The sequence below is a fragment of the Coptis chinensis genome, chromosome 3, assembly GCF_015680905.1.
Source record: "Coptis chinensis isolate HL-2020 chromosome 3, ASM1568090v1, whole genome shotgun sequence".
In the NCBI taxonomy this organism is placed as follows: domain Eukaryota; kingdom Viridiplantae; phylum Streptophyta; class Magnoliopsida; order Ranunculales; family Ranunculaceae; genus Coptis; species Coptis chinensis.
In genome coordinates this window covers 60,337,991-60,409,750 of record NC_141458.1, presented here as the reverse complement: position 1 = coordinate 60,409,750, position 71,760 = coordinate 60,337,991, and the positions used below count along the sequence as shown (strand labels likewise).

General features: G+C 37.9%; 4 protein-coding genes and 3 long non-coding RNA genes across 8 annotated transcripts; 1 reads left to right on the top strand and 6 right to left on the bottom strand.

Annotated features, from left to right (window-relative positions):
- Window positions 1-14,348: 14,348 nt before the first annotated feature.
- On the bottom strand, window positions 14,349-15,563 carry LOC147510262 (uncharacterized). The gene is made up of 3 exons (XM_086598065.1): window positions 15,281-15,563; window positions 14,931-15,168; window positions 14,349-14,469 (listed from the first exon to the last, which is right to left on the bottom strand). Exons 1-3 carry the CDS (start codon window positions 15,561-15,563, stop codon window positions 14,349-14,351), a joined length of 642 nt encoding a protein of 213 aa, XP_086454191.1.
- A 4,769-nt stretch (window positions 15,564-20,332) lies between these two features.
- Window positions 20,333-22,401, bottom strand: LOC147510261 (peroxidase 25-like). The gene is made up of 4 exons (XM_086602274.1): window positions 22,137-22,401; window positions 21,641-21,820; window positions 21,244-21,406; window positions 20,333-20,909 (listed from the first exon to the last, which is right to left on the bottom strand). Exons 1-4 carry the CDS (start codon window positions 22,341-22,343, stop codon window positions 20,488-20,490), a joined length of 972 nt encoding a protein of 323 aa, XP_086458400.1. The 5' UTR covers window positions 22,344-22,401; the 3' UTR covers window positions 20,333-20,487.
- Window positions 22,402-23,734: 1,333 nt separating this feature from the next.
- Window positions 23,735-31,402, bottom strand: LOC147510260 (uncharacterized). Its single transcript, XR_015216754.1, has 3 exons — window positions 31,199-31,402; window positions 24,107-24,295; window positions 23,735-23,968 (listed from the first exon to the last, which is right to left on the bottom strand). It is a non-coding gene; the product is annotated as an uncharacterized LOC147510260 (long non-coding RNA).
- A 777-nt stretch (window positions 31,403-32,179) lies between these two features.
- SPX1 (SPX domain-containing protein 1) lies at window positions 32,180-34,895 on the bottom strand. The gene is made up of 3 exons (XM_086602273.1): window positions 34,437-34,895; window positions 34,235-34,361; window positions 32,180-32,815 (listed from the first exon to the last, which is right to left on the bottom strand). The coding sequence occupies exons 1-3, from the start codon at window positions 34,698-34,700 to the stop codon at window positions 32,373-32,375; spliced, it is 834 nt and encodes a 277-aa protein (XP_086458399.1). The 5' UTR covers window positions 34,701-34,895; the 3' UTR covers window positions 32,180-32,372.
- A 496-nt stretch (window positions 34,896-35,391) lies between these two features.
- On the bottom strand, window positions 35,392-46,856 carry LOC147510258 (Hus1-like protein). Of its 2 annotated transcripts, XR_015218779.1 has the most exons (7): window positions 46,696-46,856; window positions 46,262-46,611; window positions 45,316-45,601; window positions 45,113-45,195; window positions 37,262-37,446; window positions 35,903-35,972; window positions 35,392-35,764 (listed from the first exon to the last, which is right to left on the bottom strand). XR_015218779.1 is itself a non-coding variant. In XM_086602271.1 (6 exons), the coding sequence occupies exons 1-6, from the start codon at window positions 46,745-46,747 to the stop codon at window positions 35,640-35,642; spliced, it is 966 nt and encodes a 321-aa protein (XP_086458397.1). In that variant the 5' UTR covers window positions 46,748-46,856; the 3' UTR covers window positions 35,392-35,639. The 2 variants fall into 2 exon arrangements, 1 of the variants encoding a protein (XP_086458397.1); XM_086602271.1 differs by lacking the exon at window positions 37,262-37,446.
- Window positions 46,857-52,439: 5,583 nt separating this feature from the next.
- On the bottom strand, window positions 52,440-53,781 carry LOC147510257 (uncharacterized). The gene is made up of 3 exons (XR_015218777.1): window positions 52,965-53,781; window positions 52,799-52,875; window positions 52,440-52,680 (listed from the first exon to the last, which is right to left on the bottom strand). It is a non-coding gene; the product is annotated as an uncharacterized LOC147510257 (long non-coding RNA).
- Window positions 53,782-57,231: 3,450 nt separating this feature from the next.
- Window positions 57,232-59,834, top strand: LOC147510256 (uncharacterized). Its single transcript, XR_015218778.1, has 2 exons — window positions 57,232-57,540; window positions 59,619-59,834. It is a non-coding gene; the product is annotated as an uncharacterized LOC147510256 (long non-coding RNA).
- Window positions 59,835-71,760: the final 11,926 nt, after the last annotated feature.

Sequence of the window (71,760 nt, the reverse complement as noted above, 5' to 3'; positions counted from 1 at the left end):
ACCCTGGAGGTGTAACTTGTTGATTGTTTCGCCAACTAAAGTTGGGATGTTGTCTCCATGGGGCATTAGGAATAGGATAGTTATTAATGGAGCAAACATTATCTTGCTCTAATTGTTGTTGTTCATAGGCTTAGAGGACAATAGGAGTCGTGGTGCTCGTGGACTCAAACAGAAATTACATGGGTTGGAGTTGACATTCATGACGGGAATAGGATTGTGTTGAATAGAAATAGCCTCTACCTTTTTAGTTAGAGATTCGATTAAATTTTTAAGTTCTGGATCGGGTTTCATCTCAAACATACCGGCGGCCTTAACTGTTGAAGAAGAACTAGCAGAGCGGGGATATCATCACTCCCCCCCAATTGTTATTGCGTTTAGTTTGTTCTTCTAAAAATTTGTAAGCCTCCGAGGCTCCTTTACTTAGGAAACTACCCCCATTCATTATGTCAAGGACTTCTTTATGGTGATGTTGAAGTCCTTTGAAAAGGCAACGAACTAACGGGTCTTTTGCTAGATTATGGTGTGGACACTTTATAAGCAGATCGGTGAAACGATTAGAAGCCTCGTAAAAACGATTCATGAGGATTTTGTTGGAAAAAATAAATCTTGGAAAGCATCTCATCCGTTTTTAGGGGTGGGTAAAATGTTCCATAAATAGCTGAACAAGTTTAGCCCACGAAGTCCATTGTGAGTTCGGGGCTTTGGCAGCTTAACCAAGACGCCTTTATCGGGCTAAGGTGAAGGAAAATACCCTCGGTTTAATTTGTTCCGCACCAACCGTAGGATGATGGAATGTTGTAAGAACTTGTTCAATCCTACGCGATGTGTTGGTAAGGTTTTTCATGGCCTAACCCATGGAAAAACGGGTAACAAATTAAATATGTTTGGGGATTTTGAAAATCCCCAACCGGTCCGCTAGAACGATGCAAGATTTAGGGCTATCGCCAAAGCTTTGTAGAAGTCGGAGAGAGGAGTCTCTCTTTTTCAGCCATTATGTCGTATGGTTGGTGGGATAGTAGTTAGAGGTGTAGTGATTGGTATACTCGATATGTTTGTTTGTTGACGGTTAATTACGCTCGGTGTTTTTCTCCCACCGCACCTTAATCTCATGCAAGTCTAAGTCTAAACACGAAAAACAATCCAAACAATCTTGATATATTAGTATGAGCCTCTAACCGAGATCGCGAGGTATGGAAGAAAGGAATACCTGATAAGCGTCCTTGCTTCGCTTATGAATATCGCCTTGTTTACGCGTGTTCAAAGTGTAAATAACAAGTTAGAACACTGAAAAACTTAAAAAATCGGGTTCAAAACAAACCTGTAGAAATCGAAAAAATTTTGATGAAGTATGCTGGTGCGCCGCAGCGGCGCGGTCGCGCCCTTGTTCGATGACTTAAGCGGTCGGTCGCGTCCAAGAAAATAGGGCTGGTCACCATGGTCCAAGAAAAATAGGCGGGTCGCTCGTGTTCCAGACTATAGAGCGAGGTGCGCCCTTTACAGCGCCGGGTCGCTGTAAATTTGTGTCGGAACTTTTTCAACGCTTAAACGGATAAACCACATAGATGAATCAAACAAGGGTGGGTAGGTTTAATGGGACTTTAAAAATGACTAATTCTACTATGAAAACAATGCTAAAGTGCAACTAAGATGGCAGCGGCACCATTTGATATAGATAAAATTGAATAGCTTACCTACGAAATGAATGTTGAACTCAAAACGTAAGTAAACTAAAACTAATCTTATGTGTCTAATTTATCAAAGATTTCTCTACTCTCAATCCCTTGAGATATAGTGGAGTAAGAGGTTCGTTCCACTCCTAGTGCTCTAGCATGGAATGTTTTCTAGTCTAATTGATCAATCTTAAAGTCAATGAGAGCTTTACGAAGGTGTGTTATACTACGATACCTATATGAAATTGATTATGTTGAATCTAACTACGAATGCTATGGCAATATGATTGTTTTGAATCTAGATAAAGGATTAGAGGGGAATTGAATCCACCTCGAATCCAACTTAATAGCCTAGCATAGATTCTTGTATCTCGATTCTTACGCTCTTACGGCAAGAAATTCGAAGTTCTAATCCCTAGTGTTCATGGCATTTCTACCGCGAAAGTACTAACTAGCATATGAGGTCGTCCACCCATTCTCATGGCTTAATCACGACCTTCTAGATTGGAATAGACTCTACAATGCTTCTACACTATACCACTAAGTTTTCATCAAGGCTTCATCAACCCCTCTAATGGAGGTTTTAGCCTTGAATCATTCCCAATCATTCCCATAATCTAAACTAAACATATTATCAAGATTCAAATTTACTAATCTAATTAAACAATGATTAAATTCTAATTAACAACTAATAAATGGTAACCAACAATAATTAAAACTAGATCTAATAGATTGAAATAACACATTCAAAATTGATAAAATAACTATTTTATTTATCTAATCAATCAAGAACAATGATTCAAAGACTTAATCTAAACAAGAATTGAAAATGGAACTAAACTTAATTTTATTAATTAAACTAGATCTAGAATTATCTATATTGTTTTAGGTCTAACTAGCTACCATTAACAAAGAGCTAAGCTTTTGTTTTTATATGTCAAGATCTAAAAATCGTGCATGGGCTTGGAGCCATGTTTTGGGCCGAAGAATCGGGCCCAAACCCCATTCTTTTCAAATTCAAAAGGCCTCTTCAGCTGCAGTTGGCTTCAACAGACTTTTCGTCCACTTCTGGTCCTCTGATTGGGTCAAGGCTTAGACCATTGGAAATCTCTTTCCCGAGCCGGTCGTTTTGACATAAGGTAGGCCCAATTCCTCGGTGGTCTAAGTCCAAAGATATGGCTTTTGGAAGTTCTCACGACTTGTGTCTTTGCTTCAGCCGTCGACTTTTCAGCTTTTGACCGGGCTTTAGAAAGGCTTTGTCTTCTTGAATCTTGGCCTTAAATCACGGAACTCCTTAGTAACCGACCTTAGCTCCTTTATCTCGCTAAAGTGGCACATTTATGCACATAATGGACTTTGAAACCTGAAATGCATAAAAACACGTAATCAGTGTTAACTCTTAATTATTACTCACATAATTGGTCTAAAAGTATGACTGTTATAGGGTTAAAACTACAGTTTTGGGCTCTTATCAGAAGGGTGGCGAGCTAGATGGGTGGGTGATTTTAGGCATGGTGGAAAGTGTTTGGCGTAGGTGAGGTTAGCATCAATCTTATCCGTTCTAGGTTCTGAAGTATTATTTTGTTTTGGGCCATTATTTTATCAAATGTTGTTAGCGGAGGGGAAGCTTGTTGGTGTGGTTCTTGTTGATACGGTGTTTGATAGTCATAGTTATTGGCGTTTGAGTAACTCTGGTTGATTTCGTACTGTGCTGGGTTAGGTTGACTCCATGTATAGTTTGGATGACTAGAAAACTCTTGATTGTATTGGTTACTATGAAAATTTGAAAATTGAGGCTCATAATTATTATTATATTCTATAGTAGGCCCAAACTCTTGGTGTGATGGGCAATGAGAAGCCCAATGGTAAGGACTACCGCAGCATGAACATGGTAAATGGTTTACATAATAATCACATGATTGTTCGTCTACATATTGATATGCCATATTAGTTTTAAAAATATATTCTAAGACAATTAATATGCAAATGAAACTCTAACTATAAATTTCTAGATAGGCATGTGCGTTGACGTTTACGAAAAAGAAGCTTGATTATACTAGAATTAAACTCCTCTGACAGAAGAGGCGAGGAGTGGAGGAAGGAGTACCTGAATGCCTCCTTGCTACGCATTTGAATAGCGTCTTGTATATCGCGATCTCAGTATTTGTATAATGTTAGAAACACTCAATAACTTTGAAGAAATGGAAGTTTGAAACAAACCTGTGAAAATCGGGAAGTTTCAGCAGAGGGTGCAGGTCGCGCTTAGGTCAAGCTGGAGTTCCAGGCGTTTGGGCGCGGGTTGCTCTCGAACTTAGGCTTGGTAGGGCACGGGTCGCGCTCAGGGAAAAACTCAAGGTCTAGGCGCTTTAGGGAGGGGGGCGCTCGTGTTTTGCCTTGGCAAGGTGCGCGTCGCGCTCAGCCAAAAAGTGGAGTTCCAGGCGTTTGGGCGCGGGTGGCGCTCCAATTTAGCTTGCCCAGGGTGCGGGTCATGCTCCGTGAATTCTGCGAGGAAAATTTTCAGTGCTGAAATGGACAACCACAGTGAGAATCAAACAAGGGTGGGTGGGTTATGGGACTTTATAAAACTAACAATTCTAAAGAAAACAATACTAAAGGGAACTAAGATGGTAGTGGCGCCATTTGATAACCGTAAAAATAATAGTTTTACTAATGAATAAAGCGATGAAACTCTAAACAAAAGTAAAACTAAAACTGAACTTGTACTAGACTTATCAAAGATTTCTACTCTCGATACTATTGAAGTAGAGTTGGAATAAAAGATTCGTTCCACTCCTAGTTCTTTAACATTCAAGTTTCCTACGACTATCAATCCTACCAAAGTCAATGAGAGAATTACGAATTATACTACGAAATGCTACGGAATACTAAGGTTTGAATCTAGAATAAGAATTAGGGTGGAATTGAATCCACCTTGAATCCAACGTAAGAAACTAGCATAGATTATTGTAATCCAATTCTTACGTTCTTACGGTAAGGATTGGTCGTTCTAATCCCTAATTATACATGACATCTCTACCAATTCATCACTAGCATATGAGGACGTCCACCCATTCTCATGGCGAATCAACGTCCTTCTAGAGTGGAATAGACTCTTACAACGATTCTAAGCTAACAAAATCAAGTTTTCATCAAGACTTCATCAAACCCTCTAATGGAGGTTTAACATCGATTCATCAAACTATCATTTCCAAATGAAATTGAATAAGACATAATATAAAAATTCTACCTTTATTGAATTTAACTAAACAATAACTGAAATCTAAATTAACAACTAAGAATTGAATAACAACTAATAACTGAATTTAGATTTAAATAATTCAATAAATAACAAAATTGAATTTAACAAGAACTAACTATTTTATTTATCTAATGAATGATAAACAATGATTCAATACTTAATCTAAAACAAGGAATGAAAACTAATTAATAAACTAATTAAAATTCTCAAAACTAGATATAAAATTAAGGTTTAATGGCTACTCTAATGGCTTCTTTCTATCCTAACCTAATTGATTCTTAAGAGCTAAGTCTTGTGTGTGTAAATGGAGGAGACCAGATCCACATTTTCGTACATGGGCTGAGGGTCCATGTTTTGGGCCGGAAAATCGAGCCCAAAGCCTAATTTCTTCAGTCCACAGGGCCCTTTTCAGCTGGCTTCAACTTCAATAGGCTTTTCATCCATTTTGGCTCCTCTGATTGGATCAAAGTTTAGACCATTGGAAAGCTCTTTCCGAGCCGGTCGTTTTGACATAAGGTACGCCCAATTCCGAGGTCTGAGTCCAAAGATACGATCTTCTGAAGTTCTGCTGACTTTTGTGTGCTGTTTCTGCTTTCGTCTTGGCCTTTAATCCCAGAACTTCTTAGCAACCAACCCTTTACTCCTTTATATCGCCAAAGTGGCACATTTCTGCACATAATTTATTTCCATGCCTGAAATACATAAAAGCACGTAATTAGCATTAACTCTTATTTATTACTCGCATAATTGGTCTAAAAATATTATTATTAAGGGGTTAAAACTATAGTTTTGGGCTCTTATTATCCACCATGAGCCCAATTAGAGTTTCACATTGTACAAACAAACAAGGGTGGATCCAGGGGAGGGGGGACTAGGGGGGCTGTAGCCACCCCAACTTTCATCTAAAAACAAAACGACTAGTATTAATAGTGTACAATTTTCCTTAAAAAAATAGTAGTGAAGAATAGTAGGCAGCAACCCACCTAGCTTAAGTATCCTGGATCCGCCCCTGGAGACAGATGATGTCATAATGGTTCACTCTATAGAGAAAGGAGTCACCTCCTCGAAGATTTCATTTCTTGTCTAAGGAGGTTACTTGTCTTGTTATCTTATTCAAAGTAGTTTAACCAACTTAACCATTTTTCTGACTTATAAAAGTTATTTAGTTCATAAAATCATAGACAACCAAGTCATACAGAATTATGTAAACTAAAACAAAAACTATGCAAATTGCGCCATTTGCACAAAATGGTAAAGATAGTTAAACATGGTTGAAATATAATGATACACTTATTTAAAAGCACTTCTATATCAACAGTTATGAATATACAATATTTTTTATACAACAGTTTATACAATGGTCTCCATCTCACTCTACAAATTTATGTACGACTTGATTTTTTATGGATGTCATCTTCCCACTATGGATAATATCCCTGCAAACAAATGGGCTCCTTTGAAAATTTCTAAAAATGTTTAAAAGGGGTTGAAAATTTTAAATCTAAATCCTGGCCGTTAAAAATAAACTCAGATTTTCGAATCAACTTTTTAAAGGGGATTTTTTTTTGAAATGATATGAAATTTTGTAGATATGAAATTTGTAGTGGTAAGATCATAATCACAAAGTATTATCCCTTAATTCAACTTATAAAAGGGTGTTGTATATGAAATTTTGTGACATGAAATTCAACTTATGATATGAAATTTTGTAGATATGAAATTTTCTAAATTGCTGGTTGTATTTTATGATCAGGTTTTACACCTTACAAGAAATTAATGACACGTGTCCATTCATTTAACCTCCAAAATGTAGGCAACTTACGTTGTTAGATAAAAAGAAAATCAAAACCATATTTGATGCTTTGGGCAGAGCGATAGAGACTCCATTTAACTTTGGTTGATCTAGGCCGGAGGCAGACCTACGTCAAGATAATTCTTTTTGAAACACTTTGGTATTGCTACTGAATAAAAATAAAGAATCAGAGCACCTTGAAGCCATCTCGTTATCTTTCTCAAAGAAAAAGATGGCGGACTCGGAGATATTTATATCACTTGATGAAGGAGCTCAATGCAAAAAAAAATAAAAATATATATATATATATATATATATATATATATATATATATATATATATATATATATATATATATATATATATATAAAAATATATAGTAAATAGTTCAAGCATTTGGATAAAAAATAAGAAGTTTGATCCGTTTTTTACCGAGAAGGTCTATGGTTCGAGTCCGTATAGCCCTAATTTTTCATTAATATTAATTTTATTAAAATAATTTTTTACTTTTACATAGTTTTTATTTCCATTTCCTTATTATTATTTGTTGTTTGTAGCTGGCCGGTTGGTTGCTCCATCGAAATCGAAATAGAATCATTCCTACATTCTCGCTTTCGGGGATCCTTCGGAACATACATGAAACTAAAAAAAACATTTCAATGGAACCAATTGGCATTTTAAAAATTTCAACAAACCCACTCTTTTTCATTTATCTTCGTGGGTGAATTACATACACATGCATTCATATGCATTTTCCTGTTTTCCTATCCATGATCAAAGAATTAGTGATACTACAATTTTGGTATACCAAAAAAGTAAGTAAAAATCATGACATAAGCCCGACTAATATACTCAAACCCAATTGCCCACCATTCCAAATTTGAATTCTCCTGATGCTGGCTTTATCCAAGAAGATTGGAGGCCCATTTGAACTTAATTAGACGAATTAGGAAATCCCCCTACTTATCTTATCAACTTTTTTACGTAAACAGCCAACCCCAACTAATTGTTTCAGAGAAAATGAATTGATCATAAATCCATAATTTGGGAATAGGAGCCTATGTGTTGTTATATGTAAGGTATATGGTTTATCTTGTCCTTCAGATTTAACTTGTCCTCAACAGGGGGTCAGGTTACTTAGAGGGGCAGTTAGCACTGATTCTTCTTTTGTCATGAGTCTTGCTCGTAAGCGTGTTAAAAAGGCTATGATTTCAATGGACCGTTTAGCTGCATTGGAGGATCCACAATGTGAGTTAGCACTTTTACGAGCTTGTACTGGGCTCTCCAAGTTGGTTTTTGCAGTTCGTACTTTTCCACCACTTTTTTTTAGGGAGGCAACTAAGACTTTTGATCAACACATTCGCATGGTTCTGCAGGGCATTATAGTTTCTGATGGTCCTGGCTTCGGTGATTTGCAATGGTATTTAGCGATGTTTCCATTGCGCCTTGGTGGGTTAGGTATCTATTGTGCCTCTAATGTCTCTACTTTTGCTTTTGTGGCCTCCCGTTTTCAGACTTTAGAGCTTCAGAACCACATTCTTAGGAGTTGTGGTCCAGTGCCTATGGGTGAGATCCTTGGTGATGCTACTGGTGCATTGCGTCTCTATTTTCCCGATTTTGACCTTGATTCTCTAGTTGTGAATGCTACCGTCCCCTCAAAATCACGTTTTGGCGGAAGATTTCTATGGTAATATTGTTGCTAGTCTTGAGAGGGAGTTTGAGTTCTCTACTCGTCAGAAAGCAGTCATTGGATACTTGCAGTCGGAACAAGCAAAAGATTTTCTACTTGCTATTTCGATGGAGGGACTTGGACAGGGTATGTCACAGGTAGAGTATTGTGTCATTCTCAAGTACCATCTTATGATTCCTCTGTACTCTGACGGGGTCTTTTCCCTGTATGCAAAAAAAGTAGATTAGATGCTTTTAGGGACCATGCAGCACATTGTAGACATTTTCCTGATTTTAAATACCAACATGATCATGTTAGAGACATTTTGTGTGTGCATTTTGGAGGGCTGGGGTACAAGTGAAGAAAGAGGTTCCTGTTAACTTTCTCACTTATCCGAATGAGGGCATATCGACACTTTGACCTACGGATGTCTTGATTTACAGTTGGTCTGAGGGAAAACATGCATGTGTTGATGTAACTAGAGTCTCTCCATTGGTAGGGTTGGGGGATGGTGACTTTGAGGTGGGAGAAGCTGCTAAGAGGGTAGCAACAGGGAAGATGGAGAAGCATGAGGAAGCTTGTAGGGCTAACCAACATTGTTTTATTCCGTTCACTTTCGACACTTTTGGGTTCTTGGAACAACAGTCTGTTGAGCTACTCAAGAAACTCCAGAAAGTTATGGATAATAATGTTATGAGAGCTGGTTCTAACGAGTTTGTTTTTAGAAAGATAGGATTTGCTATTCAGAAAGGACTTGCGACGCAGCTTGTTGCACGCTTGTCATAATTATTTGTAAAATTCGTTATCATTCATTATCAATAAAATTTCAACTTAAAAAAAACTCCTTTTAATTTTCTCACTAATCAGCATGAGGGAAGATCGACTCTTCGACCTGCGGATGTCTTGGTTTACAGTTGGTTTGTGGGAAAACATGCATGTGTTGATATAACTGGAGTCTCTACGTTGATAGGGTTAGGGAATGGTGACTTTAAGGTGGGAGAAACTTCTAAGAGAGGAGTGACAGGAAAGATGGAGAAACATGAGAAAGCTTGCAAGGCTAACCAGCATTGTTTTATTCCATTTAGTTTCGATACTTTCGGTTTCTTGGAACAACAGTCTGTTGAGCTTCTCAAGAGACTTCAAAAAATTATGGACAATAATGTTATGACAGCTGGTTCTAACGAGTTTGTTTTTAAAAGGATATGATTTGCTATTCAGAAAGGATTGGCGACATAACTTATTGCATATTTGTCCTAATTATTTGTAAAATTCCTTATCATTATCAATAAAATTTCTACTTAAAAATAAAAAACACTCCAGTAGAAAATGAACTCTATGAGTCTATGTTAAACATGAAACACAAGATAGTCACAAAGATGATTCTAAAACAGTATATTCAACTCAAAAGCAGATGGCTCTTTCAAGGCTTCAAATGACGGAAGGTACTTGTAGGGAGCAAGTGCTCCATATATATGTGTATTAACCTCTTTTTCACCTCTCCTCTCTCACTCCTCGCCCCTCCTCTTTTTTCTTTTCCTTCCTCCTTCTCTCCCCTCTTCACTGTTCTCTTTATACCCACTCCCACTCCCTCTTGGCCTTCCACCGTCCTTCAACCTGTCCTTCAACCTCTCGGTCCCTCTGTTGCTACGTGTAGGTTTCTCTGCATACTAGAGGGTCTCAACCTCTATCTTGTACCACGCGTGGATCATGCTTATCTGACTCCAGGCTCACCCCACCTTTGACTCGCGGCCTTCATCTGTTAGCTCCATGCCCCATGTGTTCACTCCTTTCCCCCTATATTCCGATAGCCGCGACCCTGCTAGGATGCCTCCCATTCCACTTGCTATCCTATTATCATGTCCATCTATCGTTGATCTCCCAACAGTCATAATTTGGGTCGCTACAATGCCCCTTCTCGAGTCCACGAACCTCCTGAAGGTTTGCGGAGTCGAGAACCCATCTTTGCCCGCCTTTTTTCTTGGCTTCTGTTCCACGCTCAATTATTCCTCTTCCACGTGTCCCACGCGTGCACGGTTTGAATTGCCTCGTTTCTCGTTCCCCCATGTGTCGTGTTTCCTCTGGTTCAACTGTTGGCCCCTTGGTTTATGCTCCACTGCTTTTACCTTTTTACCCCCTTTATTCTTCAAATCCCGCTCTCTCCCTCTCCCTCTCTCATTCACTTCTCACTCTTCTCCTTGTTTTGCATCAGACTCCATTTTTGACCGCTCTCACTCCTCCCTTGCTATCTTCACCTCCTCCTTGCTGCCAGCCCGTTTTACTTCTTGGAGTTCTTCTTTCCCTTTCTTTCTCTTCGTAGTGCTTGCTCAGACGCTTGTTCTCGCCATTGGATCAGTGCATCAGGTTGGTTGTCTTTTCCTTTCTCTCTTACATTTCCTTTTGTGTAACGGTTCATCTTCCCTTACTCTTCCCCTATGTCGATCCGACTTCTTCGCGATCAGATACGGGGGCGTCCCCTCCTCCGGCAGACTCCACCGCGGCCCCCTCCACTACTGGGCGGCCATTTAAACTTCTGCCACCTCCCCCACGATCCTGTCGACCTAACTTAGAAGCGATTAGGGTTGGCTATGGCATACCGGATAACGTCCTCATCGAGCACGTGCCTGACGTGACTCATTTTCCTCATCTAGTTCCCAACAGACCGAGATGTCTAGTGGCCACGATCGGTCAAATTGTCTCGGGCTTGAGATTCCCGCTGTCTTTATTAGACGTTCAAGTGTGCAACTATTTCAACATTCCCCCTTGCCAAGGTATAGGCAATTTCTAGCGTATTATTTATGCCGCGAACCACTACAACTAGAACCGTGAGCCCAAGATAGTCCTCCGCGACATAATTTCCCACTATTATATATGAAAGAGTACTAAGGACGTGAGCGTGGGATACCACTCCTTCTGTGTCCTTCCCGGCAAACAATCTTTTGTTCTTCGAATCACCACTTCAGATAAAACCTGGCATCATTACCACTTGTATGTCTCTGGTAACTTTCTATCCGCAGATATACCTCCTGAAGTGACTCTTAATCACCTCACCTTTCTGCCCCGCGGTGAGTTCCATTACATATTTCTCTTTCTCATGTTCGTTATGTTGTGGACTGACTCTTTATATTCTCTTTGCACAGGTTGGAAGACCGACTCTAAATCCAGCTTCTACGCCAGGGTCACTTCCACGGTCTTTGAACAAATTCGCAATCTGGGCCCCTCCCAAGCTGAAGTTCTCAGCATAGATCCCTCTCTAGGGACTCCCTTGCTGACTGACCCTGCTTTACACACCTTAGGCAAATACTCTACTCCCTTCTATCGCCAACCGCCACCCAAAGAACAGAAGCCTCAGCCTTCACCTCCTCCCCCATCAGGACCCCGTCCTTCCAAAAGAAAATCCCACAGCCGTGGCTTTACCCGAAAAACCACCAAATCCCAGGCCCATGCCCATGCTCTTGCAGAGATAGTCCGAAAAGCCACCGTTGACCTTCCCCCTCTTAGTCCTGTAGATACACCCCCTCCTCCCTTCGCTCTATCACTGATTGAGAAGATTAATATATCTCTCTAAATTCCCTTTCCGCAGATTCACCACCTCCTCCCATGGATGTCACCAAAATCCGGCTATTTGACAGTGACTCTGATGATAAAGTGACAGAGTTTCCCGCTTCTCAAACTGTCTCAGCTCCGGCTGGCCCCCCTGCGGCTGCGGAGCATTCATCCGGCGAGCCCCCTCCTAAGCGCAATAGGCATTCCACCTCTGCAGGACTCTAGTCGTGGCTCCACCCACTTCCCAGACCCATCGTCCTGACAAAGAGACCGCTCAACTACCCCCAGGGTCCGTGGCTCCGGATATTTTCTACCCCACCTTCAAGATACGCGGCCATCATATCAATGACGAGGATTCTGCTTTGGAGAACCAGGCTATAGCATCTGCCATGTTCTATGGTTCGCATCTCCCCCGTGATCTAGCCTACGTAGATAATGGAACCTTTGAACAACACCGCACCTCCCTCTATGCTGGTTGGGAGAAGGTACCCAACTCTTTCATTACACACCACTCCTTTCTATCTCTGTTATTCTGATCTCTCCTTTGTTTCTAGGTGAGCTTGGATATGTCATATATGATCCGCGGCCTCTTCTCCTCTTTGAATACCGTAAAGTCCCTAGAGAAGGAGGTTGGCGGTCCCAATGGATTGAGGGCCGCCTGTGTTCATCTCCAAACAGACCTTGAGGCCGCGTCTATGGCCAAACTTCGAGCTGAAGATGAACTGAAAACTGCTGAAGCTGCACATCAAAAATTCATGGATGGAGTCAATGATCGCTTGAGCAAGCAACGGGAAGCCCTTCTCCTCCAACATACTGAAAGTACCAACGCCCTCCTTCTGCAACACACCCAGGATATAGGAGCAGCTGCGGATAAGCTTCAAGGCTCAAGCCGACAAGCGTGTGGCTAAAAAGCTTTGTGAATAACATGCCCGTTTAGTTAAAGAAGGCGGACTCCTCCCAGCCAAGCCTCAGTCTCCCCTACTAGAAACTCACAATGTCGCGGAACCCGTTGTTGCAACTACTTCCAACCTGCTATCCGAGGACCCTTTTGATGAGAATACTCCTCCAGAACATGCCGCGACCTCCCCTGAACAGACAATCCCTGTTGAAGCCCCATTACAGGTTTAGATTAGCCCCACTGTTGGCTATTCCTTTGCTTTGCAAATTGTATTTGAATGTACCCTATCCGTTTTGTAACTGACTTTGACATCTGTGTACTCAGTTGTTATTTTCCTAATGCTTAATTACTTTGTTTGAATTGCTTTGCTCCCCCACCTTGTTTTTATCTCTCTTTGTTTTAATTATTGTCTTGACTGAGGTGCCACTATTCATCCCTTTCCATCTCAACTCTCTCAAATTATCCATGTCCCTGCTGGAGCCCTCTTTTTTTGCCCCCATGTGTGACTCAGGCCTCTCATCCGCAAGGGGCTCGTCCCACTTTGCAGGCTCTAGTAGGTTATGAAGCTCGTTAGGACAGCTCTTCCTACCCCGGATTTGATTTGGACATCTCATCCACGAAGGGCTCATCCCCCCCCGCTACCTATCTCTTTGAGTGATTTTGCCAACTACTGGGGGCTCTCTCTTTGCCCCCAGGTGCGATTTAGGCATTTCATCCGCGAAGGGCTCATCCCACTTCTCGGGCTCTAGTAGGCCATGAAGCCTGTTAGGATAGCTCATCCTGCCCCAAATTTGATTCGGACCCCTCGTTCGCGAAGGGCTCCTTTCCCCAAGCTGTGTTTAGTTTGATTGTTAAAGCTATGCACAACAAGTGATATTCTCTTCTCAAAAGTGTCATTGTATTATATATTTACAAACAGCTCCAGTGTTTTGCTCTGGATTCCCATTACATTCAAGTGTAGAATTTTTTTAAAAGTCTCACATTTCATGGCTTTTCTATTAATATTCCCTCTGTGGTCAGCATTTTATATGTGCCAACCCCTCCTACATTGGCCACTATATAGGGCCCCTCCCAGCTTGGGCCCAGTTTTCCATCATTCTCCCTCTTGGTACTGGGCGTCACTCGTCGCAGCATGGAATCTCCTATTTTGAACTGTTGTGGCTTGACTCTCTTGTTATACTATCTTTGGAGACATCGATGATACTCCTCTAGCCTAATGCGAGCCGCGTCCCTCCTTTCTTTTGCCAAATTCAAGTCGGTTGCCAGTATGCTCCCGTTCGGACCCTCTTCTAATGACTTTGTTCGGGTTGTGGCTGCCACCATTTCCGAGGGGATCACGACCTCGATGCCATAAGCTAGGGAGAAAGGGAGTTTCTCCAGTGGAAGTTCGCGGAGTGGTTTTGTAATCCCAAAGAACATGATTTAGTTCGTCTGCCCACGCCCCCTTCTTATCCTCTAACTTTCTCTTGAGATTGTTCATAATGGTTTTATTAGAGGGCTCTGCCTGCCCGTTGCCTTTAGGATTGTATAGAGCCGAGAACCCCTGTTTCACCTTTGTATGCTTGTAAGAACGCCTGCACCTTTGCTCCCGTGAAATGAGTTCCATTGTCCGCAATGATGGTATACGGCAATCCAAATCTACATATGATGTTTTCCCACAAGAATTTAATCACATGCGCCTCCTTTACTGTTGCAAGGGTATAACCTCTATCCACTTGGTGAAATAATCGATGGCCGCTAGCATGAACCTCCTATTACCATTGGCCATAGGCAGCGGACCCACTATATCCATCGCCCACATTGCGAATGGCCACGGGCTAGATACGCTATGTAGTGGTTCTGCTGGTGCAAAAATCAACTGATCGAATCTTTGACACTTATCACATCGCTTAGCATACTCCACCGCATCTCTCTTCATATGGGGCCAAAAGTAGCCCTGTGTTAGCAGTCGGTGTGCTGTGGTTCTTCCTGCTGAATGGCTTCCACAATCTCCCCCATGTAACTCCGCTAACACCTCTAAGGCCAACCACGGCCCAAGACACTTCAGCAGGGGTCCATTGAAGTTCTTTCAATATAACTCCCCCTCTAACAGAATGTACCTCTGAGAAGTCTGTTCCAATCTTCTTCTCTCCTTTTTATCCATCACCATGTCCCCAGATAAAAAGCTCTTAATGGGATCTATCCAACCCTCCTCTTCTTCCTCGGTTTGACATACCTTCGTAGTGCCTTCGTGGCTGGGTTTCTCCAACCTCTTTACTTTTATCACCCTTTCCTCAGATCCCAGTATTGTCGCAACCACGTAGACCAGGGCATCGACATGTCTGTTCTCACCGCGACCTAAATGCAAGAACTTGATCTTTGCAAACCTGGTGGATCTTTCATGTAACACCTTCAAATACCTCGCCATCCGCGGACAGCGAGTGGCAAACCCCCCATTCTCCTGACACACTATTAGATTTCGAGTCCGAGTACACTGTCATCTCTTTTACCCCCACATCCTCGACCATTCTCAAACCCGCTATCACCGCCTCATATTCTGATTCATTGTTAGACGTCATGAATCCCAGCTTCATGGTTAGTTCCATCCTGTTGTTATCTGGCATAACCAACACAACCCCTATCCCACTACATGCATCCGTGGCAGACCCATCTGTGAACACTCTCCACCCATTTCTCTTGTCCCAAGGGTCCAAGAAATCTTGCTCAATGTTTCTTTCAGGCTCCATGACCATCTCTTCCCCCTAGGTGGGATCCTCTGCTGGGAACTCCACTAGAAATTCTGCCACAGCCTACGCCTTCTCTGCAGTCCTAATTTGATATTGTATCTCGTAAGAACTCAGCATTACTGCCCACTTTAGCATTCTCCCAGACTTTTCCGCTTTTAATGCTTGTTTTAAGGGCAAATTTGTTACTACTACTACCGAGTGTGCTTCGAAATAAGGTTTCAACTTCAAGGCAGAGAAAACCAATGCCAAAGCATACTTTTGCACTCTACTATACTGGGTCTCGGAATCCAACAAGGTTTTACTTTGGAAGTAAACCGACTTCTCTATCTTATCGACGATTTGAACCAGCACTGAGCTAACTGCATATTCCGTGACCCCAGATACAAGTATAGTTTCTATCCCTGTTCAGGCCACGACAAAAAAGGAGCCTTGCCCAGATAACTCTTCAATTCTTGAAATGCCTTCTTGCACTCTGTGGTCCATACCAAATGTGGTGTGTTCCTTAACAACCGGTACAACGGCCTACACTTGTCCGACGACTTTGAAATGAATCTGTTTAATATTGCGACCCTTCCCGCGAGGTGTTGCACCTCTTTGATGTCCTGCGGCGACGACATTTCCACCAAGGATCTTATCTGCTCAGGGTTAGCCTCTATTCCCCGGTGGTAATAATGTAATCCAGGAACTTCCCCGTGGTCACGCCAAACATACACTTATCTGGATTGAGCTTCAAATTATGCGTCCGCAGTATACAGAACGTCTCCTTCAGACCCTCTAAGTGCTCCTCCTCTGACATACTCTTCTCCACCATGTCATTTATGTATATCTCAATCCCCTTTCGAATCTTGCTTTCAAACATTTTCTCTCCTAACCTTTGAAAAGTAGCCCCAGCGTTCTTCAACCCAAATGACATCCTCGTATAATATTATGTATTGCCTTCTACCACAAAGGTCGTCTTTTCCTGAACTGGTCCATACATCGCGACTTGGTTGTATCCCATAGATGCATCCATGAAAGAGAATATCTTGAACCCCGCGGTTCTATCTACCAATTCATCCACTCTCGGCATGGGATAGTTGTCTTTAGGGCACTCCGAGTTAACATTTGTAAAATCGACACACATACGAACCTTGCCATTCTTTTTTGGTACCGCGACCACATTAGATAGCTAGTCGGTGAACACCACTTCTCGTATTATCCCAGCTCCCTTCAATCTTGCGACCTCCTCGCGAATTCCCTCGGCATATTTGGGCCTAATGCCTCGCATCTTTTGTCTCACAGGCTTAGCATCTTCTCTCATGTGTAACTGATGACATGCGAATCCCGGATCTAATCCTGTGACATCCTCGATCGCCCACGCAAATATATCCTTATTTTCAAACAAAAACTGTACTAATTTACTCCTCCACTCCTCAGACAAACTGGAACCCACTGACGTGAACTTTTCCTCCTCTTTTTCCCCTAAATTCACTATTTCTATCTCATCAAGGGTCTTCGGCCCCACCGCCGGCTCAGCCTCCCCCTCCACGGAGGCACACTATAATTGCTATGCTTGCCTCTTCCTAGGGTGTGAAATCTCTCCCTCTGATCCGCGAACTAATCTCTTCACTGTATTCTGATGACTATTCTTAGCCGTCACCTGATCACCGCGGACCTCATATATCCCAGTTGGGGTAAGAAATCGGATCACTTGGTAGTAGGTGGAGGGGACCGCTTTCATCTCATGAATCCACCGCCTTCCTAAAATGGCGTTGTAATGCGAATCGACATCCACCACCTTGAACCGAGAGAACATTGTAACCGGTCTTGTGGTCACTGGGAGCAGGAGCTCCCCCAGAGGCTCAATCATGCTTCCATTGAACTCATACAAGTTTGTCTGCGAGGGTCACAGCTGCTTCCTTTCTATCTTCATTTCCTCCATTGTCCCTCTAAACAACAAATCCACAGTGCTGGCGCAATCAATTAGTACCCTTTTCACCATGTAATTACCCATCGCCACCGTGATTACCAACGCATCTTCATGCGGGGAGTCAACTGCCTGGAGGTCTGCATCGGTGAACACTATGCTACCCCTTCCACTCGCAGACCATGGAGTTGGCCTCGAATGACCTGACACCTCGTGGACCTGTTGTATGCTCGCAGTTCGTCTTATCTTATCTTGGTGGGCGTTGTGACTCAAAATCTCTCCACTGAAAATCAAGTTGATGGTTCCTAATATCCTCCCCTAATTTGGTGCTTGCTCTGCTTTCTCCTCCTCCATTGTAAATTCCTTCAACAACCCATTCCCTATCATTCTCTGAATTAACCACCTTAGCACGTAACAGTCATCCGTCTCATGGTTATGTATCTGATGGTAGGTGCAATAAGGCTTGCCTTGCATTTCCGCTGGTTTGGTTCACGACCCCTCATACCCCTGCAAATTCTAAATTAACGACAATATCTCGCTCAACGGCTTATTCAGCAGCACTTGTTCCACTTCACGATATGGTTTTCTCTCTCGGTTTTCCCTCTTGGCCTCTTCTCTGCCCCTTTTGGGTCGCAACGAGTACCCCCGATACCCACTACCTCCCTTGTCTAACGACTCATATCGCCGACGGTCCTCACCTCTATCTAACGACAATACTGCCTTCCCCAACCTTTTCATCTCTTTCTGCATAGTATCTTCATACCTGATATATTTCTCCACCATCGGATATAGATCCTGTAATGTCGCGATCTCATTCTTGGCTACCGACTCATGTACCCTCGTTCCCGGATGTAAACCTCGCTTAAATGCTATCACTGCAGTTCTTTCATCCAAGTTCTCCACCTTCAAGGTCTCTGCCTTGAATCTGCACAAGAAATCCCTCACAGACTCCGCGGATCTCTATCTTACATTGAACAAAGCTGCGATGTCTACTACCCACTTCTTTTGATGTATGAAGTAGTCTATGAAAGCCTGCTCTAACTCCTGAAAGTTGTTTATACTCTTAGACGGCAACCGATAATACTAGTCTGACGCTCTCCCTTTTAAGCTCGCGGGGAACATCATGAAAGCCTACTCTAACTCCTGAAAGTTGTTTATACTCTTAGACATCAACCGATAATACTAGTCCGGCCTCCCCCCCTTTTAAGCTCGCGGGGAACATCATGCACCGCAACCCATCATACCGAGGTTCCTGCCATTGGCATCTGCTGCCGAAAATGATGGATGTGGTCCGCTGGGTCTCCATTCCCATCATACCTCTCGAACTTGGGTTGGTTGAACCTCTTTGGAACCTCGGACTTCCAAACCGCGTCCGCCAATGGATTGCGGTTTAATTCCGCCACCACCTGGCTTGCCACTCCACCCACGCCTTTGGCCTGTTCCCAGTTCGCTTTCAGATCACTGGCGATCATTTCTCTAACTTGCTCCTTTGTGAGTCCCGCCACCACCTGATCCACCACGTTCGGCCTCTCCTCCTTCTCTTTCTTTGACTCCGACGCCTCCCTCTCAGATTCCTCCATAGCCCTTCATTTTCTTCCCTCAATCTTGCTATTTTCTCATGTAACAGCCTTGTTTCCTCCGAATCCGACACTACCATCTCTTCCCCGCCTCGCTCTCTCCCTTCACTCCTTACTGACTCCACTTCCTCGTCGGTGACCACCACCATTCATGGTCTGCCCACACCTCTTTTCACCCTCGTCGCCATTTCTCTACTTGCTTTGATCTTTTGCCATAGACGGCGCCAAATGTATTAATCTCTTTTTCACCTCTCCTCTCTCACTCCTCGCCCCTCCTCCTTTTTCTTTTCCTTCCTCCTTCTCTCCCCTCTTCACTGTTCTCTTTATACCCCCTCCCACTCCCTCCTGGCCCTCCACCTGTCCTTCAATCTCTCGGTCCCTCTGTTGCCACATGTAGGGTTTCTCTGCGTACCAGAGGGTCTCAACCTCTATCTTGTACCACGCGTGGATCATACTTATCTGACTCCAGGCTCACCCCACCTTTGACTCGCGGCCTTCATCTGTCAGCTCCATGCCCCACGTGTTCACTCCTTTCCCCTATATTCCAGTAGCCGCGACCCTACTAGAATGCCTCCTATTCCACTTGCTATCCTATTATCATGTACATCTGTCGTTGATCTCCCGACAGTCATAATTTGGGTCGCTACAATATGATTATAAATTATAGTGAAGAAAAAGCTCGTGTAGCACGAAGCATTTCAAAATCATTAATAGTAAGAATAATCTATGCTTCAAACAGTTATGACAAATTGTCAGAATTCTAGTTTTTAGTGGTATCAATCCTTGTCTATTTTGGTGGTACAAACAATGGGCTGCTCATCAATGTATCAAGATTCAAGAATGAGCAGAAGCACAAAACGGTGCTGGAAAAGTGGAGAGCACACTTGATATATGAAAATAAATAGAGCACGTACAGTCGTACACACTTGATTTCATTCCTAAGCTTTCACCTAAATCTTCTCCATCCGGGGCGAGCTGTTATGGCTGAATATTTGGCAAGGAACCTTTCCTTATTTGTAGGGATTTGTTTTGGTATTATTTTTTTCGGTTTTATCTAACACCGTAAGTTGCCTACATTTTGGGGTTAAATGAGTGGACACGGCGTCATTAGTTTCTTGTGATGTGTAAAACCTGATCTTTTCCGTCCGGGTGGAGAAGAATAGAAGGTCCGGACTCAAAAATACGTTGTATTTTTTTGAAACAACATGAAAAGTTTGTTATATTTATATATTTTTGGGTACCCGGCCATATTTTTTGGTTATAAATAAAAATGAAAGATCTAGTAAACAAACTTGCTTCGAAGTACTTCTCAAATTTGTCATATATTTTGTGGTGACAAAGATAACATAGCTTTCTTATACAGTATTACGTAAATCGGTTCAACTTGGAACTCATCTCTCTGAATTCCTTTTATTTCCTCTATACAGTGTAATGCTATACTTTCCAATTAGTTGATCTTGGAACAAATCTTTCTTATCTCCCCTTGTGACTCTGTCTTCACTCCAATGCTACTCATCTTGATCATAGCTTTTGAAAATTCAATATCAAATCTCAGACCTAGCAACCCTCTAATGGTTCCTGCATAATTTTGAACAACGTTACTCGTTGTAGTATCATCCCAAAGCCTCTGATCTGACTCTAAAACTCCATTTCCACCTTTCACGTTCTTGAAGTAACTAACATCAAAATTCGTCTGGCTGTCCTTGTCTAATGCTACACGCTTGGTGCCAGCACCATTAGGAGGACAAAGAGCTCGTAGTTGTGCAAGAAATGCTTGATTAATAGTAGGATCCGCATTCCCAGTTGCTGTGAAATTGTATAGGCGGTACCGGAAGAACAAGCAATCTGTTTGACCAATTGTATGTGCACCTAGAAATATACGCATATATTTTCAGATTGGCATGTTAAAATGCATATTCTACATATGCAGTCGTTCTTAGTATAATTCTAACTTTTAACCACGGACTTGATGATTGTAGTTTTTTTATAAAAAATGTCTAAAGATAACTGAAGACTTTTTCACCAAAAGGTTAAGTTAGTCGTTACTTGGTCGTTCTTTGCTCAAGTGTTCTGGATTTCTGGTAGCAGATATTTTTAATATTGTCATTATAATTATGACCTAACGGGAATTAGACGGACTAACATATAACTCATTGCTCAAATTGTCCTTAGTATAGTGTTTTGAGAGGGAATGAGGGTGTACCAACTAGAGTCACCAGATCTTTGTCATTTAATCCTTTGGCTGCAAACTTTTGCCTCTGAACAGCAACAGAATCTGCCGGGGCTGGTAAGTTTGAGGCTTCAGATGAGGATGAGACTCTACCATCTCTTCGACCCAACGGTACCGACCAACTTGGACCATTGCTCTTGCATATTACAATAAGAACAGCAAAGTTTAGCACTTAACTCTATACACAAAACCAACAAATACATATATACATTAAAGAGTTTTAATAAGATAACTAGCTTGGAATATAAACTGGATGGATGAACCGTTAAAAAAACGGATTGTTCAATTTAGACTGTAGCATTCACACTTTATATATTGCACATTTCTGCAATTACACGAGGATGCTATGCTCGATTATATGTCCATTTACCAGATCAACAGAATCACGAGCTGCCAAAGCTAGAATATCCGCGCAAGAGACTACTCCAGGGCATAAGGCTTCCAGTTGTGTTTTTGCATCGTCAATCACTTCAAAGCCTCTTAAGCCAATATTGGTCAGCGCATTTCTCTCGGCGGAAGCACCAGCAATTAAAACTGATCCATCACAGCCCTGACCAACATATGCAACAAATCTGTGTTAATACAAATGCAACCAACTTCTCAAGTCCACGACATGGGGAATTTAGAGATAGTAAAACAATAATGATATTGAGCTCTCTGCCTCACTTGTAGACGTTGTAGTGTGCAGTGCTCAACAGCTCAAGATAGCTAATGACTTTTGAGTTTTGACACCAATATTGGTGTATTAACCCAAGTTTAATGAAAACAGGATTACCCCAAGTTTTTTGTTAGTGCAGGACACTAACAAAAAACAGGATTAAATTAAAGAATGAAAGTCGAGGTAAAACTTAAAGATGGTATTTTACCTGGACGAAACAGTCATGGAAATGTAACCTCAATAAGCCAGCTGCAATGGTAGGATCTTTGTTAAAGTTTGTTTGAACAGTAGACTTAACAATGGCCTCAGCTCGTGGGCATGTGGAAGAATAAAAGGAAGCTTTCAGGCTTCCTTGGCCTTCAACTGAGAAACTCGTCGACAAAATTATTAGAGAAAGCAAAGATATGTATGCCATTCTGCACTGTATAGTACACTACGTTGGAATCTTGTTACCTATCTCAAACACATCCACTTAGCTTAGTATTTATACTAAAACTGCTAAGACTCGGTAACTACACTTTTCAGAATCTGATTTGGCCTCTCCATCTTTTGTGGTAGTGGAAAGTAAGTGCAACGTGTGGGCCATTTTGTGAAGTTATCCTTTTTGACTTAATTAGATTTATCTGTTGCAGAGTTTCACTGTTTATATTGCATTTTCGGTATTGTATTGAGAGCTTGGTGCATATGGCTTATCTTTCATTCCTCTGCTTTATTCCTTGACGTGTAAAATGTCTTTTCTTCCTCCCTTTCCTTTCAGTGCTATAATCTGTTCACACTAACATTTTAGTTTATGTTGCTGGCGAGTAATGAAAATGTTTGACTTTCCAGTCTCTTCCTCGTGATACAATTGGATCTAAAACGATCATTTAGCCCATATTGAGCTATAGCCTTTCTTAGACACTGCTGTCAATCTGTCGTGATTTTGCAGCCAGTGTCAACAAAGAGAATTCTGGCTAGTGTGCTCTTGAAGTCTAAAGTAAGGGGTCGATATGCTATGCATAGCAGATTAAATTTAAGTTCCTTTTGAGAAACTTCCGTCTTCTTATTATTTTTCTCTTTTTATTTTCATTTTTTTAATTCCATAAATAAATATATCAAAATCCCACGAAGCTTAAATCCAAAAGAAAATCACTTCATCTTCCTCCTCCAGTCCTCCACCCACATTCTTCTTCCTCCAAAAACCCCACATTCTGGCACAACAAATTTTTTACGAAAACGAAAACTTAAAATCAAAGAACAAATATTCCAAGGGTATGTACCCAAACGTGTCTATGAAGAATTAAAAAGCAATTTCAAAATTTAGTTTGGGATGTAATTCCCATCAGTAACCGGTTACTGCATAGCCTGACTCTTAAGATTTATATAACTGTATTTCCGTTATAATACTTTTTGGATATTTATTATCGGGGGCCTAATTCTTCACTAAGGGAGTAGGAACATGTCCAAAATGATTAAACTCTCTAGTTTATTTTTGAATACACTTGTTTGGTTGAAATTTTTCCTAAAAGCTATTTTAATCAAACCAATAAATTTCATGAAATATCTTGAAATAATTGGGCATATCGTGGCATTTTTCAATAATGCACCCGGTGCCTTCGGGCAAGCGAGAGAGTGAGAAGAAAAAAGAGTTTTTTGTCTTAAAAAATAAGTTTTAGCTATTTATTACTAGTGAATGCCCGTGCCAGTCTGCACTCTAGACACATTGCTTTTGAACAACACCCCAAGAGACCATCTCTACGATAGCATTGGATCGATGATATAACCATTTCCAACAGTTTTATATTTCATAATCATTTCATACGCATACTCAAGTGAGTTTAATTATTGCAATTCTATGCATTTCATTTCTCTCAAACCAACTCATTACACATACCCTCACACATTCATTAATTCAATACATATCAGAATGAGAATGATGAAAATAAAGGGAGAGAGTCTTCAATTAAGAGCATCATTATTTTATTTTATTTTAAAATAAAAAAATCCAACAGAATCTCCTTTGTATTTTCAACATTTCAAAAACCTAAATCCTGTTATAACCTGAAAATCAAACAATACAATTCTCATAGATCAACCATACCAAAATATATAACTTCATATTTATAAATAACACAAATTACTTCTAAAACTAAAAGACAACTCATTAAACATTAAAGAAGACTTTGCATAATTTTTCACCTGGGGCTAATTCTAGTAACGAAAGGGAAAAAAAAAAATACTCCACGCCCACTGATCGAGTTCCTCATTTATCTCATTCTTCCTTCTATGCATACTGTTCATATCATTCTGCTACCATATGGATAAATGCGCCATGGAGCAAATACTACAATCATGTCGCTGAAAAATTATGGCAATTTAAATTGGTACCTGCAAACAAACCACATACACATGATTTTTTTAAACTTGATACATTTAGCATATTGTTTACAAAAGAGATGGTTCTCAAAATAAAATAATCTCTATTCTTATTTTTAAGTATCCACGCTTATCATAAAAAAAAAAAAAAAAAATCATAAAACTTACATAGCATATATATATATATATACAACATATTCTTTAATTTCTAAACCAATAAAAGTAACATTCTTTAATTTCTCACTTTCGCCTTTTCTCATTGGTATCGATGTCCTTAGAGAAGAACTTCGGGTATAATGACATTTGTGGTACAATTTCTTGCATTAGGTGGAAGAAAAACGATATTCTTTTTGAAGAAGTACATCTGGACATGGCCATATAGAATTGCCCATGACTGAAAACCAGTGTCCTCAAATCAATACCAACATATTTCACTGACTGGCCTTGCGACTTATTAATTGTCATGGCATAAGCTAGTCGAACAGGGAATTGTCGCCTTGATAGTTTGAAAGGCAACTCTGAATTTGAGGGAGGCAGAGATATTCTTGGGATGAGTACTGGATTTCCAGCTTTCTCTCCAGTCAAAATTTTGGCTTGAAGGACTTTACTCCCACATTGAAGCACCATAAGTCGTGTCCCATTGCAAAGGCCATCTTTAGGTGCTATGTTCCTGAGCAACATTATAAGGCATCTAGGTTTTAACTTAAGATTGAAAGGTGGTAAGCTAGAAGGGTCGAGGGAGTTCAAAAACTCGGTGGGATAGTGAGCCCCACTTGGATTATCAATATCATCTTCGATGATTTTATCTGCAGCCAAATACTCAAGCGCTTCACCAGGGAACAAATTCAGTGCAACCTCATTAATTGCACTCACATCATTATTACGGGCAGTAAGAATAGTATGATCAGTTAAGAAATTTGGAGACGGTGTGTCCATAACATCCAATTAGGGATAGACAGAGAAGATGAGTTCTTGGATATTGGTACACTTGCATATTCCATTTGGCAATTGTACGCATTCTTTGGGATTCGAACCAATCTAAATGAATCAAAGCAAAAAATGAATTCACTAGTTTCTAAAATAGTTTGCTTATATATGGAACTAATGGAGAAAAAAAACATTCTAATTAGAAGGCATTAGTAGCACACCTCCAACAAAAAATCAACGAATTCGACATTCTCGGACTCTGCCATTTCAAGCCGCATGTTCTGTACCAAGTGCAAAACTTCTAAATAACTCAAAAGGAAAAAGCGCCATAGTGATGCACCAACAAATTGCTCTCTCTGGCCTAACGGTATAATAGGCAGTGTTTGTCGAAAATCACCACCAATAACTGTAGTGATACCACCAAATATCTTCTTGTTTCCACAAATATCTTGAAGTACATGTTCTATCCACAGCCTCAACACAGTATCTATGTTGCATGGGCACCTCGTCCCAAACAATTAGTTTTGTTTCTTTAAATAGGTCAACAAGGTCAGAATGTTTAGTGAAGCCGCAAAAAGTGGTATCCATCACATCAATTGGAATTTTAAATGTAGAATGAGCAGTCGTCTACTAGACAATAACAGAGATGCAATTCCCGATGATGCCACCATGATGATAATAAGACCCATGCTGCGGCAAGCCTTTGCAATTGTATTATACAAAAAAGTTTTCCCTGTACCAGCTACTCCATTCAAAAAGAAAAGTTTGCCCTTGTCACCAAATACTGAATCAGTCACAGTAGTGTAAGCATGAAGTTGTTCATCATTAAGACGACTCACATCAACTACAGCCTCTTCTCCTATGCCTTCATGCTGAAGTTGGCATTGCTCCCAAATGAGCCTATTGCCAACAATTTTGCTCCAATTCTCTTTTGGCTTTGGCATGGGCAGGAAATTTTTCAATGTCTTCCCAGATTCTAAAAGGACTTGTTTAACCAGATATAAGCCGTAATCTGTTATTTGCTCATTAGTTGGATCTGGGCTGTTGTGCTTTGTTTGAAGCCAGTGTCCAAGATCATCACATATACTCGATGCAAATTTGCTCCAAAATAGATCTGGTCGTAACGGATGACACTCTAAAAGAATTACACAAAACAACCTCCACAGTTGATATCCACTCATCATCAGCTTCCAACAGCCCATGGGCAATACATGCTTCTTTGTATGTGTTGTACACGGTATCACCGATTTTATAAAGATATGCAAAGGAGGTAGGCCCTTTTACAACAGTAAGTAGCAAACGTAAATAAAACCGCTCCCCGGCATTGGGGCTTACAAAATACATCCTACCAATGGAAGGTCCCTGAGTCCTAGGAGTCCACTCTTGGGAGTCTTTGTGGAAAACATAGTGTCGTGGAAACTCTTTATAGGTATATGTGTGTGCATCTGGATCTTCAACACAACGCTTAAAGAAAGCTGTTAGTGTTGAAGTTTGGTCTCTGGCTCGGGCAAGAATTGCATCCATGGGCTCTTTGCTATTGAAAACAACCCTATGCATACCTTCCAAATGAAGCGCCAATCGTTGGACACTTGGAAACTCTTTATGCATTGGATTCTGAAATAGATGCCATGTAGCCTCTGTTAGTCCAATGTACCTTGCATCGATATATTGCTGAATCTCATCATTTGTTCCTGCCGCCACCACTGTTGCTTTGTCATAGCCTTTGTAAATGTACTTGTTAATATATTTAACAGCTTGACACGATGCACAAACTTCAACATTGACATGGCAGTCAAACATTTCAGACAGATATGCATTGTAGGGAACAACATATCCATTATCAACTTTAACCATTTTATTCTTCCTCTTCACAAAATATTTCTTGCCAGTGTCGCGCCTTCGGTAAATGGAGTACCCTTTTTTATCCATAATTGTTTCCTCCACAAACTATTTTAGATAGCCTTTGGTGCATCTACCATTTTCCATACATGAAGCACTCGGATCTCGATCACCACAGGGGCCATGAACCATGCACTTCTTCCCTGTTTCAAACAATGCAGGGTGGGTGTCGGGGTCTGGAAATTCAGCACATACAAATTTATCCACTTGCTCACTATTTCGGATCTTGTCATCATGCGCGAGAAATAAAAGGCAATGCATGTGTGGAAGACCGCGCTTCTGAAATTCAATGGTATAGACATATACAACCACCCGACCGAAGATATCATTTTTTAAGATTTCTTTCATAATTACTTTTCATTTCAGCTCGAATACCCGTGCAACTATTTCAAGCCGAAGTGTCGAAGTTTGGTGTTCCTTGAGCACATCTTTAATTTCCTGCCAATTAGGGTTTGCAGTCACCGTAAGAAAAATATCTGGGTGCTTATAGTGCTGGGTGATAGCCATTGAATCCTAAAAATCTCGTACATGTGCCTTGGACTTCCAACATGCGAGGAAGGCAAAACGAACCGTTGGCTAATTTGATCAGGACTTAATCCCTCAAGTGCAACATCTGTCAAGCACTTGTACACATCCGAATGGATGGTGTCTTGATTTAGTCTAATGTATTGTAGACGGTTCTGTTCATATGCAGCCCAAGCATCAACCAAAATTTCATGCAACAATTTACACCCCAGCAAGATGGATGAGTACTCTGTGGGTTGTTCAAACAAACAGTAGGCGTAATACAATAATTGGGTGAGTCTTGCATTGCTTGGAATATTTCTCTTGACGTCCCACAACTTTAAATCAGGTGACCAACCTAAATCCCCATAAGTAAACAGAAGAACATAATGCAAAGGCAAATAAGTGAGATGACATTCGCTTATCCGTTCCAACTCATGCCCTCCTCTCAAGCGAAGTACAATATCACGCATGGCATCAACCTTACTCCCATCTCCAGGCAATATCACTGTGATCTCATAAGTCGTCGGAAGATTGTACCTTTGTCTATCTGAACGCAGATCACAGTGTAGATGGACCGGAACATTGTTATTCTCAGAAGAATTTTCAGTTAAAACCTCAAATGCTTGCTTATAGATATTACAAAACTTGTGGGTCTACAGAAGAGTTTCTTGTACAGTTTTCAACACTTCCCTTGACAAATTCGGGTTGCGATTGTGGCGGTGATCCAAAGCAACTAGGGGATCATAAATATAAAGCTGCGAAAACTTAGGTTCCATCCCCGGATCAGGCAACAATGAACCGATTTGGTGCCGCAACTCCCCATGAACAGTGAATGAGGTTGGACCACGTCCATGTAACACACGATCGTTAAATTTGCAACCAAGACTGGTAAAGGCATTACACACATTGTATTGCCGAATTTGCTCACGGAATAATCTTGCACATTTATTAGATCCTCGAATAAAGATTTAAGAGTCGGAGGCAGTGGAGAAAGAAGCGGTAGCTTAACTTTTCCTTGTAAATAGCAAGTTTCAAATAAAGGTCGGTTGCGCCTTGATTTTGATAACTGTTCATCTTTCCAATGAAGGGCCGAACAAAATGGACAGGGAACATCCATCTTTCCCAGAAAGTGGAGGTGATTTGGAATAGGAAGCACATGGCCTCTATGAGGATTAAGAATTTCTTCTTCACTTTCATCAAATCCAGTCATATCATGATCACTGCAAAAATAGACCTATGATATATCATGCTTTACGTTATGTTGAAACCTAACATAAGAGTGAGAATTTTGACTTACATAGTATTATACTCACAACTTTGCATTGTAACATCTTCCGTGATAGATGAAGATGACCCAACTTTGTACGTTGACTTCGTCTTCTTAAAGGAATCTGATATGTAATCAGATATGACGTCTTTTTCCCTTCGTCTCTGATTTTGTTGTGCTATAGTCCTTTGATCGATATCTTTTTCTCTTCGAAGACATTGTGTAATAGATCTACAATTAGGAGGTGCAATAGAGCTTTGACTGGGAGGCACAATAGATAAGAGATTGGGATGCATAATAGATCTTCGATGATGAGAAATAACAGATAAGACATTAGGAGCTGTGGGAGATCGTCGATTAGGAGGCACAACAGAAAATCTATTAAGAGCCGCGGGAGATCTTCGATTAGGAGGCACGACAGATAACCTATTAAGAGCCGCGGGAGATTTTTTATTAGGATGTACAATAGATAACCTATTAGAAGCCGCATTAGATCTTCGATTAGGAGGCACAACAATAGATAACCTATTCGGAGCCGCATTAGATATTCGATTAGGAGGCACAACAAATAAAATATTGGGAGTCGCAGTGGATCTTCGATTAGGAGGCACAACATTTCTTCGATGTGGAGGCACATATACCAGATTGGGAGGTTCAATAGGATGACGTGCTATGTAATTGACTGGGTGAACTAACGATTCCCTTCCTCTCTCTTCCATGCGCTCTTTAACCATGATTGCCTAGGAAGCATCAATTCGCAAAAATTTGAAAACATGCAAAGTTAAATAATCAAAACGGAGCTCTAATCAAATATAGTTATCTAATTAAAAAGCATTGAGATACAATTATATAATTAAATGCAAATTATTCGAAAGATTAAATTCGACGTAAATAGAATGATATGAAGAAGTTAAGGAAGACATAAAAACTCGAAATAAATAGCAAACTTACAGAATTGAAGAATCTTATCAAATTTAAAATCATGCATCATATTTAACCGGAATGGAGAAAAAGATGAAATAGTGAATTGGGTTCATTAGAATTTAGTAACGTGAATTCACATACACTACAAATCTATATAGAGAATCAATTAGAATTCATGCATCATATTTAAACCGGAATGGAGAAAAAGATGAAATAGTGAATTGGGTTCATTAGAATTTAGTAACGTGAATTCACATACACTACAAATCTATACGGAGAATCAATTAGAATACCCTATCAATTAGAATCAATTAAAATATGATAAATGGTTGGTAGAGTTTGAAGCACATGGAGTTGAACTGTGAGTAGATACCTCAAGCAAGAAGATGGGTATTGAACTCTTAGAGGAGTGAAGTGGCGGTAGGCGAGAGTGACCTGATTTTTTATCAAAAACACCTAAAACCAAAGTTTTTTGGGGTCAAACCCGCGAATACCAAACGGAAGGCATTCTTCACCAATGCAAAGATCCAATTAAAATCGCAATTAAAATCAGCACACCACGATTCAAAACAATCACTTAACAAATCACAATATGCAAGCAGTACAATGTATAAACTAACACTAAGAAAAACAATCTCAAGTTAACAAATCTCAGATATGGTAGAACATTCTTCTTAATACCAATGCAAATGTCCAAACAAAACAACCAAATAATACAACAATAATTCAAACAAAACACCTAAAGATGTAAAATTTCAACCATTTTCAAATAACTCACATTAAAACACCCAAATTTAACAACGAAATAGCAACCAGCTCATTTTAATCTAACCAATCAAACATTAAACAACTAAAAACAAGCTAAATTACAATCCAATCCAAATTTCCAATATCAAATCGGACCCAAAATCATTAAAAATTATATTCAATAGATAGATACTCAAATAGAGATTGTAATCGTACCTCTAAAATGCCGAAATAATTATATTTCAAATTCTTTTGATCCTCAATCTGTTAATATTTTTTTCAAGGTATAGCTTTGAAACAATATATGAAAAACAATGTATCGATCTGAGTAGAGTAGCGAAAACTTTGAGGGATGGTGAGGTTTGTGCTGTTGGCTTACTTTCGTTTCTTTTTTTTTGGATAACCTTTGGCTTTCTTTCGTTTGTGTCTGAGCAGCTTAAATGAGCGAAACTTTAATAAGCTCGAAATTAAAAAAACGAAATGTGCATCGTCCCTTTTCAGATAAATACTGTAAGCTTTATCCCCCAAATACTGTATACAGTTGAACATCATACTGGATTGTCAACCAATTCTGATAAACGATTGATTGTGTTATGTGTGCCTATGAGAGAAGAATGAAATGGAAGAAAGTGATAGATGCTTACACTTTGGCAATTTGATAAATGCAACTTCCTTCAATGGTAAAAGCTGGATGGCTCTTGCAAACAGGGTTCAGAAGTACACCACTTTTCCCATCAGTTGGTCTTTTAACTTGAAACTGCATGCAGTCAACGCGTAACTAAGTTTTGTACCCATCTCCTTTGATGTAGCAATAACATAGGGTGAGTCGCGTTCAAATAGGAATGTTGCAAATGGTGGCCCATAATCAAAAATGTATAGACGCTCACAGCCTTTGTTCTCAGTCAAATGGTATCGTTAAAAACCAAATGGGAGCTGTTCTGTCCCTTTTCAAAAATTAAAATGAAACCCGCATCTCTACCGTTAGATTTTGCTCAAAATGATCCGGACCATCTTTTATTATAATTTTGTCTTTTAGTGCTAAAAAAAACTTAGATAGATAGATAAAATATGTTGTTTTAGACCAAAAAATATTTTTTGAGTGAAAAACTATGTTTTAGAAAAATAGAGATCAAACATGTTTATTTTTTCGAAAAAAAATAATTTTTCTCTAATAAATATTTATTGGCAATAAATAAATAGGATCTAAAATTCCAAACACTCCCTAACCTTTTTTCTTTCAGTTTCTTTTCTTCCACATTATATGATCTGAATTTAGACCCTTTTGTTACTGACACGCCCAGACTTAATACAATCAAACTCACGATTATTGTTCACGATTCTTTAATTTGTGAACAGCATTTTGTCGAGGTAGAAATTTTTATAGTTTATACGGAGTTTTTAAGTGCACCAACAATATTAGTTTTTGTTGAATCAAATTTATCAGTCAGCGACCCTTCCCAGTACATACCACATCCGCACATCTGTATGTATCATGCTGATAAATCAAAGAGCATTTACTTAAATAGTGAAACCAAAGAACAAAACAGAAACGACGGGTAAATCCAGGTGTACAGGTTGAGTACCTACAAATAGTAGAAAATTTACAGCTGAGTGCAGTCCTAGCATTGACTTGGGCAAACCAAACTATAATCTTCAAAAGTATAAAGTGTGTCGGCATTAGATACATCATACATGGAAGCAAAGCACATAAAAAGAAAGAAGGGAATGGTTGACATTGAGATATTTGTCACAGCAAGCAACTCAACAAAGACGGAATGTTGGAAAACTAGAACAACCATTTACATTTTCGGGTGCAAATTATTTGGCTTCTTGCTCTAGAATAGGTACTTTATTCCAAGACTCTTCAAGGCCAGTACTCTGCATTGGCGGCAAGGAGAATACACTTACAGTGGAACTCCCACTACGAATTTCCTTTAATACGCGTAATGCTGATTTAGTGCTCTTGACATACAAGCTTTCCATGTACTCAATCTCTTCAAGTTCCTTCGGACCTCTGAGCAACCCATCTTTATTAGCAACAATTGGCTCAGTGTTACTCGCTCCATCTCCATCAGCTACATCACTTGGACCAGAAGCTTCATTTGTGGGGAAAAGATGGTCAAGCATTACCTCACACTCCTTCACAAGCTTATAGAGCAAATCTGTGCTATAAAAGGGTTGTTGCAATATTTTCTGAATGAACGGCAGGCGAATGAGAGCTCCAGTTCTCTTTTCATACTTCTTCAGTATTTTCACCAAACCTGTTCAAAGCATACTGCCATGGATGAGAACGGGTTTGGGCCTCTGTGTCAAGAGCAAAGACCATGGGAGCTTTAAGCTCGTATGAAAAGTGTTTGGGTAAGTGGTATATAAATTTCCACACATTGGAGTGAGCTTTTCTTAAAATTTGGCCCTAGATTTGTGATTTAGTAACAATGAAACTTCTCAAAATTCAGTTCTAACAATCTTCAGGTGAGGAGATGATCACCACTAATCAGCTCTCCTCTCCTCTCCAGGTAGGCCTACAAAAGGTTGTCTGAACCTGCTCCCACATAATTTTTACCACCAATATATAAAAATATTAAAATACCTGTCCTATTATATACTCTAAATTTTCATTTTCAGGATTTTGGAAAAGTAGCAAACAATCTGTCATCGCTTCTTTCTTTCTTCAAACAATCCTCAGAAGAGCTACAATGATAAGATATGCAACATACGAAGAGGAAAAAATGATACTAATAAAAAATATAAGATGAATCCAATATAATTATTATAGGCTAACATACCATGGTGATATTAAATCAGGTTTTGACTGGACATGATGGCTTAGTTTGGACTTGAAATTTTGATTACGACAGGTTATGAAACTATTTTGTACCTGCATCATATACATATTTTTGTTTCTTACAAAACAACCCCTTTTGCACAACTTAACAAATTATAAAAACTAAAACAATAATACTTGTAGGAAAACTCTTCTGGATTCTGACAATATTAGTTATCCCTCAACTCCATATAACAACAAAATCTCAATTCAGGAATTATATATTAGTAGTAAATTAGTAATATGTTCTTGAATCATGAGGGAAAACTTAAATTATAGAGAACTTGATAAAAGTGTGATTGCGATCATTATAACTGAGCTATAGACAATTTTGTCTTAAATCCAATCACACCATTTTAGATATGATTTGTTGCATTTATTTTCTGTTGTCACTGCCCTTCAGATAGAAACAAGGGGCTAAAAGAAATTAAAAGCAACTGTCTTAGTTCTTTGTCATAGTATTAAAGCCATGCATGTTGCATCTTAACTCAGAGCAGAAGGGAATAACAGCAAGATGAAGATAAGATCTTATTTTGTTGTTTCAGTTATTAATCTAACTAGACGTGGCACACCTAGAATATTCTAAAAGAACATGAACATCCAGATGAGAAGAATCTATTAAGCCCCATAGATTGCAAATCATGTTAATTGGAAGCCAAAACTCAAGCGTGAATAGGATGTCCCAGCTCCTCCGAAATAGAAAAGTAGTTAGGATTTAAAGGATCAAATATTCGTTTTCAGTGTACTGGATGCCAAACACAGCCATACTAAATAAATATAGAATTTCATTCTGTTAATTCTGGTAACAAACTGAAAGGTGCATGAGGGTGTAATCTGGTCACCAAAAAAAACGTACCAGTGTAGTTTAGCGCACTGTAATTCTCCAACAAAACCATCTCCCCATGAAAATTCACAATCTCCTTTTGTACAGAAATCAACTCTTCGGGGGATTCATTTGCCTTCAACATTCTATCTTGCAACTCCTGCTCAACACAAATAAAACTCCTGACATATTGTTATTATTATAATAATAATCAAATTAAAATTAAAATTACTACCTTTAATTTGATAATATATTCCTCTTCGTTATCAACGAAAAATCCATTAAACTTATCCATTTCCGCTTCAATAAATCTTATAAAATCAATCTCATCTCTAGCCGTAGTCGTCTCATCCTCCCCTAATCTCGGTTTTTTATGTGGTCTAGATGACCGATCAAATAGTTTCAATCTTTTTTTCAATTCTTTATATGACAAGAATTTATCTCTCCACTCTGGTATTGTTTCTTCAATCTGATTACTCAAACTCTTCCCAAACTTCATCTCTCTCTCTCTCTCTCTCTCTCTCTCAAATTGAAAAGAAAGAGGCAAAGCCAAATAATAAGGATAGAAAGAAAGATATAATAAAGACTGAGAGAATATAAAACAGAATATTCGAATGCCCGTTGTTGTTGCGGGAGTATAGTTCGGGTTATATTCTATTTACGTGGTGAATGGTGTTATGGTCCCCTCTCTTTTTTTTATCGTTAACCCTCATAAATGCTTAACAGACGTAATCATGATGGTGCTTTCTTTTTTCGGGGTTTTTGTCTTGGTTCTATTCGGCTGAAGATTGATACTATTTTTTTTTTAATACTTCTTCTATTACGAGACAAACAAAACTTCCTAATAATGTATTTTGTTCTGTACTTTCGAGGACAAGAACAAATTAATAAACCAAATGGGGGGTGGAAGGAGGTTTTATCAACTCACAAAATGCTTAACAGAATAAGTTGTGTTCGAGACTTTGAGTGTACAATTGTACGCTCCACAGGATATTATTTGCCACCACAAGAACACCAAATTTTTAGAGCATAAGCATATTTTGGAACACTGACTAATTGTGTGCTTGGTAGATATAGTGGTACCCATACTTATCTTAAAACTTCCCTGTTGAGTACTTAAGTGATTGAGACAACAAATATGTTGTGGAATAACAATCTTTTTCTTGGCCAGTTAGACAACACAACAAAAGTAGACGAAAACAAAACTGATTCTTTTCCCACTGAAACAACAAAAGAACATTTTTTTCCTTCTTTTTGTTTTCCCTTAATCTGCCGTTCTATCCTAACATTATCGGGTTCCAGAAAATTATTTACACATTCAAACACAGTGGAGGAAGTATAAGTCTACAACTACTATAGCAGACAGTTGTTTGTGCTGGGCATGGGCATCAAAACTAGTATTAAGGAAAACATGTTGGGAGTAGCCTGATTAGTCTCTTCAACCAGATCCTGGGTCGAGCACAGGGAGCCTGCAGTGTAAACTGATAGACTTATCTGTCTGTCGAGTCCCTGGAATGAAGAACTGGAATATCACAGTTAGAGAAGAAGCCAGAGGGGTTATACCTGTGAAAATTGAGAGAGAAAGGGGAAATAAGGACCATATAACATTATCAAAAGTGTAAGACATGTCTAATTTCATTGAACATTAAATACAAAAGCTCTAAGAGTGCAGTTGCATGAGAAAATCTTGCTGATACTTACCATAGAAAGCACAATCTGGCTTTGCTAAGTGACACTGCAGACTCTTGCCGAAGTGCTTCATGCTCACTTGCTGTTCAAATTCACATCAAAACATGGTTATTAGTATAGTCAAAGCACATTTAAAATGCCATCAGTTCTATTAGAATAAATATTATGGACAGAAGTGAGAACACTAAAAGCATGGGAGATGGTCTGGCCAAATTAGTTTATCTGAATTATATTTAGCTATGAAGTTGCACAACTACTGCAGCGGCTCCCCATTCACATCTCACATTAATCCTACTAATACCCCATACTATCCATCTGGAACTATTGGTTCAAACACTTCGCTGATAGAGAGACATCTTGTTACTAAGAGTCTTACTGTTTCTGGTGGAAAACTTGAGTTTTCAAAAGAGGAGAATACAAACCTAAAGATACTAACAAATGAATTGAGTAATGTCCTTCAAAAATTGATCCTCTTTTACAGCATATTGATTGATGATGACTATTTTTGTTACTTACAGTTCCATAATCCATTACAAGCCAAATCTGAAATCAAAACTTAAATTTTCAGAATCTACAGACCCTCCATGATAGGAAAATATCCATGCGTAGATGCAGCTGTTAGGTTCTTCCTTAAGAACTAAAAACAACAAGTGAACTGTGAAAGAAATGGGTGGATATTGAGACAATAAGAGAACACGATAGAAAATATAACAAGTGAAGAGAAGAAAATAAATTAGAGAAACAGGGAGAAAGGGAGAGTGACAAAACAGAAATGATTATCAGTCAACACCCTTCCTTATATTACTACAACTCCTTTAATGAAGTTCGTTAAGAAACAGTTGATTCACAACTGTTACAATAGAACCCACTGTTAAGTAACAAGTTGACCAACCAGAGCTGTAACTTAACTAACCAACTAAGCATATAGTCCTTCAGTTCCTAACATACTCCTCTGCAAAAAGGTCCTTGTCCACAAGCACAAAAATCTGGAATCTGGCCAGAAAAGGTACTCTAGTCCTCCCAAGTACCATCAGTTGGATGAGTGTGCGTCTGTGCAACCATGAACCAAAATTTGTATAACCAACCTTCTTTTTCAACTGAGACACATGAAAAACAGTTTACTTGGGCATTCGGGGGCAACTCCAGTTTCTATGCGCCTAACTTAGCAATGATAGGATATGGATCATAAAACTTTGGAGTCAACTTCATATTCCTCCTAAATGTGACTGACAACTGCCAACTGACAACTGCCAACTGACAACTGCCGAAAAGGCTGAAGTCTAAGGTATACCAAGTCTCCCACAACGAAGGATCATTCAGACCTCCTATTAGAAAGATAGTACATGTGACCTAAAGCTTGCATCAAATTACCTTTGACTATGAAAGCTATAGCTCATTCTTGTAGAAACTGATCCACTTCAAACGCCTTAGTTGAAAGTTGCAGAGGAAAAGAGAGTATGGAAGGCTTCAAATGGGCACATTTTAAGAGCTGTGTGAAACGTCGTGTTGTACCACCACTCTGCCATAGACAACCTGATGTATCTTGTTGGCGGAAGCTTCAACAATGGATGAACATAATTGAGTTTAATAAAATAAACACCTAAAAATAGGGTTAAAACCTTCAAACATGAAGAACAATTCACAAAGAATTAATAATCAATAATAATCCCCTAACAATGAAGGCCTAGATGCCTTTATATAATAAACTCAACTTCTAAATCTAATTGGTTTCCAAATAGGAAACCATCCTAAATCCTATTCCTAATTCAATTAGGAAACCAAATAAAATAGAAACTAATAATTATTTATTAATTTAGAAACTTCCATGCTCATGCATTAATCTCCCCTGCTTGAAAGAATTTGTCCTCAAATTTGATGTCTAGAAATTCCGCAAATGCGTAAAAACTCCACATAGCCATAATATACGTCATCCCTAGGTTGCAGAAAATTTGACCTCAAATTTTACCCAAATAACTGCTCACAAGAAAAACAATGCACCAAAACAATGCCAGCACTCGACTGCGAAAATGATTTTGTGGTTGTAACTCATGTCATATGCACTTCAATGTTTTGTTGCGTACACCAAAATCCTTCTCAAAGTTGGAAAGGAAGGGATCAACATACTCACTCGATACGTGCTTCAACTGTCCAAATATAAGTTCCCATGTACTTGTTTCAAGAAATTTATTCACACCATTGATATAAGGATCCATGTAATCGCCAAAATTACTATACAAGTGGTTGTCAACATCATTAAACTCTGTAAAACTAGTATACTTCAAAATATTCAACGTCTTGGGATGCTTGACCAGACAATTGCTTGAAATTGCATGATGACAATCAAGTACGAAAACAAGAGATGCCATTTCCTTAGAGTGACTAGTGAATTTAAAACTAATAATTTCAGCATCAATATTCCCAAGTGTACCCGTCCAATAACCAGAAAGAGTAAACTGAAGGTTAGATGAAACACTGTCTTGCATCCCACCAGTGAGAACACATGAGTTCGGACCCATGGAATTCAATAAGATGGTAAGTCTTTGACCAGGCCCAAACAATTTGGTCACTGAATGTACTTGGGCATGTTGCTCTTGAGCCCATGGTTGGGAGGCAAGTTGAGCATGAAGGTTACGAACATGTGGAAGTCTTTTTGGAACTTGCTGGCTAGGAAGCACGGATACCAATACGCGACACGGATACGCGGACACGACATTTTTCAAAAATATAGGGCACGGATACGTCATGGACACGTTTGAATAATATATATATAAATATTATATAATTGAGCATTTTTCACCAAATTCAAATTAAAATGACAATTCTACTTCATAAAATGACCAATTCAAACACATTAAGCAGCAACTTACATGCATAACTTTGATTCACTTCATCTTTCTTCTCTTGCATCTTTTTTAATTTGGATTTTATTTCACTTGTTTTTTTTTTGTTGAAGTTCCAAAAAAATTTCTTATGTGTGAGATTACTGTCCCCCGCGTGTCGGAAATTAAAAAATTAATTATAAAATCGGATACTCCAAATCGCGTATCGGGGCGTATCCATGTCAGACACGGATACTTCACCCTTAGGGACGTATCGGTGCTTCATAGCTTGCTGGAAGATGTTGACAGGGAGACCACCATGACCTTGATGGTGATAACTATGCTGAATTGGAAGCCTGCTAAAGTCATGATTGTCTGGCTCACCATCAAGCTGGAAATCGTAGATAACCAATTCAAAATCACAGCCAGGGTGGCCAAAATTGAGAGCAAGATGCTGCTGCCGCTGTGGGTTGGCCTCATGGGGTTGATGAACAGGAGGAACACTGTGACCTTGCTGATTGCAAAAGGCAATGGCTTGTTTTTGCAGAAATTGTGGTGAATGTTCATGCACCCAAGTGTAACTGAAATTGAAGAGGTGGGGGTGGTGGAGTGGGTTTAGTATCCTTCTTTTGGTACTCCACACCTCTTTTTTCTGAAGTGGTTTTGACGTGAATTGGTGTGGGTGGATCAATGGCTGAGGTTTCTGGCTCTCTAACAGCAGTAACACAGTCAGAAATTGTCAATCTTTTAGCATGGGTGTTCGCCAATTCGAAAACAATAGTACTCATATCTGGTATGCTGTAAAAATCGGATCTTGGAAGAGAAGAACAAGAAACAGCAAATGATGAAGAAGTTGGTGAGGCATCCTCACCAACAAAAATTATGTTCGTTTCCCGCTTTTCTTTTCCAGGTTTATTAAGTTCGCTTGCAATCCGAGATTGATGTTCGTTTCCAAAAGAAGTAAGACATTGGGATAGTAGGGTACTGGTTACCTGAATTGGAGGAACACGTCCTGGACGGATTGGGTCTGCAGGACATCTCTGGTGCTGCTGCTCATGGACATCTTCATATGCTGCTGGATGATGGTAAGGAACTCCTACTGGTTTGGTAGGACAGCCTATATGGTGTTCTCTATGAACAGTTGCAGGACGGTGGAGAGTACATACTTGTTGTGGCGCGTACTTGTATCGATCACGATGGTGGGTGTGGATTTCTCCACAAGATAATCTCCAAGAACAGGGACGTGGCGGAGTTTTTGGGGACGGTGAAAACCATCAACCCATAGGTCGGAATTGGTGTAGGAATAGGTTTTTGATTCGTGGGAGCGTAGATCGTAACGCCGCGAACGATCTTTCTCTTTACCATTGTCCTTGACAACAACCAGTTTTCGATGCTTGAGCCAAAACACCTTATTCATCTCAATCATGATTTTTTCAAGCAATTCTTCTAGTCGATCAACTCTAGTGTGCAATGACGGTGGACGACCTCTTCTTCAAATCTCCATGAAAAAAAATTTGCCAAGATTTTAATGGCTCTAATACCAATTTGATGTATCTTGTTGGCAGAAGCTTCAACAATGGATGAACATCAATTGAGTTTAATAAAATAAACACCTAAATCTAGGGTTTAAACCTTCAAACATGAAGAACAATTCACAAAGAATTAATAATCAATAATAACCCCTTAACAATGAAGGCTTAGATGCCTTTATATAATAAACTCAACTTCTAAATCTAATTGGATTCCAAATAAGAAACCATCCTAAATCTTATTCCTAATTCAAATTAGGAAACCAAATAAAATAGAAACTAATAATTATTAATTACTTTAGAAACTTCCATGCTCATGCATCACAACCACTTAGACCATCTCTTTGCCTTTGACCTGGTAGTAAACTGCAAGAAATTTTCCACATTGATTAAGTCTCTGTCTTTCTGTCCGTCTGTTTGAGAATGGCAAGAAGAAGAATGCATCATCGTAGTTTCCAACATATCGAAAAGAGTGGTCCAGAACTGAGTTTAAGAAAATTGCATGTCTATCACTAACAATTGTAAGAGGCAGCCCGTGGTATTTGTAAATCTGATAAAAAAACACTCGAGCGGTATCCTTAGTAGTGTAAGGATGAGTCAAAGCAATGAGAAGCCCATACTTTGTAAGTTTGTTGACCACCAAGAGGATAGAGACTTTTCCTTCCAATTTTGGTAGTCCTATGAAATTCATGGCTATATTGTGTCGTTTTTTTTTAGGATAGGCAAATGCTGCAACAATCAAGGATAAAGCAGACTCCCACTTTTGCTTCTCTGGCACACATTACAACTCACAACCCATTGTTTCACATCTTCCTTTAAATTTGGCCAGAAATATTGTTCCAACCTCTTTGCACTTGCAGTAGCTCTTACACAGAGTGCCCACCAACACCAATTCAATGTAATTCCTCCCATAATTTAAGCCCCAACAAACAGCTGCATCCCACATACAACTTACCATCACACCTTAATATTTGTAGCCTTAGTGACTGATAGCACTAAGTAACAATTCGGCAATCAAGTTTTGTGTTGTACTGTCTCCTTCCATACTCTCAATGAGTTCTTATACCCAAACTGGTTGGACACAAGTTAAAGCTTCCAGCTGGCACATGAACCTTGTTCCTCATAAGCTCTGAACAACCCATCAGCTACTACACTATCTACTCACTTATTGTATGAGATCATAATCATATCCTAACAATTTTGATAACCATTTCTGCTGAAGAATTGTAGACATCCGTTGCCGTGGGAGAATACTTAAAGCTCTGCAGATCTATTCTAGTTAAAAAAAATAGCAGCCATATCCATCTGTTAACAGATATAGCCCACAATTCCTTTTCTTAATTAGAAAGCCCAAGCTTCTTCGGTTGTAAATCCTTACTCAAAAATGTTATAGGTTGTCTTGCTTGCACCAAAAATGCTCCAATGGCACTTACACGGATCTGTCTCAAAGTCCGGAAGAACTAGAATTGGACTCAGAATCGTGGCCCGCTTCAGCTCTAAAGTAAATCGGTGAAACTTTAGCCCAGTTAAATCCATATTTCTCAAGTCAATCAGTCAAAGGCTTTGTGATAGTCACATAATTCTTCACAAATCATCTATAATACATTGTAAGGCCACGGAAACCTCTAAGTGCTTTTATAGTCTACGGAATAGGCCAGTCCTTCAAACCATCTACAGTAATTTGATCAGCCGAAACTCATTCCTCAGAGATAATATGTTGCAGATACTCTAACTTTCACTGAGCAAAAATACATTTTGATTCCTTCGCATATGACTGATGATTTCTTGGTAACAAAAGTATAGCTTTCAAATGTTTAAGATCATTGAAACTCCTAGTATACACCAGGATATTCTTTAAAAAAAAACACTAAATCAAACTCTCGTATGGAATCTTCATTCATAAAACTTTGAGACGTAGCTGGTGCATTGGTAAGCCCCAAAGGCATCACTTTGAATTCATAACGCCTAAATACTAAAGGCTGTTTTATGAATATCAAGCTTGAAAACCCTTATCTAAACAGCCCTCAAATCGAACTTTGAAAACACAACTGCTCCATGAAGTTCATCTAACAATTGTTCAATGACTAGTATAGGAAACTTATTCTTCACTATAATTTATACACATTCTCCATGAATTATTGTTTTTCTTAACCAAACAAAACAGGAAAGTCGGTAAAATCGGTAAAGTCGGAGGAAGCAAGTGCCGACTAGCAAAGTCGGTAAAATCTTTGGGTGATGATACCAGAGGTCTGGGGATCGAACCCCACCAGCATGAAAGAGTTACTGATCTCATTTAAAACAGGATTGCCAATCAAAACAAAAAAATAAAAAATAAAAAACAGGAAAAACAAAAGGACTTTGGGAGGGCCATTATGCTTGTAGTAAGCATTTCCTTCACCTGTTTTTCAATCTCGGACTTTTGAGTTTGTGGTTACCGATTGTCTTATTTTAATTAGACCACTACCATCTTTAAGGTGAATGTGTGATGGTCATGGAATCTTTGTGGTCACAACCCTTTTGGTTTTACAAAAACATCAGAATAGACATGAAGTAACACATAAATTGCAAGAGTGTATACTTGTATCATTTTGTTTAGTTGTTTCGGTGCTTGAAATGTAACACAGAAGTCACCGGGTGGATTATTCTACATAAAGTTACGCAGAGCTCTCCCGCTTATGATATTCAACTTCGTTTTTCCATCGTGTCCTTATAACACATTTTACCTCCCTCCCAGAATTGCAGATGAAACTTTTTAAAATCCTTTTTTTTTTGTCGGTAAAAATTTACTTACCACTAATAAATAAAAAGAGGCCGAGATAGCCCACAATACAATAGAAAAGCATTACAACCAAGAGGCTAAATTCCAATCACATCATATCCAGACCTAGCAATTGGCCCCATCTAAATGTAAATTGCTCAAAACAACAATTTCTCAACTCCTTATACACCTTAGTCCATTGATATACGAGGGCTTTGTCCATTTTAACAAGGTTGATGTCCTTAAGCCATTGAGCTCCCAAAACTACATCACACCCTCCCAACAGCAGAAACCTCATCTCTACACAAACTGCACCCATTGAATATCCATTTAAACTTGAAAGTTAAGACAAAATGGCATTGTTCGCTATTTTACTTGCTACTATAGCCAGAAGCTGCGATGTTGAAACCGTTTGACAAAAAAATTCTCATGTTGCAGAGGGATCAATAAAATTGTGCGTACTTCCCGTGTCTACCAGAATAGTTATGGACTGCTTCTTAGCAACTCCTTCCAATTTTAAAGTCTGATGTGAAATGTTTCATGGGCATTTAAGGATATAGCCATCTCAGTCCCTTCATCTACATTTTCAAGCTCTTTGGGATTGCAACTTTCCACCATTTCCTTGTTATCTTGTTCTTTTTTGCAGCTATCACCCATTATTATCATATACATCAGCTCGTTTTTACAATTTTTGCCAAAAGTATAAACCTCATCACACTTACAACAGAACCCTTTTAGCCTTCTAGCCTGCATCTCTTTTTGGGTAAGATTCTTGATGGGTTGAATGTGGGAAGCACTAGAAGTCTAGAACCTTGGGAAAGGAACTTAGACTAGTTTCTGAAATTTGAGTTGGTAGTAGAAGGTATTTTGTGAGATACAGTATCAAGTAGTGTGGAATTACAGAAATTTCTTGAAAATTTACTAAAGGTTGTATTGTGATGAACTTTGGAAAGAATTATAATGGTTAGAAGAGGTAAATTGTTTAGGCAAAACTTTGGTGTTCTTAGCAATTGACTGCTCGCTTCTTGCAAACAAGCCAAACTAATGGCATGGCTAACTAGTTGAGTGTCTTAGGACCCAACATTTGGACTATATGCTTTATCACTTCTTTCAACTTCCTAATGAAACTATACACAAATTATTCTTCTGTCAACTCTATTTTTCTCATCAAAGCAAAGGTTATAACAAGGAACAGAAGATGTTTGAGTAAGTTTATTGAACTTGCCAATAATATTTTCATGGCCATTCTCCGAGAATCTAACACTTAGAGGTTTAGTAAATCCAGACCATTGGACCCATTCGATAAAATAAAAGAATGACTGAAACCAAATATCAGCTCTAGGATATAAGACTCACCACCACCTTACAAGCTCTAGGATGTGGCATCACGCTAATTAGGACTGCCTAAAACCACTACGTATAATGGTGCAAAGTTATGAATCAAAAACTTTTAAACCACCCTCACAACCTCTAGGATGTGGATTAAGGGAGAACTGTATATACACAGAGGAAGACGCCATCTCATTCACTGGGTATGCAATCTCTGAGACCTAGTGCTGCCACTTTCTTTCAGATTAACTTAATAAATCAAAAGTCACTACCTAAATACAACAACGATGTAAACTATATTGTTTTTGGCTCCAAGCAGAGCCTACTTGGAGTCCAAAACCATCAGCCTTTGACTATTTTGGTTATATTTTCTTTTTCTATTTTGTTTGTTTGTGAGAAAGTTTAGATTAAAAGTGTAACATATTTTCAATTCTATGACATTCATATTCACAGGCAGCGTAATTACAGAAACTATAAACAACAGTTTCAGCCAAATACTAGCTCTCGAGTGCTAGAAATACTAAGGTCCTTCGTTGTTCACTGTAGATTAAGGCAACCATTACTATACCATTCAACGACGTAAAAATTTCTGCTTTTGTGGAGGAACTATTGTATTTCACAATATACTTGTTCAGTTTAATGGTATCAAAATGGCCAGTTTATGTACCATTAATTGCAAGTTGAACCTTTAGGGACTTAGAATTTGCCTTCGTGAAGAGGAGTATGTTTTGCAAAAGCAGAAAATCACAACATATGCATTGCACATGGGAGAAATTAATGTACATACCACAGACAGAGCTTCTCCCCTCTCAATTGCAGATTTTGTGCGAGATTGTGCACTCATATTTTCATTGCCAGCCGGAACTTGTACTGAAAATACAACACGCAAGAGTTATGAGCATGTTCAGATTCATTTCTCAGAAAAAAACCAAATTGTAATGTACAAATAACTCTGTTTCAGTAAGTCTCCTTGACGAGTGTAGTACATACCTTGGACACCAACGACTGGCAATTTGCGGAACTCAGCACCAAGAGTGACAAGAGTATTCGTGAGTTGTAGATGCAAATCCCCATACTGAGTTACAGTAATGTTAAGTAGATCACCGACATGCTTGAGACGATCCACAAAGCTTTGCAGCTGAAGTAGATCAGGTCCCTGAACCAGAGTTTGGGGTAGATCCTGGGCCATGTCTAAAGCAGATTGGAGTTCCATAACATCTGCTCTAGACAATGGCTTCGAAATAGGAACATCTTGGATTACAGCAGACTTATATCCCTACATGGAAAGTCAAATAAATGAGTTAGACATATATTGACAGTGTATTTCCGGTACAAATATTGGTTTATGCGAGAAATGCTAGCACGCACAGCACCATACATTCATCAGAAGAAATAAACAAAACCCCCAAAACAGATGCATTTATTTAGCACACGATAATATGTTCCCCAATATTTTTTTTCATTCATCTTTAGGTAGTCAAATTAATTTTCCCAACAACTCAACCATGGTAAATAAAAATAAATAAATAAATGAAACTAATACCACTTTATCCCGATTTAAGTCATTTAATGGATAATAAAATGGAACTCGGGTGGATTGAAACCAAGAAAATTCAGTCAAGAAAAACTCATTTCACCATTTTTAATATAACAACTGTATCATATTTTCGACGATATCTGTTCCCCGGACTTTTGATAATGTTGCATTCGCAGTGGTTATACTAAATAAGTAAATAATCAATACAGCATAGATTTTTCTCTTATGAAATTCTATGCAACATCCATGTGGCACTGACATGTTGGGCCAGTGTATCAAAGGGCGTTATCAGGTGGCAGCATGAGCAACGTAAAATGGCCAAAAATGTCTCCTACCACCCACACATTGTCAAAGTAGTTATAACATTTCAATGCCAATGTAATTTAAACAAACACTTACCTTGCTTTCAAAAGTGAGGAAAGGCGTAGGTTGTTGAGAATTAGGAGTAAGCTTCTTGGCAAGCTTAACCTGAAGTCTATTATAACCAGTAGTGACATCACCTTGACCCTGACCAGAAATGCTGACGCTGCTACGTAAAGCACGATGGAGTAGACCAAGATCAATAGCAAAAGCAATTCGATCATCATTTTGACTGGAAATACGGTAATCTTGGAATAAAGATTCTTTGCGAAACTGTGCAATGGATTGTACACCATCTCCGTTTAATAGATTGTGTAGAAAAAATGCATGGTCTTTTGTTAAGTACAGGTGGCATATTCTTCCCATTTTGTCCAGTGCCGGCACGAATCCTTTTATTCAGTTATGTTCTAACGTTAGTAATAATACGTTAAAAAATATTACACTAGTATTGAACGGTTTTAGAGTGAGCTTACTTTTTTCAAGTAGAGTGATTCCATCGTCGGTAAGGAATGCTTTGAACTTCATCTTTTTTTTTTTTTTTTTTTAATGTTTCCAATCTCGAAATCATATTTTAGGGTGTTTGTTAAATTTTAACTCACGGAATCGAAAGAAAATAAAATCGGTTGTCCACTGTAGAATGGAATGGAATGGAAAGTAAATAATTTTAAATAGTATGTGTTTGGTAAACTGAGGAAAGAAAAGTAAAAACTGGAAAAATAAATAATCATGTTTGTTTGCAAAAGATATGAAAATGAATAATTGTATTGTTGGGTCATGGGTGTGTTAATCCGCGAAATGAGCTTAACATTTTGGAGAGAAGGGAGTGGTTATCTTGACAAAACCAACTTGGTTGGTTTAAATGCAATCCTCATCTCTTCCCCTTCGCTTTTTCTCTTCGCCTCTCTCACTCTCCCTTTTCCTCTCCCTCTCCAGACACTCTAAATCTCTACTCCTCCTTCTCCATCTCCACTCCTCCATCTTCCTCTCCCACTCCGCTCACCCCCACTGCTTAGCAGTATACTAGTAGTAAATTCCTAGCTATCTATTTCCTTTCCTTTCCTTTCCTTTTCTTTCCTTTTCACAAAAATTTCAGGGGTTAGCTAAGGGCACAAAACCTTTTCCATTTCCATGATTTTGTTTTATATAGAAAAGCTCATTTCCTTTCCATGGGTAAACAAACGCCTTAAAAACTATGGAAAAGGTGGACCACTCTTATTTTCCTTTCCTTTCCTTTCCATAGTGTTTCCATCATAACAAACACACTTTAGACTTTTTCCACGGTGTAATTAATTCCTTAAGAGCAGGTGCCCCGAAACCGAGGTCAGTCTTTTTAATGTGGAACAGTTCATCATAGAAACAGGTTTTTATCCGGTTTGAACAACCAGTCCGGACGACTAATCGGTTTGAACTTTGAACCGACAGATTCAAAAGGAAAAGGCCATTAAAAATGGGTCCTACTATTGACAACCCCCAAATTGTGTGGGGCAGAACCCAGCCCAATTTGAGGTCTGTACCTATGTTAAGCACTACCCAAAGTCCCGTACACCCCCACCCAATTCACCAAGAATCAAGAAACCGGTACTAACCAATTTCAGCCTTCATGTCTTTCTTCTCTCTTCGTGTATTTCTTCTCTTTTCGCTCACTCTCTAACTGCATTCACCAAATTATCACTGAATTTTGTATTGATATTTGTACAAAATTTCAAACATTTGTAGAAATTTTGAGTAAAATTTGAAATTAAGATAGCCATTGAGAACAATTTATATGAGACTTTGGTACGAAATTTGTTAACCCTAAACCCTAAACTAGTTGTTGATTCACAATTGCACAAAATAAAATTGAAAATAACAAGTTTAGACTTAAAACTAAATATTATTTGAAATTTACAAATGTTTGATTATAATCATTCTTATTCATCTTGTTTATGTAAATCCTAACTTTGAGTTTTAAATGTTGGGGAAGGGCTATAAGAGGTTGCCAACATGTTAATTTGATGTACTTGGGGGGGTTGCCAACAAAACACAAAACATGTTTTTAGGTCAATGACAAATTTGTAAATTTTTTTTTTTTTTTTTTTTTGCCCAACACGAAATGGAAGGTGTTTGTAGTGGAAGCCTTAAAAATTACTCAGATGTAAAAATGAAATGACTGCCTTCCATAAAAGTGTTTTAAGTTTAATTATTTTTATTATAATATTTTTTTTGGCATTATATTATACATGGATTACGGCCCAAGGACAAAGCCCAATAATAGTTCCGCTCTAAGTCCATCCTAAATTTTAATTTCGGATTTAAGGAAAGCCGGCCTGATGTAGGGGTGTAATACGGGGCGGGGCGGGTCAACCGCGGGTCAAATAGTAATGGGCGGGGGGGGTCTAGGGATATAAATCCAAATGGTCTCCGGGCGGCGGGCGGGTTAAAGTGTCATGTGTTAGTACCATCACCCGGCATGTTGGGCCAGCTTATGATTCATCTTCACCAAAATTCGAAAGTTGAATTTGAACTTTTGATATTTGCACAATGTTCAAACATGAATATTTGAAATTGATGTTGAACTCATAAGTTTGTGTTTATATCTCCCAAATTTCTACAAAAGTTAAAAGAAAATATAAACAAAATACAAAAATATTAGAGTTAGAGTTTTGAAATGATACGGGTCAACGGGGTTGGGTTAACGACTTTTGACACGGTATGGGTCGGGCGGTTTAACGGGTCGGGTTTGAGCATAGAACCTACACCCATATCCCGACCGCGTAAAAACGGTAGCGGGGCGGGGCGGAACTGTTTTTGGGTCGGTGCGGGTTTGGGTGACGGGTGAAGACCGGGTACCCTACCGGATGACGGGTCAACGGTTTTTTTTTACTCCTAGCTTGATGTAAGCAATTTTCACTAATAATTTCAATTTTAGGACAAATCTTCATTAATAATTTTGGCTCAAGGACAAAACGGGTTGACGTCATCATATGTAAATTACATTGTTTTCTTTTACATATGTAAATTTAAATTTTCATATGAACATATGTACATTTGTATTTACATATGACAAGAGTACTCATATGACAATATACATTTACATTTCTATTTACATATGACTTAGCCCAATTACTTGTATATTATATTGGATAAATAAACTCACTAAAGTTGTTTGAATCGACCAACTATAAATTAATCTTTTGATTGAAAAAAAAAACACGATTTTCTTGAGGCAACATAGAGAAAAAATAAATTATTCTACAAAAATGAACTCTGGCTTTCGAAAGTCTGCCTACTTAATAGCTACTTATAGGAAGTGATTGGATCCCGATTCTTATAAGCATCATTGAAGAAAGATAAGCCTATGAACATGGCAGAGTTACACGCTAGAATCGACAAGTATGTGGAATTGGAGAAAGACTAGTTGGATAGGAGACCCTTCAGCAAAAGAGTGGTTAATAATGTCACTTTCGCACTTAAGGGCAGTAACTGTGGGATTGATGGTGAAGAATAAAAAGGCTTTTAGAAAATTATGAAGGCTCAAAAGTGGTAACTAGAGGAAAACTATCTTTTTGGGTTTTTAAATTTATTTGGCTATATCGCTATAAAAAGGGCCTAAATTCTCTTCTAAGAAATGGTGTGGTGATCAAGCAAGTGGACGTGTGGTCTTTCTATCTGGACATTCTTTGTGTCATCACTCAATAATCATTCAGATGAGGTTCTTGGCTAGATTCTCACAAAATATAGAACTTAATTGTTCTAACATTGTTCTCGGAACTCACTGCTATATACAATCAAATGCTTATGCATGTCATTCATGGAAAAATGCAGAAACTATTGTACGTATATTAGTCTAAGTTCGAAGAACGAATCCTTACTCTATTGCTATAATGAGATTTCTAGACTATTTATTCATCATGGAAAAAGGAAACAAGACTTTTTGTACTAAACAAAAAAAATATTTTTGGCATTTTTTGATTTTTTTTAAGAAATGAAGAAATATACTACTATATCTAATATAAGAAATATATAGTTTTTGCAAAATGTTGTTATATCACCCCTAAATAAAAATATGCTGGACAAAGTATGAAGAGATAAGGAAAGAGATTACCATAGAAACATGAGCAAAAACGGCAATACACCTGTACTCTGTTCATCGTGATGAAAATATACTACCCCCAAATAAGTTTTTTAGGTCAATGACAAACTTGTAAAAAAAATATATTTTTATTTTTGGTCTGCCCAACACGAAATGGAAGGTGCTAGTAGCGGAAGCCTTAAAAATTACTCAGACGTAAAAATGAAATGACTGCCTTCCATAAAAGTGTTTTAAGTTTAATTATTTTTATTATAATATTTTTTTGGCATTATATTATACATGGATTACGGCCCAAGGACAAAGCCCAATAATAGTTCCGCTCTAAGTCCATCCTAAATTTTAATTTCGGATTTAAGGAAAGCCGGCCTGATGTAAGCAATTTTCACTAATAATTTCAATTTTAGGACAAATCTTCATTAATAATTTCGGCTCAAGGACAAAACGGGTTGACGTCATCATATGTAAATTACATTGTTTTCTTTTGCATATGTAAATTTAAATTTTCATATGAACATATGTACATTTGTATTTACATATGACAAGAGTACTCATTTGACAATATACATTTACTTTTGTATTTATATATGACTTAGCCCAATTACTTGTATATTATATTGGATAAATAAAATCACTAAAGTTGTTTGAATTGACCAACTATAAATTATTCTTTTGATTGGAAAAAAAAAAAAACAATTTTCCTGAGGCAACATAAAGAAAAAATAAATTATTCTTCATAAATGAACTCTAGCTTTCGGAAGAGTCTGCCTACTTAATAACCGCTTATAGGAATGGATTGGATCCCGATTCTTATATGTATCATTGAAGAAAGATAAGCCTATGAACATGGCAGAGTTACATGCTAGAATCGACAAGTATGTGGAATTGAAGGAAGACTAGTTGGATAGGAGACCCTTTAGCAATAGAGTGGTTAATAATGTCACTTTCGCTCTTAGGGTCAGTAAATGTGGGATTGATGGTGAAGAATAAAAAGGTTTTTAAAAAATTATAAAGGCTTAAAAGTGGTAATTAACTAGAGGAAAACTATCTTTTTGAGTTTTTAAATTTATTTGGCTATATCGCTCCAAAAAGGGCCTAAATTCTCTCATAGGATAAGGCGTGGTGATCAAGCAAATAGGCGTGTGGTCTTTCTATATGGACATCCTTTGTTTCATCACTCAATAATCATTCAGATGAGGTTTTTGGCTAGATTCTCACAGGATATAGAACTTAATTGTTCTAACCTTGTTCTCGGAATTCACTGCTATATACAATCAAATGCTTATGCATGTCATTCAAGAAAAGATGCAGAAACTATTGTACATATACTAGTTTAAGTTTGAAGAATGAATCCTTACTCTATTGTTATAATGAGATTTCTAGACTATTTATTTATCATGGAAAAAGGAAACAAGACTTTTTGTACTAAACAAAAAAAATATTTTTGGCATTTTTTGAATTTTTTTAAAAAGAAATGAAGAAATATACTAATATATCTAATATAAGAAATGTCTAGTTAGGGGTGACTTCGGATCGGATTAACCTCCTTTGGAATTTTTTCGAATTTTTTTCAGAACCTAATATCCTAGCCAAATCCGATCAAATTTTTTTTCGGATTCAAAATATATTTCCAATTTAAGAACTTTCGGAAATTTCGGAATAACTCGAAAATTTTGAAATACTTGATAAATTTTCAAATCATTGTTGTTATGACAGACGTGGTGGGTGTGATGGTGCTATTCGTTTTTGGGACATATAATAAAGTCTTTAGAGAGTCACTGCAGCGCTCAATCTAGAAACAACAAAATGATGTATACTCAAAGTGGGCACTCAGTAAATAGTTACAAAATATCCAAACTTACCCCATAAAAGGAATCAAGAACACCTTTTTGAAGACAAATTCGATCTAGAAGCCTAACTATAGAAAAAACACAAGGGGGCATATAGTATAAACTATAAAGGGTCCTGTGTAGAATTTATAATAAGAGAAAAAACACAAAGGGGCATATAGTATAAAGGGTTCTGTGTAGAAATCATAATAAGAGACCCCCTAGTCTTGAGCTACACCTAAAGTTGAAGTTAACCATTTAGAGAAAAAACCCATTCAGGAATGCTAGCCTTTACATAACTTCAAAATACCAAAAGCAATATCAAAATCCACCTGAACAATTTTGGATCAGTTCAATATCTACTATGGCAGTATGATATTGTACAAAAATTTAAAACCTATTCAGCCAATGCAACGTCCAAGAAACCATCACAAAATTACAATGTTTCATTAGCCAATGTATGATACTCCAATTCATTTACTCTTCCTATTTATCAAAAGCATCCAGCAGCACCAATGACCTCCATAGCTATTACTCCTATTAGTGTAGCACCTGAAGTCCTGAACACACAAAATTTGTATAAGAATCTACAAACCAAACAAATTTGGATGTTGAACTTAAAATAAAAAACTATACAAAGTAAATATAGAGATTAAAGAAATGAGTTATAAAACTTACAATTAGGATGACTGCCCTTCCAAAATATAATCAAGTAGTTGATCCAATTGACAAAGATCCCAATTTATGCAAAACAACTATAATGACAAAGCAAAACACATAATAAGTTTTAGTAAATAATAATAGAACAAGAACAAAAACCAAATTCAGGTTGAGCATAATATACCTTCCTCAATTTGTTCAAGTGCAGCAAGATTTTCTTCAACCTCAATTGATGACAATGAGGTTCTTAGCCAATCTTGAGCACACACCAAACTTTCCACAACTTTTGGAGTCAAAGAGTTTCGAAATGGATCTAGAATTCGGCCAGCAGTGCTAAAAACACATTCGGAAACAACCGATGTTATAAGAATGGTTAAAATATCACATGCCAACATAGCAAGTGCATGATAAGTTGGAACCATCTCTTTCCACCAAGTTAATACATTAAAAACATTTTTCATCCCCTTCTACAACACTATCATCCAGGAACTTATCCAAATCATTTAAACCTACATTAGCATCCTTCTTCTTCAAATTGCCCTTAAACACGTCTTTAGACAAGAGACGCTTATTCACCTTCCCAATCAGATTACCCCCTCATCATTTAAAATGCTAGATGATTCAATTTCTTTATTAGAAACATATTCTAGTTTATAATGGTTATAAAGACGAGTCATCAAAGCTTTTAACTCATCACGGAATGTCTCCACCAATTTCTTCCTTGCATCATCATCATCATGATCAATTCTTACTAAATAAGTGTCATACCAAAACTCCACATATTGCATTTTATACTGTGGATCCAAAACTATTGCAACAATCAAAATCTGATTTAGAGTTTCAAACTTGCAATACTTATCAAACTTTAAATTCATTTTCCTAGCCATATCACAAAAAAACACATCATCACTAGCTAAATGATCCATGATCAGATCTTTAACTTGTGTTAACTCATCAAAATACATGTTAGAAGTAATATATTTGGAACCGAAAATACGTTTTGTTAGATCATAAATTTTTTCTAAGAAAGCAGGCAAAGCCTTTAGTTTCATCCAATCAATATCCCCCCATTACACCCTGCTTATTTACATTACAATCAAACCTATAATTTGGATTACACTCATCAAACTTATCGAAGACCTTCTCAAAATCCATTGCGGCATTTATCATTAAATAGGTTGAATTCCATCTTGTTTTGACATCTAAACACAATGACTTCTTAGAAGTAACCATCTCCTCCACATAACACTGTTTAAACACTTGCAAGCGTGAAGGACTACTCCTCACATACTTGACACTTCGACGAAGGCGTATGATTGTATCTTGAACCTCCGCAATTCCATCACCAACAACAAGATTAATAACATGCGCAAAACATCTCACATGAAAGAACTCACCACCAAACAACAACCCATTTCTCCTGTTCAATCTTCTTTTCAAGTCCTAAACACATGAATCATTATTTTTTGCATTATCAAGTGTGATGGACATGAAATTTTTTATACCCCACTCTAATAGACACCCATCTATAACCTTGGCAATGGCTTCACTAGTGTGTGGGTGTGGAAGCACTCAAAAATTGATAATCCTTTTGTGAAGCTTCCACTCTTTGTCGATAAAGTGAGCGGTTAAGACCATATACCCCAGATTTTGGATTGAAGTCCACAAATCTATTGTGATGCATACCCTAGAAGGCACCAACTTCATACACTCTTTCAACTTGATTCCTTCTTCATAAAACAACTTTAAGCAATCCTTAGTTATGGCTGTTCTACCAACCACATGACACTTAGGCTGAGCTTCTTCACAAAACAACCTAAAACCTTCATTTTCTACAAAACTAAACAGGAGTTCATCGACAATTACCATTACTGCAAGGGCTTTGCGACACTTTTCTTAGTCAAACCTCCAATTAGTAGGCTGACCTTGTTTAAAAGTAAGTGTTGTTTGAGTTTTGTCTCCTTCATAACTAGGAAACTCTCTACATTTCTTAAGATGATTCCATAATTTGTTGGTTCCATGAGATGAAGGTGCAATAACCAGTTTATGACAATAGTTGCACATACCTGTGCCACTATATTTGTTGGTTCCCTCTGATAGTTGCTTAGCAAAGTGATTCCATACAGCAGAAGGTCCATGGTGTCCAACTAACCCAGACTTTGGACCTGTCTTCTGCTTCTTCTGACTTATAACTCCACTACTAGGAATACTAGCAACTGGACCTGAGTTTTGCTTCTTCTGACTTATAACTTCATCACTACTAGCTACGGGAGTATTGTTCTCACCCATGGCTAACATATATACCTGCACAAGCATATATTATTTCAAACAATTAAACATTTAATTTATTAAATGTCTTCTATAACAAACACCGAACATCATTGTCGAACTAACATAAGATACATCATTGTACTTATTCGAACTATATAGAACTAATAATTATAGTTGAAATCGAATTCTTTTGGTTGGTTGGTGAGCTGAGTCCATCTCATGGCCCATGACATCACAATAGCTAGAAACTAGAGCTATACATTGTTGTATTATTAGCTTGTTAAGAAAAACTAGTTTTGATTATTTACGATTCAGGTACAAACAAACTAAAAAGTAGTTCTGACATTTAAAAAAATAAAGCTTTAGAATGCCAACGGAGAAGTATGGACAAGCTTACTTTACTGAAGGAACACAAACACAAACTGAAAAGAATGAGAGAACTAATGAATTCATTGTGGAAAAACAGGAAAATGTATAACCCTCAAGGCCTCAACCTTGTTTTATTCAAAGTCATCAGTCACGGAATTACTAGTAATTATATTTCCGGAATACTATATCTACAAAGCTATGTATCTTCTATAACAAATAATGAAGATTGTACTATAATAAACAAAGAAATAAACGAAAATACCTTTTGTACTGAATATTGAAACTAGGGGTGTTCACGGTTCGGTTCGGTCCGGTTTATAATGAAAACTTGGCCCGAACCGAATTGATCGGTTCTATAAAATAGCAACCGAAACCGAACTGACAAGTCACTAAAACCGATTAAAAACCAAACCGAAATTCGGTTCGGTTCGGTTATAACTTTCGGTTTTTGGGCTTTGACAACAACTTAACAATTAGTCAGGGGCCCACCGATAGACCCACAAAATGTAGCCATCCAGAGCACCTGTTGAGACCCATGCCTCAGCTACTCTATTTGTAATTTCCTTTTAGCATTACTTTTGGCTTTTTTAAGCAATATGGGACTAAAACAGTTTGTTGTTCCAACTTGCCATTATCACTTTCTCTTCTTCACCAAATTGCAACCCACCAATTTCTAACCCAACACCCATTTCTTTCTTTCTTTTAATACACCATTGTTTTTCCCAATCTCACATAACTTCTACTGTTTCTTTTTTCCATTATATCTAATTCCAATCACATAGTCCATTCTCATCACTTTGGTTGGTAATGTTAATAGTTTGTCAAGTTTTTGAGTTTTGGTATAGTTCCATTCAATTCAATTTTATGAACATGAGATGACTTAAAAGTTAATTGCTCAATCCATGCTCTAATCTACGCTTCATACCTAAATAGTAACTATGGAGTTTTCTCCTTCACTTTCCATTTCTAACCAAGTTTTAATGGTTGATGAGTTGGAATCATAGTTTTTTGAAGTGGGTCATTGTTAGAATTTGAGAAGTTTGTTTTAAATACTTCTAAAACTTTTAGAATTCTTCATGTCTTCATTTTGGATTTATTTTATAAATCAAAATGCTTTTGAGTTAGAGAGAGGAGGGATGCAGGAGTGTGCAAGGTGAAAGAGAGAGTGTGAGAGAGAGTTTCTTGAAGGTGAAACTCTTACCATTTTACTTTAGTCCCATATTCATGGCATATGCCCATCAAATAATATTGGCCCATCTATATGTAGTTGTTCTTAGGTAAAGTTAAGAGTTGGGTGTCCAAGTTGCTGTGCTGACTAAGTTTAGTAAGTCAACATTTATGGGCAGTCAAAAAGAGAAAAATTTAATAATGTGAAATAAGATTAATTTCGGTTCGGTTCGGTTTATAACGGTTAACTGAGGTATGAAACCGAAAACCGCACAAAAATAGTCGGTTCTTAGTATTGAGAACCGAAAACCGAACCGGTTATATTAGAAACCGAAAAAACCGGCCGGTTCGGTCCGGTTCGGTTCGGTTTTTCGGTTTTCGGTTATTTGTGGACAGCCCTAACTGAAACTCAAGAAAGAGAACGAAATCAACTCATCAACAACAAAAGGACAATAATACCACTACCCAAAACGATAAAAGCGGGAAAATCATTAGAAAAATTATATATTTTTTTGATAAAGGACATTAAATATGTTACAAGCTATAGAAAAACACATTACTTGATCATAATCTCCTTCTAACTTGCAACAAATCTAATCTTGATAATTAGAAATTAGATTTTGACTTGGTGAGGGAGAGGAGTGGTATAACACCCCGTGTTTTTATTATACGTATTTTTCTATTTAATTAATTAATTTAATTGTTTATTTTAAAAATTCGTCGGATTGAACTCGGGATACGTGGGCTTGGTTTTGGGCCCGAGTCGGTGTTGGGCTTGGGTTTCGGACCCAAGTATATAAACACATTGTTCTAGAGAATAGGGTTTTAGAAGAGAATAAAATATAAAAAATGGAGGCACAGAAAGAAACTGGTTTGCTGGAGAGGTGGAGCACGACGATTCGGGCTAGGAAAAGTTTTATTCTGAGATCTACCTGGTTCGGAGCGCGCTAAAGGTGAGTAGATTTTTTTTATGTTTTGTTGAATTCGCGTTTACTGTAGATCGTACAGTACTGTTCACTTTCTCATATGCTCTTTTAGTGTATACTGCGTATAAAACTGGACCGGCTGTCTCCGGAAACTTGTCTGTATTCAGTAATACAGCGAGGGTAATAAATCGAGCATGGTTGCTATAAACCATTTTGGTCGACTTATGTTATGGCTATGCGCTTTCGCGTTTTCGCCGAAAACCAAAAGAAACAACTCGCACTATTTTGTTTTGTGTGAATGTAATTGTTTATGTTTACTGTAAATGTTATGGTGGAAACTAGATAAGTATTTATGCGTCTAATTGATGGTATTGACGGCGGTTGATGGTTGTTGGTGTTGGTTGGGTTAAAATTTGTGTGGAGGTTTGAATGGGTACTGTGGAGGCGTGGAATGGTTATTACTGGAGTCGGATCGGCTTGTAAGATATGAGTGGGAAATCTTGTTTTGTTGGTATAGTTGGGTTGGGGTTTTGCTAGGGAGCGAAACCGAACTGTTGGGAGGTGAGTGGTGGTCCGGCGAGCTCTGCGGTGGTGGAGGAAGTGTGGAAGAGACGACCTAGCCTTTGATGGGAAATCGCGTTTTGTTGGTATCATTGTGTAGGGGTTTTTACAGGGAACCAAACCGCTGGGTTCTTTTTGTGTAGAGGTGGCCGGTGGTGGCTGTTGTGGTGGTCGGTGGTGGCTGGAGAATTTGAGAAAATTTGAGAGGAAGGAGATGAACAGTGACCACAATTTGGGCTTGGGCCAAATCGTGGTGGGCTATATGTTTTTGTTTGGTTTTTTTTTAAATTTTAGACTATGGGCTTTTGGCTTTGGGCTTTAGGCTTTGGGCTTTTGGGTTAGAGAAGTTTGAGACTGGTTGACTGCTGTTGACTCTTGACTCTTGGCAGGTCGACTTTGACTTCGACCAGGATGGTTGACTTTGACTTTGACCAGGGTTGACTTTGACAAGTTGACCCGAAAATTTGACTTTTTCCTAAAAAAAAAATATGATTCGGTCTATTAGGATAAGTCTAGGACTATTAGCATGTTTGACTTAGGCTAGAACCTTTATATATACGTGTGTACGTGTATTAAATATTATGTGATTTTGCAATAGTTTATAATATGCAACGTTATGACGCTTAGACATCAATATAATTAATAACGCGTAAATAAAAAATACAGGAATCAAGATACGCATTCGTTATCTTAAATGATATATAAAATAAAGTTCAATAATGCGTAAATAAATTTACCGCACTCTTTTAGAACTCCACGCCTTAAGTTTTGGAATTGAGTTTTTGACTGTTGATGTCATAGGATAGGTGGGCATTTATTGAATGTGCCATAAATGGCCCGTTAGCGTTATCTATGGGTATTCATTGAATGTGCCATGAATGACCCGGGTATTCATTGAATGTGCCATGAATGACCAGATTGTTTGGACTACCCTAGAGAGGAACTAAGGTATTCGCCTTGCGGGTTAGTTGTGTTCCTTGAGTGTACGGGAATGTAGGGTTGGGTATTCCTTGAATGTGGCAGGAATGACCTAAGGTACATCGGTTGTGAAATATGTGTATAAGAAAAGTAATGGATTAATTAATAAGAGAAATTAAATTGATTGTGCGAGTGTGTTTGGGTTTACTTTTGAATACCTAATATAATATCTACATATGATATATAGAAGTTCTAACTTTCTTTTGCAGGAGGGTAGGACTTAATAACATTTTGTGCAGGGACGCGGTCCTACCCTTATACAACGGCGGATATCGGTAAGTGTAATTCAATGGTTTAGATATTAAAAGGAGTTATTAGAATGAGTTAATACAATGGAAGTTAATAAAATGGAAGTTTTGCTTGGGAAGAAACTATGCCGGATGAGATGACGGAACTAACTGTCTTCCAAGCTGAGAATGATTAGGTTATGATAGATTTAAAGTGTTAGTTGGATAAGAAAAGTTTGAAATGTTTATATGTGTTTAGTCTACTCATACCAGCAAATTCAATTTGCTGACCCATGTTTGCTTTGTTTTGGCAACGTGGGTGTGTTCTTGGGAACATAGGTGGAAGGCAGTGGAATCGCGGCGTGTGATTGGGATTCTCGCCTGGAGCAGTCTGAGAGTTTAGTTTATTAGGTATGATCTTTTGGAAGGATGTAATAACGTAGGTTACATTTTCATATGACATGAAATACAATGTTGAAGACATGTTATTCTTAAAGTTTGTTTATGTTTGTATTGGGATGGAAGAAAGTTTTTAATAAAGTGATAGTTGAGGAATTTGGAGTTTTTTTTGTTGTTAAGTTGATCCTGTTGTGATGTGGGTTTTAGGTTTTGACATGTGTTGTATCACCCCGTCATAGCCTGGGTTTTTAGACAATTGAATATAGTGATGTTTGAGATATTTATATTTCAAATATTCATTATTTTAATTGTTTAGAAAATCGGGCTGTGACAAGTGGTGAGTGGGGAAGTGGCGGCTAGGTTATCAGGTTATGTTTTTGTTTTGTTATGTTTTGTTTTAGAAAATGAATGAACGGTCGAGATCTAATTAAGTGGATAGTGAGAGAAGTATATATTTTCGGAATAAATTGGCAATAATATCGGAAATTTCTGATCGGATCGGTTTTTAGAGTTATATCCGAATCCGATCCAATTTTTTTTCGGAATTTTCGGAAATCGGAAAATCGGCCCATGAAAACTACACCTAGAACCAGACCAATTTCGGGTCGGATTTCGAAAAAATCGGAAATTCGGCAAAAAGAGACACCCCTATGTCTAGTGTTTGCAAAATGTTGTTATACCACCCCTAAATAAAAATATGTTAGACAAAGTATGAAGAGATAAGGAAAGAGATTACCATAGAAACATGAGCAAACACGGCAATACACATGTACTCTGTTCTTCATGATGAAAATATACCACCCCCAAATAAGTTTTTTAGGTAAATGACAAACTTGTAAAAAGAAATATTTTTATTTTTGGTCTACCCAACATGAAATGGAAGGTGCTCGTAGCAGAAGCCTTAAAAATTACTCAGATGTAAAAATGAAATGACTGCCTTCCATAAAAGTGTTTTAAGTTTAATTATTTTTATTATAATATTTTTTTGGCATTATATTATACATGGATTACGGCCCAAGGACAAAGCCCAATAATAGTTCCGCTCGAAGTCCATCCTAAATTTTAATTTTGGATTTAAGGAAAGGCAGCCTGATGTTAGCAATTTTCACTAATAATTTCGATTTTAGGACAAATATTCATTAATAATTTCAGCTCAAGGACAAACCGGGTTGACATCATCATATATAAATTACATTGTTTTCTTTTACATATGTAAATTTAAATTTTTATATGAACATATGTACATTTGTATTTACATATGACAATATACATTTACATTTATATTTACATACGACTTAGCCCAATTACTTGTATATTATATTGGATAAATGAACTCACTAAAGTTGTTTGAATAGACCAACTATAAATTATTCTTTTGATTGAAAAAAAAAACACGATTTTCCTGAGGCAACATAAAGAAAAAATAAATTATTCTACATAAATGAACTCTGGCTTTTGAAAGAGTCTGCCTACTTAATAACCGCTTATAGGAAGGGATTGGATCTTGATTCTTATATGCATTATTGAAGAAAGATAAGCCTATGAACATGGCAGAGTTACATGCTAGAATCGACAAGTATGTGGAATTGGAGGAAGACTAGTTGGATAGGAGACCCTTTAGCAAAAGAGTGGTTAATAATGTCACTTTCAATCTTAAGGGCAATAACTGTGGGATTGATGGTGAAGAATAAAAATGCTTTTAGAAAATTGTGAAGGCTCAAAAGGGGTAACTAGAGGAAAACTATCTTTTTGGGTTTTTAACTTTATTTGGCTATATCACTCCAAAAAGGGCCTAAATTCTTTCCTAGGATATGGCGTGGTGATCAAGCATGTGGACGTGTGGTATTTCTATCTGGACATCCTTTGTGTCATCACTAAATAATCATTCAGATGTGGTTCTTGGCTAGATTCTCACAGGATATAGAACTTAATTGTTCTAACCTTGTTCTCGGAACTCACTGCTATATACAATCAAATGCTTATGCATGTCATTCATGAAAAGATGCAGAAACTATTGTACGAATATTAGTCTAAGTTCAAAGAACGAATCCTTACTCTATTGCTATAATGAGATTTCTAGACTATTTATTCATCATGGAAAAAGAAAACAAGACTTTTTGTACTAAACAGAAAAAAAATATTTTTAGCATTTTTTGAATTTTTTTAAAGAAATGTCTTCTTTTCGCAAAATATTGTTATACCATCCCTAAATAAAAATATGCTGGACAAAGTATGAAGAGATAAAGAAAGAGATTACGATAGAAACATGAGCAAAAATTGAAATACACCTGAACTCTGTTTTTCATGATTAAAATATACCACCCCAAATAAGTTTGGGGCATGGGTTGTTTGATATATAATGATAAATACATGGTTTATTGTATTAGAAAGTTACATAGTTATTCTACTATGAAATTTTTGGGTTTTTGTATTTTTAAAAATATTTGTAATGTAGAAAAGAAAAGTGGAAAATTTTGGCATTTTGTATTTGTATTACCTTCTTCTCATATACTAAATTCCATATAAGAATCAGTTAAAATAAGTATATAGAATTAAAATTATACTAAATGTTATACATGCAAATGCTGAAGGGGAAAACAAAATAAAATAAACCTAAACATACAACTATACGGACACTATGGAGCTGCCTAGTCAGAATCCATGTGTGACTCATCACGACCTCGATAAGATCCTTCTCCTCGCTGACGTCGTGTCCTAGAGTATCTATCACTACGTAGGAGCGCATCTATAATGTTGTGTAGTGTCCTTGTGACACTGTGCTGAAAACGTCATTGCTCATGCTGGAAAGACTGCTGCTCCTCTATGAGGGTTTGCTCTGCCACTATAATAACTCGCTGCCCTTGCCTGAGTTTGTGGATGTGCTAGTGTAGAATCCTCTGGCCATCATGGAGGAAATGAATTTTGTCCATGGGCTGAGTGAACTGGTGAGTGGCACCTTCAGCGAAGTAGTCCACTGGCGTAGGTGTGGGAGTAACGCGTGCGTGCTCTGCGGCTCTGGTGACAGGTGGATGCCAGAACACGCAGTGGGAATAGATAGAACCTACGGTAGCGTCCTTGACCTCTACTAGAGCATCTGTAGTAGCGAAACCCCAATGTTGCATGATCCTAGTAACCAACACTAGTAGAGGAGCGGTGGACCTCCTAGGTTTACAGAGTTGCTCCCAGTCGAAGGTGGCAATGCAGAAGTTGTTTTTCTGCTCCTGAAGAATCCATAGGATGTGGAGCATCGACTTACCGATATCAGAAGGTTTGATTGAGCCTATCAAGTTGTAGGTTGTCCATTGAGATACTGCTAACTAATTCCTTTGTAGCAAACTTTGACACGCGCAATGTGACATGAGGTTTTTCCTACCCTCAAGAAGCGTTTCTGTCATCATAACATCGATGGTGTTATTGTCTGGGGACTGTTTTGTCTGTGTATAAACTTTCAGAAGAATCCCCAGAGCCTCACTCACCACCTCCTTAGTGAGCTCTAAAGTGTTGCCCTCCACGACAACCATGATGCGGTCTTCCTCCCCTCCTTGAATGTTGTTGTAAAACGAAAGAGTGAGAGAGGGAGAATAACTCGCGTCCCCATCAATACAAGAGACTCCCATCCTCTTCTTTTAATCTCAACCTTGAAATGCACTTCAAATAGATTGGAATTAAAGAGGGGTTCGAAATTTTGCTCCGGCACAATTTTTAAGACTCGAGCCATTTTGGGTAGGAGTTGATGAAATCGGGGTGGTTAGTTGTAATGAGAATTGAAAATGGAGCTTACTATTAAAATTTGGAGTGGTGGGGTTGAAGTTGGATGGGCGGTCGCGCGGTGATAGGGGGTGGACACGCGTTGGTATGGTGCGGCTAGGGTTGGGAAATTTTTGGGGACGATAGGTAAGTCGGGCGGTTGCATGGGTAATAAAGGATTTGGTGGCATGTTCCTTTTTAAGTTATTTAGAATTTGGGACCAAGTCCAAATGAAATTAGGTAATTCAAAATGAAAATGCTACGCAAAGATATAAGGTACACTCACATCCAACGGTGGATGAAAATTAGGTAAAGGAAATAAACGAAAAAGAACTGAAGGGAAATATATACAAACACAAGAAGGAAAATTTTAATTAATTTTTTTTTTTGGGTTTTGAATATTGATGAACTGAAATTTTAAAAAGGTGAGTCGTTTTAAGTCAGATTCCTAAGACTTTTCAAAGACTGGAGTTAATCCCAACCTGATGGTTGGATTACTCTCTTCAGCTGCGCTTGTTGGTGGTGGTGGGGCACATGAAAACTTTGAAAATTGAATTTTCACTATGAGGTTGAAGACTGAGGCAAGTTGGTGTTTGACAGTTCGAGCACCAACCTTCTCTCATAGCGCGTCTCTTACGTGCGTATGAACTCTTACCCAAACCAGGAATGGATTTTGGTATATGTGTCCATATCTTCACTTCCAGTTCTCTAGAAAGTGCCTACACACAATCATTGAAATTGATCCATCTAGTCTTGCTAGGTAGAGGGTTTTCGTTCTTAACAGAAGACATTTTTGAATTTTTTTTGAAAGTTTTAAGAAAGAGAGGTTGAGAAGGGGAAAGATTTTAAGAATTTAAAATACCAATTTTTTTTGAAAGTTTGTACAATGTTGAATCTTTTAACGTCAGATTCTCGAGACAAATAGAGATGTGGAGGCAAAAGATAGAATTAAATAGAGAATAATATCACTTTGGGTTACACTATTTGTTTAATTCTCGTTTGGAGATGCCTTGTTTTTTTTTTTAAATTAATTTTTCCAAGTAAAAGATATCTCTAACCATATAGAGGTTTTGACAATAAGATAAAATTATACGTGAATCCGATATCATTTTGGTTACTCCGGGGCGTATAATTTTTATTTTTATATCCTCTAGTTTTGAAAACTATAGAGAGATGTTTTAAGATACTCGTACTTAAAAGCTGTGATTTCTAAATGTTAATTTTTGAAAACAAACCATAACAGGTAATCTGAGGCAACTTTCGCGTCGGCTCTGGGGAGAACCCAATCTAGATAGACAGAACTTCAGCTACACAAGTTGGGGGATTTACTGTGCAAGACATGGAATGTCCTGACCTGTGCAAATAACACGGTGATATAGGCAACCCCTAATAAGCAAAACTGATCTCAAACCACCCCTAGATTACGTTTTTCTAGGGGTTGGTCTATGTAGAATCTATTGTCCGTTTTGTTTTTAGAAAATCATATGACTATTGATGTATTGAGAATCTTGTATTAATAGAATGGGAAAAAACTATTTTGAAAAAGAAATGCAAAATAAAGAAAAAGAAAATTGTATACTCGCTCTTTAGGTTCACACTTACTCAAAAGACGAGTAAAACGTGTTTTACAAAGAATATGCGAGATATACGTTGACTAAGACTTCAACACTTACAACCACACACACCAAATGGAGGGTTTGATTACTTTATTGATGTATTCCTTTTAAGAAAAAGATGGAATGGACGGGAAAGGGGAAGGAATACATTGTGGAAAAGAGGAATTAATCCTCGTAGACATGAGTACTCATGACAGAAGTTTTTGTGCTCCAATTTCGCTCACATCACTTGTTGCTTCAAAGGCGGTGTTTGTTGGTTAAGGATTTGGGATTGCTTGTCTTGGGAACACACTTTTTTGGGTTTTATCTTGGGCTAACAAGTTTAGAGATTGTTACATGGATGCTAAGATTTGAGTTTGTTGTTGCATGACTGATAACATTATTTAGGTTGCCTTATCAGTTTGGACACTAGTTGGTGGTGTAACTGGAACTAGGTCTTTTTGGTTGTTAATAGGTGGGTTTTGGTAGTTCTGGTTAAACTGGAATGGAACTACTGCTCTGTTCTAATTGTTATAGGTACTTTGTCATTGTCTTAATGTATTGGGTGGTTTTATGTGGTTATTGAAACCTGGAGGTGGTTGGGTTTGTGGATTATTAGTCCATGCGAAATTGGGGTGTTGCCTCCATGGTGCATTTGGTATATTGAAAGCACAGACTTCTTCTAGTGGAAGTGATGATATGTTTGTGAGCAAGGGACAAGTGGTATCTATATGATTTAAGCTTAACTAGAAATTGCATGGTGATGTGTTTATGTTCATGACAGGATGAGGAGTTTGGTCTTTTTGTTTGGTTGTGAGAGCATCTATCTTTCTTGTGAGGGCATCAATTAAAGTTTTGATTTCTGGATCGGATTTCACCTAAAAAATACCACTAATATTAGATGTACTGGGTTGGGTTGTTCTAAAAAATTTTATATCGCCCCAATAGGTATTATTTTCAGCTTGGTTTTTAAGAAATGTTAAAGCTTTGGTTGCACCTCTATCCAAAATATTACCATTACTCATGATGTCGAGGGTTACTATGTGTTCTTGGAGAATACCTTTGAAAAAACATTGGACAAGAGTGAATTTTTCTAGTTTATGGTGAGGACATGAATGAAGTAGGTTAGAGAATCTATTCCATGCTTCGGAAAATATATGTCTCACTCGGACTCTGTCTGAAAAACTGTATCTTATTTCTTATCTCTTATGTTTTCTTCGGTAGATAATACTTCTTCATGAAGGAGAACACAACCTTTTCCCATATATCGAAGGAATCGGGCTTCTGAGAAAGAAGTCATGCGTGACTTTTACCAGCTAGAGTGAAAGGAAATACTCGTAGCATTACTTGATCGTCGGTGACGCCCGGATGGTGGATAATATTGCATACTTCATGTATCCGGCGTAGATGGTCATATAGTAACTCGTGTTCAAACACGTGAAAAATGGGTAGATGATTGAACACGTTAGGTGGAATGCGAAAATCGCTCGTTAGCGGTGTAAGTCGTATACAAGATGGAGGTCCATCTAGCCATTTCCAGGTAAAGTTGGTCTATGATAGATGGTGGAGTGGGATATGAATTTGATATGGATGGTGACGTGAATGATATTAGACTTTGGGTGAAACCGCACTCTGACTTACCAGGTGGATACATGAATGGTGGTTGACTATTTGTGGTGGAACTCCATGAATTGTGTGCATGATTAGAAAACTCTTGAGTATATGGAATACTAGGAAAGTTTGAAAATTGAGGTTCATAATTGTAAAAGCTTCCCATAGTAGACTCGAATTTGGTATATGATGGATAATGTGATAACTAGTGATAAGGACTACCGCAAAAAGAACAAGGTTCTGGGTTTGCGTTATAATTCCATGTCGGTTAGTCATATTGATAAGCCATGGATGCTCAAACAAGGATGATGCACAAACAATAGAAATTCATTTTTTTGAATTTTTGAAAATGTTTGTTTGGTCTATAGATTACTATGCCCTGTTCAAAAGAACAATTGGGCGCGAAACTTGGATGGATCTACTACACAGCTCATAAGAGTAAGCAATCACTTCACCAAGTGATGTTCTATCAAGAAACTCACTCACGGTGAATCTGGGGGAGGGAGTGAGGAAGTTAGTTAGTCTACCGGAATATGGTAATTGATTAATCTAAATCCTCGTGGCTATATTTTTGTCATTTTCTGGAGGAGCGTGACTATTTTAGGCTCTAGTTGATTGATTTTAATTTGTTTGTTTGGCTGGGCCTCAAGTAACAAGTAACGTCCGGTTTATCTACATTGGGTAATGATCTCACAATGGTTGTAACACTCAAGGTATCCTCTTACATGGGCTTCGAGGATGTTTAGAGCTTACCTCTCAAGCCGTGCTTACACGCTGCCTGAGGTGAAGGCAACGTTGGTTGGCGCGTGACATGAGAATCAGGCCTAACCGTTCGAGTGTTCCCTGTTTTAGGTTACAAAAAGCCTACTTAAAAAGCCCACAGTTCGGGTTTTTAATAATTATACAACTTTGCCTTCAAGGGCCCAAAACATGAAAGTAAAACTAATACTAATACTAATACTAATACTTTATAGATTAACTAGAGCTAATCATAATTAGTTATTGTCATAATTAGAGTGTTGGTTACCAAGTTGATTCAAAGTACGCAAGCGTATGGTTCACGACTCCCCTCTCACACTTGAACTTCCCAAGGCAATGAAAATTCTAATTCTTGGTAAGTTCCACAACTTCAACCAAGTGATCAACTCATTCTAATATAACATAACTAATATTAACTATTTTTTTTTTTGATATTTTAGTTTTTTTTTAAAAAAAAAAAAAAAAAAAAAAATTCACTGATTTATACTGCCCTATTACAAAATCCGGATCTGTAGTTGAAACCACAAGACAAAGTAGATCAAATTGTCAAAAAAACCGACGAAAAGTGTTTGAGTTGGCTGGGCGGTTGCGGCCGGATCAACGGGTGGTCGCCCTTCCAGTTTCGGCGAAGTTTTGTTGGTTTCCGTCAGTAGCTCTGACTCCTCTCCAGTAGTTTAACTTCGTGCCTAGATTTGAAACAAAATAGACCAGTACTAAAAATAAACGAAATGAAATGACGAAAAAAATGAAAAACAAGAAATGAAAGTGGTAGAATGTTACTTCCCTCCTTAAAGCTCAACCATGAATCCACTTCTTCTAATCCGTGATGGTGACGCCATTTGAAGTTATTTTTACACTGGTAAGTTCAAATTTTTTGATGAGGTTCACCATAGATTTTTAGAGATAGATTGATGGGAGTTTATGAAGGTGAGAAGGTAGTATCCTAGCTTTAAGTTCATGACTTGTTTTTGAATGAATGAAACTTGTATTGAAACTTGACCAAACTTGAATGAAAAACTTTGGATTAAAGAACAAACTTGGATTGAAGATTGAATAACAAACTTGAAATAAACTTTGTATTGAAGAACAAACTTGGATTGAAGATTGAATAACAAACTTGAAATGAAAAGTTGAATTGAAGAACAAAAAGTAAATAAGCAATAAAAACTTGAAAATATAAATAAGGACTTGAAATTAAAATATAGTCTACTCCTACATGACCAAAAATTAAGTTTAGGTGCCTTTTGATCAGTCCCCAAATATGTGTTTTTATCCTCTTATAATACTTCAATTTAGTCAAATTATATGATCAATAATGTAGAAAACTCATGTTCTTATCGTTTTTTCAGGATACAACCCTATTCTGGACCAAATACATCAAAAGACGTAATCTAGAGCCAAAATGAGCCTAAAAGGGACCTTATGGGACAACTGAGAAAAAATGTCAAAAAGTCAACGGTCAAAGTCAACTCAATGGTCCAAAAACTCAAAAGCTCAAGAAATACTCCAAGGCTTTAAGGACCAAGGACTCAATCCTTTGCAAGACAAGGACTAAGCACAAAAGTCTCAAAAGACCAAAGGATCAAATTCTCAAAGACATGGGTTTGGGCCCAAAAGGCTTGACCCTATCTACTCAAAGACGGCACAAGAAGCTTCTAGATTAGGTTGCTTGTTGGATAAGATTAGATGAGGGCAAACTTGTACATCTCTACACATATATAAATGTAGAGATGCCCACAAAATAAGGGAGCTAGTTAACTAATGGCTAGACTTTAGTAGGAGTAGGAGATAAGAATTTAGTTAATTGGTTTTAAATACTTTTTATTCATTGTTTTCCATTTTCATTACTTTAAAGCTTGAATCTTTGTTGAATCTAGTTGGTTTTCTTCCATTCATAATGTATAATCTTGATTTTTATAACAATAGTTCTTCAAAACATCTTCTCAATCATTCTTTCACCCAACCAAAGTTGTTTATACTCATTTGAATCAATCAAATGAGTATAACTTGCTAACCAAGCTACCTTTCTTTTATCTAATCTTCATGTTTCTAAAGCTAAAAAAACTCTTATTTTCATGTTTTTATCATCAAAATAGTAATAACTAGTTCTAAATATCATCATACATAAAAAACCATACAAAAAACAATAGAGAAATCAAAGAAAAGTTAGGGTTTTCTCCATCACCATTCAACTCACATTAGATCTAAGATGAACAACTTCAAAACCCCCCATGATCTACAAACGTTAAATGGTGTCGTCGTCATGGATCTACTAATATGAGAAGAAGAGTGAATCAAAAGGGGAGTATCTCTCTCTTTTCTTAAAATTTCTCAACTTGTTTTTCTTATTTTCAAGTTTTCTTTCCTGTTGGATTTTATTGATCTGTTTTGTTTATGATTTCAGGTCTTACTCTGAGTTGAAAAAACCTTTGGGAAGCAACTGGAGGAAGCCGGTCAAAAGCTGTTGGAGCACCGACCGCACCCGCCCGTGCCCGACTCGCTCCCACGCGGTCCGACCCGAACCCGCCCCACCACCTTGTTGTACCAGGACAAACCCTTGGCTCAGATTGAAGGCTTTGTTCAGTATATCTCTCTACTTAACTCATATTTGTTCAAATGTTAATGGTTTGAAACTAGTTAGATTTCCAATATTTAGTGTTCTTCAAATTCAAAAACATAAAAAGAAAATAATAGAAATAAACAAAAGAAAATAAAAACAACTTAGTTTATTGTCATTATTAGATAAAATTTAAGTTTTTTTTAGGAAAAATCATATTTTGCTTTTATCATTATTACTTATGGATAATTAAAAAAAAAAAAGGATAATATCAACTTATTTAAAAATAAGGTTTATGATAATATCAAACTTAGGCTTAAAATAGAAAGTATTTGTCTTTTGGTTTAAGTTTTTAAACTTACCAAGTGTTGGATATTTGATTAACTTGGGACATCTGAATGTGCGAGGCGAGTTATGTAACAATACGCTCGCGCATTACAAATCAACTTTTAAATTAAAAATTCAATATTTGACATTTCTTGTTATATTTTCATAATCACATGGTTAATAGTTAAATCACGTTTAGTTAAGTAGTTTAACTTAGCTAACTTTTTGCTTTACATTTCTATTAATTGAGCCCACGAAGGCAAATTTGTAAGCTTATTGGCTTTGCCACCTTTCTAACCTAAAATGTGGGTTTAGTTTAGAAATTCTGTAACCGAAACAACGTAAAGCTCGAAAGGTGGGTTTGACGTATCGAAACACCCAACACTCGGTCAAACCCCACCACGTCACCTCCATCCCCAAGTACGTGTACGTACACTTGGGAGGTAATTTCTTCACCTCCTCGGAACTCCCAGTCAGAGGATACTTGGTTGTTTACAAAAGCATGTTTGCGTGACTCCGTGATAAAATTCAGTGTTGTATTTACTTTACGCGCTTAAGGCTAAACCCGAGCTATAACATAACAACAAGTGGGACTAATCCCCACTTTAGTTAACGGACGTTGTGTGATTCAAATGCTACATTGACTAAACAAAAATTTAAAATCAACCAAGCAGAGCTAATCTAGTCATGTCCATAGGATAAACACTTAGCATGAAGATTGAGAGTGGCCAAAACTACCAGATTCCAGTGGACCAACTACCTTACTCACTCTCCTCCCTCATTTCATTGCGAGTGAGATTCTTGGTAGCACCCCACGTGGTGAAGTAGTGATCTTCTCTTTTGAAGCGTGTAGAGCCCCAAAACCTAGTTCTGCTCCCAACTGTTCGATTTGAATAGGGCATAACATCAAATCTACAAACTTTCAAAGTTTTTATATACAAATTAAAAAAAAAAAATGAATTTCTATTGTTTGTGCATCATCCTTGTTTGAGCATCCATGGCTTATCGATATATATCGCAACTGTCATGGAATTACAATGCAAACCAAGAAGAGATAGTAAGCAAGATACAATTCTTTAGACAGAGTCCAAGTGAGACATTCTCAGAAGCATGGGCTAGATTTTCTGACATGCTCCTCTCATGTCCCTATCATATACTAGAAAAATTCACTCTTGTCCAATGCTTTTTCAAAGGTCTTTTCCAAGAACACAAAGTAACACTCGATATCATGAGTAATGAATTTTTTTTGGATAGAGGTGCAACCAAAGCTTTAACCTTTCTTAAAAACCAAGCAGAAGAGAGTACTCATTGGGGTGACACAAACAATTCTAGAGCATCCCAGCCCAATACATCTAAAGCCAATGGTATTTTTGAGGTGAAATCTGATCCAAAAATCAAGAAATTAATTGAATCCCTCACAAGAAAGATAGATGCCCTCACAACCAAACAAAATAAGCATCCTCCTCATCCTGTCATGAACATAAAT

Excerpts from the sequence above, each read along its gene's own strand:
- LOC147510262 (XM_086598065.1), bottom strand. The coding sequence starts at position 15,563 with ATGGTCATGGAGCCTGAAAGAAACATTGAGCAAGATTTCTTGGACCCT. Across the intron at positions 15,169-15,280 it reads CTCGGACTCGAAATCTAATA|GTCGCGGTGAGAACAGACAT; the intron begins GTGTGTCAGGAG and ends TCTTGCATTTAG. Across the intron at positions 14,470-14,930 it reads TTGGAACAGACTTCTCAGAG|ATTTGGATTGCCGTATACCA; the intron begins GTACATTCTGTT and ends CATCATATGTAG.
- LOC147510261 (XM_086602274.1), bottom strand. The coding sequence starts at position 22,343 with ATGGCATACATATCTTTGCTTTCTCTAATAATTTTGTCGACGAGTTTC. Across the intron at positions 21,821-22,136 it reads TCCATGACTGTTTCGTCCAG|GGCTGTGATGGATCAGTTTT; the intron begins GTAAAATACCAT and ends TATGTTGGTCAG. Across the intron at positions 21,407-21,640 it reads CTCGTGATTCTGTTGATCTG|AGCAATGGTCCAAGTTGGTC; the intron begins GTAAATGGACAT and ends GTAATATGCAAG.
- SPX1 (XM_086602273.1), bottom strand. The coding sequence starts at position 34,700 with ATGAAGTTTGGGAAGAGTTTGAGTAATCAGATTGAAGAAACAATACCA. Across the intron at positions 34,362-34,436 it reads AATATATTATCAAATTAAAG|GAGTTGCAAGATAGAATGTT; the intron begins GTAGTAATTTTA and ends TGTGTTGAGCAG. Across the intron at positions 32,816-34,234 it reads CAGTGCGCTAAACTACACTG|GTTTGGTGAAAATACTGAAG; the intron begins GTACGTTTTTTT and ends TGCTTTGAACAG.
- LOC147510258 (XM_086602271.1), bottom strand. The coding sequence starts at position 46,747 with ATGAAGTTCAAAGCATTCCTTACCGACGATGGAATCACTCTACTTGAA. Across the intron at positions 45,196-45,315 it reads GCCAGTCGTTGGTGTCCAAG|TACAAGTTCCGGCTGGCAAT; the intron begins GTATGTACTACA and ends TTGTATTTTCAG. Across the intron at positions 35,973-45,112 it reads GGGGAGAAGCTCTGTCTGTG|CAAGTGAGCATGAAGCACTT; the intron begins GTATGTACATTA and ends GAATTTGAACAG.